At 46.7% G+C, this 68,621-nt stretch overlaps 1 protein-coding gene, 1 long non-coding RNA gene and 1 pseudogene across 2 annotated transcripts; all 3 read left to right on the top strand.

The window, feature by feature from the left end:
- The first annotated feature begins 47,178 nt into the window (after nt 1–47,178).
- LOC142818002 (uncharacterized) lies at nt 47,179–48,609 on the top strand. Its single transcript, XM_075896149.1, has one exon. The coding sequence runs from the start codon at nt 47,258–47,260 to the stop codon at nt 48,434–48,436; it is 1,179 nt and encodes a 392-aa protein (XP_075752264.1). The 5' UTR covers nt 47,179–47,257; the 3' UTR covers nt 48,437–48,609.
- A 3,807-nt stretch (nt 48,610–52,416) lies between these two features.
- Nucleotides 52,417–53,205, top strand: LOC142818004 (uncharacterized). Its single transcript, XR_012895474.1, has 2 exons — nt 52,417–52,558; nt 52,986–53,205. It is a non-coding gene; the product is annotated as an uncharacterized LOC142818004 (long non-coding RNA).
- Nucleotides 53,206–58,630: 5,425 nt separating this feature from the next.
- On the top strand, nt 58,631–59,996 carry LOC142818003 (uncharacterized; annotated as a pseudogene).
- The last annotated feature ends 8,625 nt before the right edge of the window (nt 59,997–68,621 follow it).

Genomic DNA, 68,621 nt, shown 5'->3' on the forward strand with positions numbered 1-68,621 from the left:
GTTCAAACGAAATGAGGTTGTCCGACGTGGGGTACCGGCGAAGGACACCCCACGCTTTGTTCTGGGCCTGTCGCGCCCGCCTGCAGTCCTCGTTCCACCAGGGCCGCCTTGGGTTGCAGGACGCACTGGAGGCCAGGGGAATGGACTTTTCGGCGGCGTCAAGGATGTGCGCCATGATGAGTTGGGCGGCTTCCTCCACGTGTAGGTGTTCTATGGATGTGTGGTGTAGTTGAGATGTTTGTGTGAATGTGCTCCAGTTTGCTTTTGATTCTATAAACCTTTTATGGGAAGATGAACTGCTCGGGCCTGTACCTAGATACGTTAATGAGGTGGGGAAATGGTCACTACCATATGGGTCCGTGCCCACACCCCACTCAAGACATGGAAAGAGAGCTGCGGAACCAATAGCCAAGTCAAGATGCGAGTATGTATTGTGTCCTAAGTTATGGTATGTAGGCTGTTTTTTGTTGAAAAGGCATGATCCGGAGGATGTAAGAAACTTCTCTATTAGGCGACCTCGGGCATCCGTTCTGGAGGAGCCCCAAAGAGGGTTGTGCGCATTAAGGTCGCCTATGAGGATGTATGGTTCGGGCAGCTGGTCGACCAGCGCCTCGAAGTCAGAGCTCACAAGTGAAAAATCCGGAGAGATGTAAACGGAGCATACCGTTATCAACTTATTAAATATTATTGTACGGATCGCTACAGCCTCGAGGACAGTGTTTAAAGAGATAGGGTGGCATGCTAATGACTTCAGTGCGATAATAGCAACACCTCCTGAGGAGTGGGTGCAGCCAACCCTGTCCTTTCTGAATACCATATACCTATTTAAGAAATTTGTGTTTTTAGAATTAAGGTGGGTTTCCTGGAGACACATGATACTTGGCTGTCTGTCATGCAGAATCTCATACACATCGTCCAGGTTTTTAAGGAGGCCTCTGCAGTTCCATTGGATTATGTTTTCTGTTCCCATTATTTGAATTTAAGAAGACTGGAGTGTGTGTGTTTGTGTGTGTTCATGTGTCGTCTTTCGGGGCTGTTACTCTTGGCTTGGGCTTTTTAGGCCCTTCTGAAGGCTTAGCCGTCACAGGCCGCTCCTTGCGCTGCGTGGCAGGCAGGAACGGCCAGACATCCATGTCATCATCAGATGTCCGAGGGGTGCCCGTCGAGCCGGGCCCCCCGGACTTGGCCCCCTTTCGGGAGCCCTTCGTTTGAGCCGCCACCCCCGGGGGTGCCACAGGTGGCACGGGCGGTGCGGTGGCGGTGGGATCCGGTGCGGGGTCCGCGGTGTCCATCATCTCGGCACCCTCCAACGCACTGGAGGACGGGGAGGCCGAGGTGGGAGCGGCACCGGTCCCGACAGAACTGGTTTGCACCACATCCGCTGCTGCCTCAGCAAGCGGTGTGGCGACAGATTGGGCTGCAAGAGGCAACCCAGGGGGGGGGGCGGGGGCGGGACCAAGTCCGACTCGCGGTACTGGGTCCCCGCCGAAACAAGACGCCGCTCCGCCCCCCGGCGAGCTGCGTCGGCGTACCTCCCCAGAGGGAAAGAGGCGAACCTCTTTCGCGCCTCCGGGAAGGTGATGTTCTCTGTGACCTTTATGTTTATTATTTTCTTTTCCAATTGAAACTTCTCGCATTTTCTGGAGTACGCCGCGTGTGGGCCCTGACAGTTGATGCAGAGAAGTTGTTGAGAGCTACAATTATCAGTGGGATGGTCATGTTGGGCGCACTTGGCACAGGTTATTTGGCCCCGACACGAGTTAGTACCATGCCCGAACCTCTGGCACTTGAAACAGCGCCGCGGGTTCGGCGCGCATCACAGTGAGCATCGCCCCACAGGACATTGTGTGCATTAAAATCACTTAGAACCAGAAATGGCTCTGAGAGTTCATCTATTAATGATTCCAGATCACGTCTGTGTAGCTGTTGATGCGGTGGTATGTACACAGAACATATGGTAATGAGTTTGTTAAAAAAGTACAGCTGGAATGGCCACTGCCTCCAGGGCCGTTTGGGGCTTCAAATGCTGGCATGCTATACTACGATCGACTATAATGGCTACACCGCCAGATGGTACGACAGGATCCTCCCGGTCTTTTCGGAAAATAATATATTGTCGTAGGAAGTCCTTGTGCTTAGGAGTTAAGTGCGGTTCTTGCACACATAGCACTTTCGCGTTAAACTTACACAGAAGTTCTTGGACGTCATCTAAATTTCTTAGTATTCCCCTTACGTTCCACTGTATCATTTTGTCCATAGTGGAAAAAAAAGGGAAAAAGTGCTGTGTGCAAAGAAGACGGGGATTAACTCATTTTACAGGGCCTTTGTCAGGCCCTGTAATCGGCGTTCTGTCCTTTTTGGGGTGGTCGAGCGAAGCTCGCCGCTCCTTCGGCGCTTCCTGCGCCGTTTGGCTTGAACTGGTGTCCATAGCCTCTTGCGAGGCACTGGACACCCGCTCTAAAGAGCGATCTGTGCGTCGCTTAGACTTCGCCTCGATCGACGAAGTCTTTGTCCCCACCGAGCTGGGGGTTGATGGAGCCCCCTTGGCCTCGTGATTGCCCTGACTGCTGCCAGAGCTTGTAGAGGTCACTGGTGTGGACAGGCTGAATGTGGGCAGGGCAGCGCTGGCTGCTCCCGCCGCAGGGGCTTGTGGCATTGGCCTCGGCACGCTAGGCGCGGTCCGGGCAACTGCCAAAAGTTTTTGTGGTGCCGCCCCTTGTTGCACCACTTCGGCAAAAGGTGTTTTTAGTGCTAATGATAACGAGACTCGTTGTCTTGCTTCCCTGAATGTGATATTTCCCTTAACTTTTATAGTTATTATTTCTTTTTCTCTTTTCCAGGCTGGGCACGCTCTGGAGTATGCGGGGTGGCTACCTTCGCAGTTTGCACAGAGGATCTCGTCATGACTACATTCATCAGCACTGTGGCCGGTTGTGCCACACTTAGCACACATCAGCTGTCCTCGACAGCTCTGGGATGCATGACCAAATCGCTGGCATTTGAAACAACGCCTCGGGTTTGGAATGAAGGGTCGGACATGTAGTTTTACATAGCCAGTTTCGAGAGTCTCGGGTAAAGTGGTTGAGTTGAAGGTGAGTATCAAATGCTTTGTTGCTATTTCATTGTTGTTACGTCTGATTTTGATGCGCTGGACTTCTATTACACCTTGATCCTTCCATCCATCAAAGAGCTCTTCTTCGTCCGATACCACGCCCTTCACTGTATTCATGGTACGGTGTGCGCTCACAGAGACAGGGATGTTACCAAAGGCCACGAGGTGCGAGAGTTTATTGTACTGTTCCTTGTCTTTTAATTCGAGAAGCAGATCTCCACTCACCATCTTAGTGGCCTTAAAACCGGTTCCAATGGTCTCTCTCAAGCACTTGGTCACAAGGAAGGGTGAGATTGCTCTAGCTTTTGTAGATGATTGTTCGCAGTGGAGGACATGGTATTTTGGGAAAGTTTCTCTGTTTTTGGGCCAAAGTAGGAAAGTTGCGTCGGTGCGTACCCTTTTCGAAGCACGATCAGTAAAGAGGGGGTCGGGGATCCCATGAGAAAATGTGTATTTTTCGGTAACGGCGCCTACCACCCACCACGGAGTCCAACGAGGGGACGTGGCAGAGCATGTGGGCATATCTGCGCAACGCCAGCAGTACGCAGTTACTATAACCCAAAATGATTTACCCTAGTTTGGATAGCCACACAAGGTTAACCCTTGCCGCCAGGAAAAATTGGAAGTAAAATGAAGTGAGGAGAAGACAGGAAAGATGTAATGTGAGAACAAAAGACGAATATATAGGGAGAGAGAGATAGGAAAAGGCGACTGCCGATTTCCCCTGGGTGGGTCAGCCCAGAGGTGCCGTCTACGTGAAGCCGGGGCCAAAGGGGTGTGTTGCCTCTGCCGGGGGGCCTTAAAGGTCCAATCACCCAGCGTCAGCTCAACCCCCAGGATCCCCTTTTCCCCGGACACGGCAAAGCCACGCACGGCTAGGCGTGGGAGGGAGCCGAAACTCCCCCGTTAGCTCGGGTCCGTGGTGTCGCTACACACCAAACGCCTACTTGCGCAGGCGCCCCTGCGGGGTAGCAATGAAAACAAGTACAAGTGCCTTATCTAATTGTTCTTGGAACAGCACCAATCGTGAATGATGAACATGGTGGGGCGGAGCTTGATTTTTATGAACCAAACAGAAAGGCAAGTACCTTTAAATCTAAAATAAATGTATGCTAGAACTTCTGCATAGCGCTTGTTTAGAAGGGTGACAGTCGGCTCCAGCTCTTAAACAATGTTAACCAGACCAGATTCTGTCGTTATAAATAGGGACAAGATTTGATTTAGTTTTTATTTTAATTATTGTCATACCAGTAATGTCGGAAGCTTCATGAGGGCACACAAAATTGTTACCATCTGCGTATATTTATATGCGATAACCATGGGCAAAATTGTCTGCAGCTGCTGTTGTAATCGGCTACACGACCTGTTGGGCAGCAATCTTTTATTCATGACTGGTGGTCGCGCTGGCCCGAGTATTCCGAAGGCGCATGCAGTCATTCATGTACAGCAACATTCACGGCCGTCCTCTTTAACTGCCCAGGTGCATATATGCTTTTAACAAGTATGGCTATTTATTAAAAAAAATACGTCGCCACAATGTGTTTTCATGAAATCATTGCCCTTTTCCTACAACGAGCAATCAATAAATGCAGCAGAGGTCGCGACCTCCAAGGCACCACGAAGTCGCACACGGCACCACGGCATACTTCGCACCTTCTGTTTCCGTTCCAGTGTAGCTACTTTACGTCATGTTAGCCAACGGAGTTGTTTTAGTTAGCATAGTCCACGGCGCATCCGCCGAACAAGCCTAGGCCCGGTGCGCACAAACGCAATGCGTACGTGCGCGAGGAAGAAACAAAAAAGAAGGGAAACAAAAATATAACGCGGCTCACAGCAAAAAAAAAAGTTCGTGACGTCACACATATTTGCCGCGCCTTTGCCCTCATGTGCACGCCGAAAAACGTCTCCCTTTTAGGGTCATCTTCCGGATAATAAAGGAATTACGACCATAAACAAACAACATGGTGGCGCACGCGACGGCTTCCGCAGGTGAGCTCCTTCGATGATTTCTCCTGCTGTTATTAAAGGTCATGTGGCTCTAAAAAAATAGGTAGTGTCTATTCTCCGCGCAACCGGGATAATTGTTCAAAAAAAATTCTCTCGCCAGTAGCCTCCCATTGGCTCTCATATGTCACGGGACTAACTGCTGGGGAGAACACCCCACCACCCGTTCTGTGACCACCCGAGACCGGGCAGACCGGGAAATAGCTAAATTGGCAGTGTTGCCAATTTAGATATTTTGTAGCTAGATCTAGCTACTTTTGGGCTCATCTAGCTACCGAAAATGTAATCTAGCTACGAGTAGCTGTTTTAGCTACTCCCTTCAAAATTTAGCTCTTAATCTAGCTATTTTGGCTTCAGCTAAAGCAACGTCGCCGCCATCTTCAGCTTGAAGGCATACTAATTGTCATGGTAACATCCGGAGAAGGTGCAAAATGGGGGCTGATAATTTTCCCCTCTCGCTTCTCCTCGCCGCTCTGCTGTTGGCCCCGCTGCCCTTTGCGTCGCCCTATGGTCCCTAGAAATATTTGCTAGTCTGCCATCCGCGCGCCTACTCTTTGGGGAGGCGTGTCCGCGCCTCCCGAACGAGAGCGGCCGCCGGCCGGCCTGTGCGCCTGTGTCGCGCGCTACGGCCGCGGAGAGCGAGCGCGCATGGGAGTTTGACGGCCAGTTAGAGGGGTGAAATCAAACGGCTCGAGGTACATCAGCTCACAATTGAAGTTGCGATAGAACTACATGATACCTTTTAATCTCGCGGCCTGAGTTTTTCGCGAATCGGGCTACGGAGCCTATTTGCGGCTGCTTACCTTCGCGAGCGAGAGCGAAGGATGAAACCGCAGCAACAAGAGTAGGCGTTTCGCTACCGCCATCAATTCAGGCTTCGGTAACAAGCTCTTCGTATTCGTAGGAACCACTTGTTTAGCTAATCTGTTTTGTGGACTAAAACGAAGAGAGGAAGAAAACGCGCAGTTAAAATCGGCTGAAAGCGGCCTACGAATGCACCACAGCAAAGCGCCGTCCGCTGCACTGTTTTTCACGCCGACACTAGCCGGCCGCGTTCTGACTGCGTGCAGCGCCCCCGCTGCATGCATCACGGAGGAGTCCTTTCGCGGCCGGCGGACGGCAGACTAGCATATCTTTTTAGGGACCATATATCGCCCGGTAGGCCAGCTAGGCCTCGCCGAGACTGGCGCGCAGCCATGCGTACGCTGTTCGGACAGTAAGACAGCAGCCGAAATCGCACTCCACACCGCCAGCGAACCATCTAGGGAACACAGGCTTCTCTACGGGACGGCGACACGTGATCCTGTGGTCATATCGGACTTTCGGAGTGGCCGGTGAAATTTTTTTTTCGTCTGCGTATTTAGCTCCGTAGTGCGCAGTTGTTGCAACGGCTTTTTCGGACTGTCTTTTCCGCCAGATTTTGTTTCGCATGTGTAGCAGTGCTTTGGCTATCATCGAACTTTTTTGTGTGTGGTTGGAACTTCGTTTTTTCTATTTGCACTGATTGCAAAAAGCGCGGCGTACTCATACTTTAGGATTTTTAGAGGATCAGACAACATGGCAGACAAGAGCAAAACGTACAAACAGCGCTTCAGAGACTGCTGACTTAAAGACGATAAGTACAAGGAGTGGCTTATGATGATGTCCGGGGACCCCTTCAAAGCTTTTTGCAAATTGTGCAAGTGTTCTATCGAGGCGAAGAAAGCGAGCATCGATAAGCACGCCGCGTGTTCGAAACACATGGAATGTGTGCCACGCAAAGGATTTCAGCAGCCTGCTATAACTGATGTCATGCCACGTGCAATGCCAAGTCCTGTGCAACAAGCAGAAGCCACTCTTGCTCTTTTTGTTGCCGAACATTGCGCGATGAACACCACCGACCACTTGAGAGAAGCTTGCAAGCGGATTTTTCAAGATAGCAAGGTCGCGTCTAATATCAAGATTCATCGCACAAAGTGTACTAACGTGATATAGAACGTCCTTGCACCACATTTTGAAAATTCGTTACGGGAAGATATTGCCGAACAAAAATACAGCGTTCTTATCGACGAATCGACCGATATTAGTGTCGTCAAGGTGCTCGGCATCGTCATCAGGTATTTTTCCAAGTCAAACGGCGAAATCGTTTCGACTTTCCTCACTCTGCAAGAACTTGAACAGTGCAATGCTGAAGGCATCGCCTCGGCGCCTTTGGAAGGATTGCGTTGCAAGGGTTTGAACCCAAAAAACCTTGTTGGTATTGGAGTGGACAATGCAAACGTGATGACGGGCGTGAACAGTGGCGTCTACGCTCGACTAAGGAAAGACATTCATCATCTTGTTATGGTGCGATGCGTCTGCCATTCTCTTCAGCATGCAGTTTCGCATGCGTCGGTTACCTTGCCGCGAAACAGAATTTCTGGTGCGAGAGACATACCGATGGTTTGCTCACTTCTCGACAGGGAAACTGGAATACCAAAGCTTATACCGCGAAATGAACGACGGAGAGACACCACTTACTATACCACAAACCTGTGACACACGCTGGTTGTCAATACACACGGCAGTAAATAGGATACTTGCCCAATGGGCTGAACTGAAGGAAGTTTTTGAGAAAGCACAGAGGAAAAAAAGTTGCTACACGGCAATGATGCTGTTTGAAATGTGTAAGGTCTATTCGATTCAGCCTAGGTTCTCTGCACCTTCTGCACTTTTTCACGGTGCGCTGCACCTAGGTCCTCGATTCCCGAAGGTGCAGTGGCGCCCCCTGCACCAACGTCCTCGATTGTGGCGGGTGCAGGTAAGGTGCTGCCGCGGTGCCGCGAACCCTTGAACCTCCCATCGCGAGGGTGCAGCATTTTGGGTGCAGCCACACAACCTGCTACCCGCGCATGCTTGGCAGACAGCAGACGACAACGCGACCAGCAGACGACAAATATACCGGTGGTCGCGGACATCGACGGTGTCCAGACCGAAATTTTTCCCATCGCGGACGAGTTTGGAGTTATCGTCTTTGACGGCGACGCCGAACTCTACACTACCACAGGTAATTTTGGAAAAGCATGCTGGACCATTTGTCCGCTCACTGGCCCGACGGGGACATTTCTTCATTACCCTTTGTTTTTTTTTTGTGGTTGTTGTTTTGCCTTTTTCAGATGGGAGACAAGTGCGAATAGCTTGTGCGTCGGGTCGTCTTGCCAATGCTGACCCGACAAACGAGCATGCCATGCCGGCTATGCCTACAACGCAGCCAACACCGCCAAACAATGCTGAGCCGACGACGCAGGCGTCCGCTGCTGCAGCTGCTGCGCTTTCTCCGGGTCGTGCGCGTCGCGACGACTCGGAAGAAGCTCTATGGAGCGGTCGGAGGACAAGATTTTTGATTGAAAAATATAAGGAGAATTTCAGAAACATCGGAAAGAAGGGAGGACTGAGGTGAGGCAGTGATGAGCACGTTGGTGATAAGCACGTGTGCATTACTCTGTTAACTTTTTTTTTGCTCACAGGAACAAAAATCCGTTGTTCCTATACATGACGGATGCCCTGAATGAGGCTCGCTGGTGTGCTCCAAGTGACGAATAAGTGGAAATCACTTGAAAGAGCCTATAAAAGAGCCCGAGAAAACAATCGGAAGTCCGGCAGCGGAACTGTGGAGTGTAGGTTTGAAGAGTAAGTTTTCAGTGCTTATTATATCTTCTTTCTGAGTGCGTAATTCTGTCCATAACCAACTTCTATTTCATGCGTAGAAAAAGAAAACAAAAAACTTGCACAGTGGCACGCACTTAAGTGGTTTTTCTTTTCACTCGAACCAGCTCATAGAAGCAGCCTTCTCCCTTACTGATTTTTTTTCTGCAGAACAAATATGCCCTACAGTAAACCCCAATGTGCCCCCAAAAATGTTATCATGCAAAACAACCTACATGCTACAAAAAAGCTGTTAGGAGTTTCAAAAATGTTTTTGAAAACCCCAATTTTTTGTTTTTAAAGTGACAGGGCTTGTGCAAAAAATAATTTCAGTTAGCAGTCATGCATCTCTTTCTCTCATTTCTTTGCACTACATGCAACCAGTCGCCCAAAGTCACATTACGCTAAAGCATTAGGAAAGTCTGAGTCTCTAGCAAGTCTGGAGCTTCAGCTATTTTTGTCATCCTTGTTATGGGAACTGTAGACAGGCGATTGCACCACTGTAGGGTGCACTTATGGTTCCTACAAGTCGTGTGGTCCGGCCATAATTTGTTTGTATTCCATTATGCACTAGTAGCACTGCTTTGTTTGCACACGTCAGCCCAGAGATCCTCTGTTGCACTATTTGCCGGTTATGGATGCAATAATAAACCGAACTGGCTGATTTCCCATTGTCTGATGATGATGATGATGTTTGATGTTTTATGGCGCAAGGGCCATTTCACGGCCAAAGACCGCCAGTTCATCTTACTAAAAACATGGACAATGATTGTGATAAGCGGCTGTATAAGGGCCATAAAATTCCTCGCGGTAAGGCGGGTAAAAACATACAAGTAATAAAATCATGACCATGTCGTGAAAGGTGTGTGCGGTGTGAATAGATGACAAAAGTTGGTGATAATAAAAGACGATGGTGGATATGTATGGCATTAGCACAAGTGCCTCACACGTTCATACCCTTGCGTCCAAGGGCCGTGAGGCAAGTGCTTTCTTGTGTAACCACCGCAGCAAAAACCTCTCTGGAGAGGTCATGCTACGAGATGCCCGGGTATATGATGTGAAAACTATGAATTTCTTTAAAAAACGCTAACAATGATTTGTGACTAAAAAGCGGTTCCCTACCGACGAACATTGCAGGGTGCAAAGGTATATGTTGTCGGTAGGGAAATGGAAAGTGTTGTTTTCTTACAGTGTCCAATTGTTTGCACTCAATTAAAATGTGAAGGACTGTCAATACTTCACCACATCTGTCACACAATGGTGGATCGCCACCGGACAAAAGGTGTGTGTGTGTCGTGTATGTGTGTCCTATCCTGAGTCTCGTTAGTATTACCTCTGTATGACGCGATTTCGATACAGGCAGCCAATGACCAAGGTGTGGCTTAATAACGTGTAGTTTGTTTTGTGTGTGTGTATCCCACTTGCTCTGCCAGTATACTCTGAGGTTTCGTTTGAGAGACGGCTTAAGATCAACGGCCGGGATTGATATGGGTGTAGGGGCAGTGCTTTTGTGGACGGATGCAGCGAGCTGATCCGCCCTCACGTTGCCTTGAATCTCACGGTGCCCTGGCACCCAGCACACTACAACATGTTGTTTGAGTGTGTATAGTGTGCATAAAATGGAGTAAAGTGAGACAAGGACTGGGTTTTTGTGTTTTTTAAGAGTGTGCAGAGCCGTTACTACACTGAGGGAGTCTGTATAAATTACTGCTTTTTGAATTTGTAATTGCTTGATGTGTTTAGCCGCCACAAGTATCGCGTAGGCTTCCGCTGTGAAGATACTTGTGCCTGAATGTAGAGGGCCAGCATCAGAAAAATATGGGCCGACAGCAGCGTAGGACACAGAAGAGTTAGACTTGGAGGCATCTGTAAAGAACTCAGGACGTGTGTATTTGTGTTGAAGTTCCAGGAAGTATGTTCGGATATGGGCAATAGGCGCATGTTTTGTAACTTCAAGAAAGGACACATCACAGTCTATAGTCTGCCACTGCCACGGTGGCAGATATGCTACAGGAGCCATTAAACTATGTTCAAGTGAGACTCCAGTTTCCTCAGCTAGACTTTTCAGGCGAACTGAGAAGGGCTGCCTCATCGAAGGCCTGTTTTGAAACAGAATGGAGCTCGACAAATCAATAATAGTGGAGTATGAGGGGTGCTTCTTATCTGCTTTCACCTTAAGGAAATAAACAAAGGACATGTAAGTTCTCTGCAGATGAAGCGACCACTCATTCGACTCAACGTAAAGGCTTTCTACGGGGCTGGTGCGAAAAGCACCCGTAGAAAGGCGGATGCCCAAATGGTGCACGGGGTCCAGCATCTTCAAAGCACTTTGTGTTGCAGACTGATAAACAATGGCCCCATAATCTAAGCGGGTGCGAATGAGGCTTCGATACAGATTCATGAGACATTGCCTGTCACTACCCCACGTAGTACGTGACAACACTTTCAAAACATTCATGGCTTTTAAACATTTTGTTTTTAGATGATGATGATGATATATGGTGTTTTTTGGCGCAAGGGCCATTTGATGGCCAAAGAGCGCCAGTTCATGAGACAGGAATGTCGACAATGGTTGTGATTAGCGGCTGTATAGGGGCCATAAAATTCCTCGCAGTAAAGCGGGTAAAACATACAAGTAATAAAATCATGACTATGCCGTGAAAGGTGTGCATGGTGTGAATAGGTGACAAAAGTTGGTGATAATGAAAAACGATGGTGGACATGTATGGCATTAGCACAAGTACCTCACACGTTAGTACCCTTGCGTGCAAGGGTCGTGAGGCAAGTGCTTTCCTGTGTAGCCACCGCAGCAAAAACCTCTCTAGAGAGGTCATGCTACGGTATGCCCGGGTATATGATATGAAAATTATGAATTTCCTTTAAAAACGCTAATAATAATTTGTGACTAAAAAGCGGTTCCGTACCGACGAACATTGCAGGGTGTAAAGGTATATGTTGTCGGTAGGGAAGTGGGAAGTGTTGTCTTCTTAGAGTGTCTAAATGATTACATTGAATTAAAACGCGAATAACTGTTAATGCCTCACCACATTTATCACACAATGGTGGATCACCACCAGACAAAAGATGTGTGTGTGTCGTGTATATGTGTCCTATCCTGAGTCTTGTTAGTGTTACCTGTGTTAGACGTGATTTTGATACTGGTGGCCAATGGCCAAGGTGTGGCTTGATAACGTGTAGTTTGTTTTGTGTGTGTGTATCCCACTTGCTCTGCCAGTAGTCCCTGAGGTTTTGTTTGAGAGAGTGCTTCAGATCAAGGACCGGGATTGATATGGATGTAGGGGCAGTGTTTTTGTGGACGGATGCAGCGAGCTGATCCGCCCTCACGTTGCCTTGGATCTCACGGTGCCCTGGCACCCAGCACACCACAACATGTTGGTTGAGTGTGTAGAGTGTGCAAAATATGGAGTAAAGTGAGACAAGGACAGGGTTTTTTTGTTTTTTAAGACTGTGCAGAGCCGTTACCACACTGAGGGACTCTGTATAAATTACTGCTTTTTGTATTTGTAATTGTTTAATGTGTTTAGCTGCCACAAGTATCGCGTAAGCTTCCGCTGTGAAGATACTTGTGCCTGGATGTAGAGGGCCAGCATCCGAAAAGGAAGGGCCAACAGCAGCGTAGGACACAGAGGAGTTAGACTTAGAGGCATCTGTAAAAAACTCAGGACGTGTGTATTTGTGTTGAAGTTCCAGGAAATATGTTCGGATATGAGCAATGGGCGCATGTTTTGTAACTTCTAGAAAAGACACATCACAGTCTATAGTCTGCCACTGCCACGGTGGCGGGTATGCTACAGGAGCCATTAAACTGTGTTCGAGTGACACTCCAGTGTCCTCAGCTAGACCCTTCAGGCGAACCGAGAAGGGCTGCCTCATTGAAGGCCTGTTTTGAAAAAGAATGGAGCTCGACAAGTCATTGATAGTAGAGTATGAGGGGTGCCTCTTGTCTGCTTTCACCTTAAGGAAGTATACAAAGGACATGTAGGTTCTTTGCAGATGAAGCGACCACTCATTTGACTCAACATAAAGGCTTTCTACGAGGCTGGTGCGAAAAGCACCCGTAGAAAGGCGGATGCCCAAATGGTGCACGGGGTCCAGCATCTTCAAGGCACTTTGAGTAGCAGACTGATAGACAACGGCCCCATAATCTAAGCGGGTGCGAATGAGGCTTTTATAGAGGTTCATGAGGCATTGCCTATCACTACCCCAGGTAGTACGTGACAACACTTTAATAACATTCATGGCTTTTAAACATTTTGTTTTTAAATACTTGATGTACGGTACGAAGGTCAACTTGTTGTCCAAGATTAAGCCTAAGAATTTATACTCGGCTTTGACAGACAGACGTTGCCCGTTCAGTCGAATGTCAGGTTCCGAGTGCATGCCTCTCTTTCGAGAGAACAAGACACACGTGCTCTTTTGTGGGTTCAGTCGGAATCCGTTTTCCTCTGCCCATTTGGAGACCTTGTTTAAACCTAACTGAACCTGTCGCTCACACATTACCAGATTGCAAGATCTAAAGTCAAGCTGGACATCGTCGACATATGTACAATAAAACATATTGCGAGGGATGGACAAGTGCAAGGAATTCATCTTGATGAGAAAAAGTGTGCAACTAAGCACGCCACCTTGTGGCACGCCTGTTTCCTGGACAAATGTTTGAGAGAGCACACTGCCCAGACGGACACGGAATGTCCGGTTTGACAGGTAGCTTTCGATTATATGAAACATTCTTCCGCGCACACCAAGGTGGGACAGGTCTCTTAGGATTCCAAAACGCCATGTTGTATCATACGCCTTTTCGATATCGAGGAACACAGAGAGAAAATATTGTTTATGGACAAAGGCGTCTCTGATCTGTGCCTCGATACGAACAAGATGGTCTGTGGTGGATCTACTTTCTCGAAACCCGCACTGAAATGGGTCGAGCAAATTGTTTGTTTCAAGGATATGTACAAGTCGGCAGTTTATCATTTTTTCGAATACTTTGCACAAGCAGCTTGTAAGTGCAATAGGCCTATAACTTGAAGCTAAAGAAGGGTCCTTGCCCTCTTTCAAAATGGGAATAATAATAGCCTCTTTCCAGGAGCTAGGGATAGTGCCAGAAAACCAGATAGCATTGTACAAACAAAGTATGGTTTTTCGTGTTTCGGCTGGTAGGTTTTTTAGCATTTCATACACCACACGGTCAAAACCTGGGGCAGAAGTGCTGCAGGAGTTTAGAGATGTTCGGAGCTCCGCTAGACTGAAAGCTTGGTTATATGCCTCGTATCTGGTGGATTTGTGTTCGAGTTTCTGCTTTTCTATTCTTGTTCTGTATTTTTGGAAAGTGTCAGTATAGTGGGACGAGCTGGATACCCGTTCAAAGTGTGCCCCGAGGAAGTTTGCCTGATCTTCCAAGGTATCCCCTTGAGTGTTTACGAGTGGAAGTGTGTGTACTTGTTTCCCTGCTATCCTGCCGACCATGTTCCAGACTTTAGCCTCCTGTGTGTATGAATTGACCCCTGATAAAAACTTCTGCCAGCTTTCTCTTCTGGCCTGCCGACGCGTTCTCCTGCCACGAGATTTTATTTTCTTAAAGCTCTCAAGGTTTTCCGCTGTCGGCGAGTTGCGCAGCAACCTCCATGCCCTGTTTTGTTCCTTTCGCGCATTCTGACACGCAGTGTTCCACCACGGGACGTGTCGTTTGCCGGGCAGCCCAGATGTTTGTGGAATGCACTTGGCTGCTGCGTCAGTAAGAAAAGCCGTGAAGTACTGCACAGCTTCATCTATGCCTAATCCGCATATGTCGGTCCAACTTAGGTGTGTAATCTTTTGAAATTGTTCCCAGTCGGCTTTGTTCACCAGCCATTTGGGAACATGTGGAGGATATTCATATGTTATTGGTGTACTCAAAACTAAAGGAAAATGGTCACTTCCGTATGGGTTATTTATGACTTTCCACTGAAGTAATGGTACAAGTGAAGGAGATGCGATACTGAGGTCTATGGAGGAGTAAGTATTGTTTGCAAGGTTATAATATGTTGCCTGTTTTCTATTCAACAGACAAGCACCTGATGAAAAGAGGAACTGTTCAATGAGACGACCTCGTGCATCACATCGACAGTCACCCCATAAACCGCTGTGCGCATTCAGGTCCCCTAGAACCAAATAAGGTTCTGGTAACTCATCTATTAAAGACTGGAAATCATGTTTTTCTAGGCGGTGTTGCGGCGGTATGTATAGAGAGCAGATGGTGACGAGCTTATTCAATAGAACTGCTCGAACAGCCACTGCCTCTAGGGGTGTTAGTAGTGGTAGATGACTGCATGCTACTCCTCGATTAACTATAATGGCTACACCACCAGATGACGCCACAGCATCATCTCTGTCCTTTCGGAAGACAACATATTGACGCAAGAAACTTGTATTCTTGGATTTTAAGTGTGTTTCTTGTACACACAGCACTTTTGGAGAATGTTTGTGTAGAAGTTCTTGGACATCGTCGAGGTTTCGAAGTAGTCCTCTGACGTTCAATTGTATAATTTGTGTCTCCATTATGGGAGTAAAGAAGTGCTGTGTGTACGAAATGAGTGTGGCTGGTGTCTAAAGAGAGAAGTGATTTATCTTACAGAGCCTTTAGAAGGCCCTGTAATTACCGTTTTGTCTTTTTTAGAGCGGTCGAGGGAACCCCGCCGCTCCTTTGGCGCAGTCTGCGCCGGTGCAGTTGAAGTGTCCATCGCCTCAGGAGAGGCGACAGATAATGTTTTCGTTGTAGGCTTCGTCGTAACAGACGGAGCCTTAAACCCCACCGGGCTGGAGGTCGAGGGGACCTCTTTAGTTTGTGTGGTGCCCTGGCTGCTGCCAAGGTTCACAGGAGCCTTCGGTGGAGCTGTATTCAAGGAGGGTGGGGCAGCCGAGGCTGCTCCCCCCATGGGGGCTTGTGGCGTTTGCCTCGGCACGCTAGGCGCGGTCCGGGCAACTGCCAAGGGCCTTTGTGGTGCCGCCCCTCGTTGCACCACTTCGGCAAAAGGTGTTTTTAGTGCTAATGATAACGAGACCCGTTGTCTTGCTTCCCTGAATGTGATATTTTCCTTAACTTTTATAGTGATTATTTCTTTTTCTCTTTTCCAGGCTGGGCACGCTCTGGAGTATGCGGGGTGACTACCTTCACAGTTAGCACAGAGGACCTCGTCATGACTACATTCATCAGCGCTGTGGCCGGTTGTGCCACACTTAGCACACATCAGCTGTCCTCGGCAGCTCTGGGATGCATGACCAAATCGCTGGCATTTGAAACAACGCCTCGGGTTTGGAATGAAAGGTCGGACATGGAGTTTTACATAGCCAGTTTCGAGACTTTCAGGTAAAGTGGTTGAATTGAAGGTGAGTATCACGTGCTTTGTTGCTATTTCATTGTTGTTACGTCTGATTTTGATGCGCTGGACATGTATCACACCTTGGTCCTTCCATCCATCAAGAAGCTCTTCTTCACTCAGTGTCATCAAGTCTTCGTCCGATACCACGCCCTTCACTGTATTCATAGTACGATGTGCGCTCACCGAGACGGGGATGTTACCAAAGGCTACAAGGTGCGAGAGTTTATTGTACTGTTCTTTGTCTTTTAGTTCGAGAAGCAGATCACCACTTGCCATCTTCGTGGCCTTATAACCGGTTCCAATGGTTTCTCTCAAGCACTTAGCTACAAGGAAGGGTGAGATTGTTCTAGCTTTTGTAGATGATTGTTCGCAGTGGAGAACATGGTATTTTGGAAAAGTTTCTCTGTTTTTGGGCCAAAGTAGTAGAGTTGCGTCGGTGCGTACCCTTTTCGAGGCAATCAGTTAGAGAGGGGGTCGAGGATCCCATGGGAAAATGTGGATTTTTCGGTAACAGCGCCTACCACCCACCACGGAGTCCAACAAGGGGACGTGGCAGAGCATGTGGGCATGTCTGCGCAACGCCAGCAGTACGCAGTTACTATAACCCAATATGGTTTACCCTAGTTTGGATAGCCACACAAGGTTAACCCTTGCCGCCAGGAAAAATCGGAAGTAAAATGAAGTGAGGAGAAGACAGGAAAGATGTAAAGTGAGAACAAAAGACGAAGATATAGGGAGAGAGAGATAGGAAAAGGCGACTGCCGATTTCCCCTGGGTGGGTCAGCCCAGAGGTGCCGTCTACGTGAAGCCGGGGCCAAAGGGGTGTGTTGCTTCTGCCGGGGGGCCTTAAAGGTCCAATCACCCAGCGTCAGCTCAACCCCCAGGATCCCCTTTTCCCCGGACACGGCAAAGCCACGCACGGCTAGGCGTGGGAGGGAGTAGAAACTCCCCCGTTAGCTCGGGTCCGTGGTGTCGCTACACACCAAACGCCTGCTTTAACAGGCGCCCCTGCGGGGTTTTGTTTTTAGATACTTGATGTGCGGTACGAAGGTCAACTTGTTGTCCAAGATTAATCCTAAGAATTTATGCTCCACATTGACAGACAGAAGTTGACCGTTCAATTCAATGTCAGGTTCTGAGTGCATGCCTCTCTTTCGGGAGAACAAGACACACGTGCTCTTTAGTGGGTTCAGTCGGAATCCGTTTTCCTCTGCCCATTTGGAGACCTTGTTTAAACCTAACTGAACCTGTCGCTCACACATGGCCAAGTTGCATGACTTGAAGCCAAGCTGAACGTCGTCGACATATGTACAATAGAACATATTGCGGGGAATGGACAAGTGCAAAGAATTCATTTTAATAATAAAAAGTGTGCACCTAAGCACACCACCTTGTCGCACGCCTGTTTCCTGGACAAATGTTTGGGAGAGCACACTGCCCAGACGGACACGGAATGTCCGGTTTGACAGGTAACTTTCGATTATATGAAACATTCTTCCGCGCACACCAAGGTGGGACAGGTCTCTTAGAATTCCGTAACGCCATGTAGTATCATAAGCCTTTTCGATATCGAGGAACACAGAGAGGAAATATTGTTTATGGACGAACGCGTCTCTGATCTGTGCCTCGATACGAATAAGATGGTCTGTGGTGGATCTACTTTCTCGAAACCCGCACTGAAATGGGTCGAGCAAATTATTTGTTTCAAGAAAATGTACAAGTCGGCAGTTTATCATTTTTTCGAAGACTTTGCACAAGCAGCTTGTAAGTGCTATAGGCCTATAACTCGAGGGTAAAGAAGGGTCCTTGCCCTCTTTCAAAATGGGAATAACAATAGCCTCTTTCCAGGAGGTAGGAATAGTGCCAGAAGACCAAATAGCATTGTACAAACAAAGTAAGGTTTTTCGGGTTTCGTTTGGTAGGTTTTTTAACATTTCATACATCACACGGTCAGAACCTGGGGCAGAAGTACTCCAGGAGTTTAGAGATGTTTGGAGCTCAGCTAGATTGAAAGCTTGGTTATATGCCTCGTATCTAGTGGATTTGTGTTCGAGTTTCTGCTTTTCTATTCTTGTTCTGTATTTTTGGAAAGTGTCAGTATAGTGGGACGAGCTCCCCGCAGGGGCGCCTGTTAAAGCAGGCGTTTGGTGTGTAGCGACACCACGGACCCGAGCTAACGGGGGAGTTTCTACTCCCTCCCACGCCTAGCCGTGCGTGGCTTTGCCGTGTCCGGGGAAAAGGGGATCCTGGGGGTTGAGCCGACGCTGGGTGATTGGACCGTTAAGGCCCCCCGGCAGAGGCAACACACCCCTTTGGCCCCGGCTTCACGTAGACGGCACCCCTGGGCTGACCCACCCAGGGGAAATCGGCAGTCGCCTTTTCCTATCTCTCTCTCCCTACATCTTCGTCTTTATCTCTTACTGTTTATCTGTCCTGTCTTCTACTCTCTTCTGTTTACTTCCAAACTTCCTGGCGGCTAGGGTTAACCCTGTGCAAATAGCCTACCTTGGTCTAGGCGCATTGGGTTATAGTTGCGTTGTACGGCTGGCGTCTGCAGGTTTTAGCATCCACAAACTTGTAGCGTCCCCTTGTTGGGCTCCGTGGTGGGTGGCCGCCAACGCTTCTGAAGAAAATTAAACTGGCATGCATAAAGCATTTCCCCTATTAAGTGATCGTACCGCCTTAAAGCGTGTACGCACCGAAGACTTAGGCTTTTTCAACCGATCAAGTGAAAACTTCCCCCATTTTCATGTTATACATAGTGAAATAAGCAGCAAGCAAGCCAGAACCGTATCACCCTTTGTAGTAGCCAGATGTCTCGCAGAAACTCTTGGATCCGGTTACAAAGTTACCAAAATGGCCAGCGGAGACCTCCTCCTTGAAGTCCGAGGAAAAGAACAGTTCGAAAAGCTACAGAATCTTTCAACTTTTGGTGACACTCCCATCACTGTAACGCCACACAGATCCATGAACACAACCCGTGGAGTAGTATCTGATGCTGATTTGCTCAGCTTGACTGAAGAGGAACTTCTGGAGGGGTGGAAGAGTCAGAATGTGACCAATGTACAAAGGATCACCATTAGAAGAGACAACAAGACAACACCAACAAAACACCTAATACTCACGTTCGCTTCCAGTAATCTCCCAGAAAGTATTCAAACAGGCTACACAAAGACGTCGATCAGACCATACATACCTAACCCACGTCGTTGTTTTAAATGCCAGAAGTATGGCCATGGCTCACAAAGCTGTCGTGGTCACCAAACTTGTGCACAATGTGGAGTGTCAGGCCACAATTCTGACAATTGCGAAGAACCATCACACTGTGTGAACTGTGGCGGAAATCATGCCGCATACTCACGGTCTTGCTCGTTTTGGAAAAAAGAAAAGGAAATCATCACATTGAAAATTAAAGAAAATATCACATTCAAGGAAGCAAGACGCAGAGTGTCGCCATTTTATGGCGCTACATATGCTGATGCGGCGCGTCAGGGGGCAACGCCGCACCAGCCCTCGCCACTCCTTCGGCCAGCGCAGAGCGAGCCGACGGCTGTGGCACCTGCCCCCAAGGCGGCAGTAGTTCAGGCTACTCCGCCTCCTAACGAATTGAGGCCGGAGACTCCAGGGTCCTCTGGTCTCAAGGCCTCCCCTCACCAGGCGAGGCCTAAAATCCGAACCACGAGCTCGCATGTGCGGGCACCCAGTGCCTCTGAGGAGGCAATGGATACAACGGTACCCTTGGTACCAAAAGAGCGGGGCGCCGCCTTGGAGCGCGCCAAGAAAAATAAAAAACCAATAACGGGGCCGGACAACCGTCCTGCCACCTGAATTAATGAGCTCACTCCAACACAGGATACTCTTTGTACACACAGCAGCATCTCTCTTGTTTAAATATGCAGACAGAAATATTACAGTGGAACATCCGAGGCCTTCTTCGAAACCTCGATGACTTACAAGAACTCCTCCATGAACACAATCCAAGAGTGCTGTGTGTACAAGAGACACACTTAAAACGAACTAACACAAACTTTTTACGTAACTACATAATCTTCCGAAAGGATAGAGATGATGCCATGCTACCATCCGGTGGTGTAGCGGTTATAGTAAGTCAAGGTATAGCATGCACACAATTACCCCTTCAAACTTCCCTCGAGGCGGTGGCTGTCCGAGCAGTTATTCTAAACAAACTTGTCACTGTCTGCTCTTTGTACATACCTCCGCACCACCGTCTCGAAAAACTTCAATTCCAGTCTTTAATAGACGAACTACCTGAACCTTATCTGGTCCTTGGGGACCTGAACGCACATAATGGTCTGTGGGGTGACTCTCGCTGTGATGCACGAGGTCGTCTCATTGAACAATTCCTCATTTCATCGGGTGCGTGTCTGTTGAATAGGAAAGAAGCAACATACTATAACCTTGCCAACAAAACTTACTCTTCCATAGACCTCAGTATCGCATCTCCTTCACTTGTACCATTGCTTCATTGGAAAGTCATAAATAATCCATACGGAAGTGACCATTTCCCTTTAGTTTTGAGTACACCAATAATAAATGAATGTCCTCCACATGTTCCCAAATGGCTGGTAAACAAAGCCAACTGGGAACAATTTCAAAAGCTTACTCACCTGAATTGGACTGACATATGCGGGTTAGGCATAGATGAAGCTGTGCAGTACTTCACGGCTTTTCTTACTGACGCAGCAACCAAGTGCATTCCACAAACATCTGGACTGCCCGGCAAACGACACGTTCCGTGGTGGAACACTGAGTGTCAGAATGCACGAAAGGAACAGAACAGGGCATGGAGGTTGCTGCGGAACTCGCCGACAGCGGAAAACCTTGAGAGCTTTAGGAAAATAAAATCTCGAGGCAGGAGAACGCGTCGGCAGGCCAGAAAAGAAAGCTGGCACAAGTTTTTATCGGAGATAAATTCATATACACAAGAGGCTAAAGTCTGGAATATGGTTCGTAGGGTAGCAGGAAGACAAGTACACTCACTCCCACTCGTAAACACACAGGGTGATAGCCTGGAAGATCAAGCGAACTTCCTCGGTCCACACTACGAGCAGGTGTCTAGCTCGTCACACTACACTGAAACTTTCCAAAGACACAAAGCAAAGATGGAAAAGCGGAAACTAGAATCCAAGTGCACAAATTACGAGGAATACAACCAACCTTTCAACTTAGCTGAGCTACAAACATCTCTAAACTCTTGCAATAATTCCGCTCCAGGCTACGACCGTGTCACATATGAAATGTTGAAAAACCTGCCGCTCCAAACGCGAAAAACTTTACTCTCTCTATACAATGCTATCTGGCTTTCAGGCACCATCCCTGCTTCCTGGAAAGAGGCCATTGTTATCCCTATTTTGAAACAGGGCAAGGACCCTTCCTCAGTTTCAAGTTATAGGCCCATTGCACTAACCAGCTGCCTCTGTAAACTTTTTGAAAAAATGATAAACCGCCGACTTTTACATTTCCTTGAAACACACAATCTGCTCGACCAATTTCAGTGTGGGTTTCGGGAGGGTAGATCCACCACCGACCATCTGGTGCGTATCGAGGCACAGATCCGAGACGCTTTCGTCCACAAACAATACTTCCTCTCAGTGTTTCTCGATATCGAGAAGGCCTACGACACAACATGGCGTTTTGGGATATTAAGAGACTTGTCTCACCTCGGTGTGCGCGGTAGAATGCTTTCCATAATCGAGAGTTACTTGTCCAATCGGAAATTCCGCGTCCGTGTGGGCAGTATTCTCTCGCAAACATTTGTGCAAGAAACGGGAGTACCGCAAGGTGGTGTACTTAGTTGTACACTTTTCATTATTAAAATGAATTCCTTGCACCTGTCCATCCCCCGCAACATGTTCTATTGTACATATGTCGATGACGTCCAGCTTGGCTTTAAGTCATGCAACCTAGCAATGTGTGAACGGCAGGTTCAGTTAGGTTTAAACAAGGTCTCCAAATGGGCAGAGGAAAACGGATTCCGGCTGAACCCAGGAAAAAGCACGTGTGTCTTGTTCTCCCGAAAGAGAGGCATGCACTCTGAACCTGACATTCGACTGAACGGGCAACGTCTGTCCGTCAAAGCCGAACATAAATTCTTAGGCTTAATCTTGGACAACAAGCTGACCTTCGTTCCGCACATCAAGAATTTAAAAATGAAATGTTTAAAAGCCATGAATGTTATAAAAGTGCTGTCACGTACTACTTGGGGTAGTGATAGGCAATGCCTCATGAACCTCTATAGAAGCCTTATTCGTACCCGCTTAGATTATGGGGCCGTTGTCTATCAGTCTGCCACTCAAAGTGCCTTGAAAATGCTGGACCCCGTGCACCATTTGGGCATCCGCCTTTCTACGGGTGCTTTTCGCACCAGCCCCGTAGAAAGCCTTTACGTTGAGTCAAATGAGTGGTCGCTTCATCTGCAAAGAACCTACATGTCCTTTGTATATTTCCTTAAGGTGAAAGCAGACAAGAGGCACCCCTCATACTCTACTATTAATGACTTGGCGAGCTCCATGCTTTTTCAAAATAAGCCTTCAATGAGGCAGCCCTTCTCAGTTCGCCTGAAGGGTCTAGCTGAGGACACTGGAGTGTCACTCGAACACAGTTTAATGGCTCCTGTAGCATACCCGCCACCGTGGCAGTGGCAGACTATAGACTGCGATGTGTCTTTCCTAGAGGTTACAAAACATGCACCTATTGCCCATATTCGAACACACTTTCTGGAACTTCAACACAAATACACACGTCCTGAGTTCTTCACAGATGCCTCCAAGACTAACTCCTCTGTGTCCTACGCTGCTGTCGGCCCATCCTTTTCGGATGCTGGCCCTCTACATCCACGCACAAGTATCTTCACAGCGGAAGCTTACGCGATACTGGTGGCAGCTAAACACATCAAACAATTACAAATACAAAAAGCAGTAATTTATACAGACTCCCTCAGTGTGGTAACGGCTTTGCACAGTCTTCAAAAACAAAAAAACCCAGTCCTTGTCTCACTTTACTCCATTTTGTGCACACTCTACACACACAAACAACATGTTGTAGTGTGCTGGGTGCCAGGGCACCGTGAGATTCAAGGCAACGTGAGGGCGGATCAGCTCGCTGCATCCGTCCACAAAAGCACTGCCCCTACACCCATATCAATCCCGGCCGTTGATCTTAAGCCGTCTCTCAAACGAAACCTCAGAGTATACTGGCAGAGCAAGTGGGATACACACACACAAAACAAACTACACGTTATTAAGCCACACCTTGGTCATTGGCTGCCTGTATCGAAATCGCGTCATACAGAGGTAATACTAACGAGACTCAGGATAGGACACACATACACGACACACACACATCTTTTATCCGGTGACGATCCACCATTGTGTGACAGATGTGGTGAAGCATTAACAGTCCTTCACATGGTAATACAGTGCCAACACTTAGAAACTCTAAGAAAACAACATTTTCCATTACCATACCAACAACATATACCTTTACACCCTGCAATGTTCGTCGGTAGGGAACCGCTTTTTAGTCACAAATCACCATTAGCGTTTTTAAAGGAAATTCATAATTTTCATATCATATACCCGGGCATACCGTAGCACGACCTCTCTTGAGAGGTTTTTGCTGCGGTGGCTACACAGGAAAGCACATGCCTCACGGCCCTTGGACGCAAGGGTATGAACAAGTGAGGCACTTGTGCTAATGCCATACATATCCACCATCGTCTTATTATCACCAACTTTTGTCATCATTCACACCACACACATCTTTCACGGCATGGTCATCATTTTATTACTTGTATGTTCTTACCCGCCTTATCGCGAGGAATTTTATGGCCCTTATACAGCCGCTTATCACAATCATTGTCCATATTTTTAGTAAGATGAAATGGCGCTCTTTGGCCAACAAATGGCCCTTGCGCCAAAAAACACCATATATCATCATCATAGTGGCACGAGCTGGATACCTGTTCGAAGTGTGCACCGAGGAAGTTTGCTTGATCTTCCAAGGTATCACCCTGAGTGTTTACGAGTGGAAGTGTGTATACTTGTTTTCCTGCTATCCTACCGACCATGTTCCAGACTTTAGCCTCCTGTGTGTATGAATTAACCCCTGATAAAAACTTCTGCCAGCTTTCTCTTCTGGCCTGCCGACGCGTTCTCCTGCCTTGAGACTTTATTTTCTTGAAGGTTTCAAGATTTTCGGCTGTCGGTGAGTTCCGAAGCAGCCTCCAAGCTCTGTTTTGCTGTTTGCGCGCGTTTCGGCATTCAGAATTCCACCATGGCACACATCGTTTTCCAAGGTGTCCATTTGTTTGTGGGATGCATTTTGTTGCAGCATCAATCAAAAACGTTGTGAAGTAGTTCACAGCAACATCAATGTTCAAAGTACAGATGTCATTCCAACCTAGACAAGCGATAGTATGAAACTGTTCCCAGTCGGCTCTGTTTATGAGCCACTTGTGAACACGTGGTGGACACTCAGTTACTGTCGTTGTGCTCAAAACTACGGGGAAGTGGTCACTTCCGTACAGATTACTGACGACTTTCCACTGAAGTAGAGGCACAAGAGATGGAGATACTATGCTCAGGTCTATGGAGGAGTAGGTGTTATTAGCGAGGTTATAATAGGTTGGTTCTTTTCGATTTAGGAGACACGCGCTCGACGAGATAAGGAACTGTTCGATCAGTCGACCTCGCGCGTCATACCGAGAGTCACCCCATAACCTGCTGTGCGCATTAAAGTCTCCAAGGAGAACATAAGGCTCCGGAAGTTCATCAATTAGAGAGTGTAAATCGCGTTTTTGGAGCTGATAGCTAGGAGGAATGTAAATACTGCAGATTGTGATCAGTTTATCAAAAAGAACCGCTCGAACAGCCACTGCCTCAAGGGGTGTTTGGAGTTGTAAGTGTGTGCATGCTATTTCTTGATTCACTATGATGGCAACACCTCCGGATGATGTCATAGCATCAACACGGTCTTTTCGGAAAATAACATATTTACGAAGAAAATTTGTGTGTTTTAAATTAAGGTGTGTTTCTTGTACACACAGCACTTTTGGTGAGTGTTCCTGTAGGAGTTCTTGGATGTCGTCAAGGTTTCTGAGAAGGCCCCTGACGTTCCATTGTATAATTTGAGTGTTCATGGTGAATGTAAAATAATGCTGTGTGTACGAAAAGCGAGTGGCTGTTTAGACGGGGAGTTTGAGTTCACTTAACAGGGCCGTCACCAGGCCCTGTTATTTGCTTTTTTGTTTTCTTGGCGCGCTCCAAGGAGCCACGCCGCTCTTTCGGCACCAAGGGTGCCGACGTATCCATTGCCTCCTCGGAGGCACTGGATGCCCGCACGTGCGGGCTGTTAGTTTGGATTTTGGGCCTCGCCTGGTGAGGGGAGGCCTTGAGACCCGAAGACTCTGGAGTCTCCGGTCTCTGTTTGGGAGTAGGCGGTGTAGCCTGGGCTACAGCCGCCTTGGGGGCAGGTGCCACAACCACCGGCTCGGAATGCGCGGGCCGGAGGGGTGGCGAGGGCTGGTGCGGCGGTGCCCCCTGACGCGCCGCATCAGCGTATGTAGGTCCATAGAATGGAGCGACTCTTCGCCGTGCTTCCTTAAACGTAATGTTCTCCTTCACCTTCAATGTAATTATTTCTTTTTCTTTTTTCCAGTATGTGCAGGAGCGTGAGTATGCGGCATGGTTTCCTTCGCAATTCACACAGTGAGCCGGTTCTTTGCAGTTCTCGGACACGTGGCCTAGGACTCCACATTGTGCACAAGTCTGGCGACCACGACAGGTCTTAGAGCCATGGCCATACTTCTGGCATTGGAAGCAACGACGATGATTTGGTATATACGGCCTGATAGATGTTTTCGTGTACCCGGTTTGAATAGATTCCGGTAGTTTACTGGATGCAAACGTGAGTATTAAATGTTTTGTCGGTGTTTCCTTATTATCTCTTCTGATGATGATTCTTTGTACATTAGTGACATTTTGGCTCTTCCACCCCTCCAAAAGTTCAGTCTCAGTCAAGTCAATTAAGTCCATGTCAGATACCACTCCGCGAGTTGTGTTCATTGACCTATGTGGTGTAATGGTTATTGGTATGCCACCGAAATCTGAAAGACGGTCTAGCTTTTCAAATTGCTCTTTGTCGCGGATTTCGAGGAGAAGGTCTCCACTAGCCATTTTGGTTACCTTGTATCCTGTGCCAAGAGTTTCGGTGAGACATCTAGAAACTAGAAAAGGAGAGACGGTCCTGGCTTGCTTTTCAGTTTTTTCACAGTGGATAACATGAAAGTGAGGATATGTTTCTTTTGGCTGGTTGAAAAAATTTATAGCATCGGTGCGTACCCGCTTTAAGCCGGTACGATCAGACATTAGGGGGAATGCTCCATGCATGCCTTTCATATTTTTGTTCAGCAGCGTTGGCGGCCACCCACCACGGAGCCCAACGAGGGGACGCTACAAGTTTACAGATGCTGAAAACTGCAGACGCCAGCCGTACAACGCCACTATAACCCAATGCGCCTAGACCAAGGTAGGCTATTTGCACAGGGTTAACCCTAGCCGCCAGGAAGTTTGGAAGTAAACGGAAGAGAGTAGAAGACAGGACAGATAAATAGTGAGAGATAAAGACGAAGATGTAGGGAGAGAGAGATAGGAAAAGGCGACTGCCGATTTCCCCTGGGTGGGTCAGCCCAGGGGTGCCGTCTACGTGAAGCCGGGGCCAAAGAGGTGTGTTGCCTCTGCCAGGGGCCTTAAAGGTCCAATCACCCAGCGTCGGCTCAACCCCCAGGATCCCCTTTTCCCCGGACACGGCAAAGCCACGCACGGCTAGGCGTGGGAGGGAGTAGAAACTCCCCCGTTAGCTCGGGTCCGTGGTGTCGCTACACACCAAACGCCTACTTGCGCAGGCGCCCCTGCGGGGATTTCCCATTGTCTTTCTCCTGCCTTAACATGAAAGATAATTGAAAAAGAATGATGCTGAAGCTAAAGTTTAAGAGGGCTTGTCTTTCCTCTTGTGATAACTTTGGCTCAAGCGACATTTCCTGTTCAACAGATCACATCATTGCAAGCCTCTATCTTCTCCTAAACTTCTTTATAGTGCGAGTGGAAGTGGTGACGGAAGGCACATTGCCATGTACATACTAATGCTTTGATGCCAATTGCATTCAATTTTCAGAGAGATGGCAGACATCATGGATAAGCAACACCATGTCAGCCCAATCGTGACTTATACACAGGGGTGCAAAATGGTCCGAGAGGACAAGGAAACATAAGTTTGGTCATCAAAGAGAGGTAAAAGCACCACTACTATATAATATATTTTTTCACAGAGAATCAGAGGCTCGAGTGCAAGCTGCAGCCCCAGCCAGCCAGGAGTCGAGTGCTGAGGAAACAGCAGAAGTGCAGAAGCGTAAGGCGAAAGATCCGCCTTTGGTGCAGCTGCTGAGAACGCTTGAAGAGATTGAAAAAAACAGGGCTGCTCGACACACAGAAAAAATGACCCTGCTGGAACGTTTTGTGACAGCGTATGAAGCAAAAAAATAAACTTCTTGTTCTCATGAAGTCTCGTTTTATGGCATTGGTACAAATCACATAGGAAGGTGAAAATCGGAGGAGCAAAGCGTGTGAAACACACGATTTCAAGTCTTGACGCCAATGTTCTTGCGTAGCAGTTCACACAAGTATGCAAAACATTTAAAAGTCTCCTCAGCATTGTGTGTCAGCAATGTTCTTGCCAAGTAATTCCAAGCATGTAAAACACTTAATCTGGTCTCAGCACTGTGTGTCGGCAAAAGCAATTCACACAAGTATGCAAAACATTTAAAAGTCTCCTCAGCACTTTTGTGTCGGCAATGTTCTTGCAAAGTAGTTCACAAAAGCATGTAAAACACTTAATCTGGTCTCAGCACTGCGTGTCGGCAAAAGCAGTTCACACAAGTATGCAAAACATTTAAAAGTCTCAGCACTGTGTGTCGGCAATGTTCTTGCAAAGTAGTTCACACAAGCATGTAAAACACTGAACCTGAAGTCTCAGCACTGCGTTTCGGCAATGTTCTTGCGTCGGCGTTTACACATCTCTCTAACAGCTGCAGTGCTTGTGATGGCTCCATCGTTGTCATTTTCAATGTCGTCTTCCCTCGGTAAATCCTCGAAGTTGCTCAATGTGTCGCGACTTCTGCTACATAAATTCTGTAGCACACATGCTGCTGTGACAATGAGGCAACACTGATCAATGGTGTCTGCATCCACAAGATATAACCGCCTGAAGCGCTGCTTCAAAATGCCAAAGGCATGTTCTATAGCTACGCGTTGCTGCCTGAGCCTCTTATTAAACTTTCGCTTGTAGCGCTCAAACGTGGCCCTGTTGTTCTTGTATGGAGGCATTAGCCATGGAAGGAGCGGGTACGCTGCGTCCCCTAGTAAATAATCGCCGGCGCACTTAGATTCTGCAGTGCCGTAGAAGGGGCTCTCAGCACACGTGCGTCGTGTACGCTGCCAGGGTAACCAACAAAAATGTCAGTGAAACGGCTGTTTGCATCGCAGATTTTTTGAAGAATGATTGAAGGAAATTTTTTTCTATTGTAGTAGGATGCCGGTGATTCATTCTGGTGCGGAATCTCTATGTGGCAACTATCAATACACCCAATAGTGTTCCTCGGACCTTTACCGTCGCTCCTAGCAGCAAAGCCTGCTTTGATATTCGCCCGCTCTTGATCGCTGGGCCAAGCAATCACTTCATCACTGATGCTAAAGAGAAAATCAAGAACCCGTTTCAAGCACAAAGACACGGATGACTCGGAAACATGAAAGGTATCGGCGATTCTATACATACTATTCTGCGTGCCCAAGTAGCTGAGAGAAATCAGGCAAGTTTTCTCCGCTGGGATTTGGGGGCGTCCTCCCCGCGGCCTAGGAAAAAAGGGCGACGACTTGAAGCGCCCCACGAGTGTTTCGAACGTCTCTCTTGACAGCCGAAACAGGCGCTTGAATTCGTAGTCAAAATAACGGGCCACAACTTCCTCGTAGTATCTAGGTGTGCGGTTACGATCGCTGCGGACCAATTGGGCACCAATTTGACACAACACTGCGTCGAGTTCCTCATCTTCACTGTCAGATTCAACCAATTCCATGGCGATGTGGAGTTCCTCCATGTTAACAAATCACGTGCAAATCCTCGCACACAGCTGACAACCGCTTGCCGGTGCGTGCTAAGCCCCGTACTGCCCGTACCGTAGCAGACGAAAGGCTTGCACTGCACCTCAACATTCGATTGACATTTTAGCGGTGGCGCTGCTGATGCATTGCATTTGCACCCCGAAACGGGTGCCGAGAAACCTGCGACACTGCTGCACCAGGTGTCGGCACCGGCTGCATCTTTTTGTATACGGTTCCGTGCACTTTTCCTGAATCGAATAGACCTGTACAGTGACCCCAAAAACAAATGCTACCTACTGTTGCTGGACTGGGTTTTAGCAGAAGTTCAGCGTGTGAACAAATTCTATCAAGCGGAAAAACAAGATCCGATGAAATTGTTCGAGGATCTCATGCTCCTTGTCAAATCTACCGCCGCAAAAGTATCTCTGCCAACTTCCCGATCCGACGTGTTAACTGTCAATATCAACGAGTATCTCGACCCGAATCCGTACTTCAGTCACCAGTTCGAAACAGCACTCCGAGACGCATGCTTGCCACGTGATGATGAAAATGAGCTGCGTCTTCGCGCCCGCCGTTTCATTGTGGAACTTTTCAACCAGTTGCGTCAGCGGCTTCCAGAGAACATTCAGTGCTTGCAAAAAGCTTTTCTGCTCTCTGTAGAGCACGCACTGAAAGCAACACGGGAGCCAATTACCGAATTGGCGGCACAGTTTCTCTCCGTGGAAGGTGTGTCCACTTGCGAAACGCAGTGGAGGAATTCGCGGCACGTGAAATGGTGCTGTACGGATACAACCGATGGTTTCTGGGCCGACAGGGTTCCTACAGGGACGCGCATGGTGACAACCCCTTTGCCGAGCTGGATACACTCGCCATGACAGTGCTTTCGTTACCTTTCTCAAACGCTGGAGTAGAAAGATGCTTCAGCGATATGAGCATCGTGAAGAGCAAGCGTCGTAATAGGTTGGACATTTACACACTGAATGCGCTGCTAACTGTAAGGAACGGGCTTCGGAGGCATAAAAAAAATGCCATGAATATAGCTTGCCAAGTGATGTGGTGGCCAAAATCGGTACGATGGCATCGTACTCAACGGCAGAGGACGATACTCTGCAAGCTGCAGACATTATCGAAGAACTGTGTGTACAGCAGGACTGATTGTTTGTGTATACTATCATTGATTATAATTGTTTTGCCCTACGCCTTCTGCTGGAATTGCTAAAAGATGGTTCTGTTTTCATTCGCCAATGTGGGTGATTGTTCTTTTAGAAGTGCGCTGAAATCTCTTTTGTACATTATGTGCATAAAATGCTGTTTTGGATTGTTTCGTTCGTTTTGTGCTCATTTGCGTTGATAATTTTGTGTTCATCTGTCTGGCCCTGCACGTGCTACTGCATATGGCAACAAAAAAACAATATAGAAACGCTTCGTGTAAGGCTATAAAACAGGCACTGAAAATTCTATACTTGATTAAAGAAGTTCTTTGTAACGAAGCAATTTTTGTTTCTTTTATTTTTTACAGTTGTATATCGAACAGAATTTCAGTTTCGATTAGGCCCTTGGTTACGCCCAATAATTTCATTTTTAACAGGTTTACAGAGCATTGATGCATTCGGAGCTGGTCGTTTCTGAGCGGGCAAGCCTTTACGCATTGCGAAAACTACGCCAGCCATAAATTATAGCAGTTTAACTATAGGAGCACATTTATTATTCGTGCACACATGTTCTGCGTAGTTGCCTCCAAGACAACATAACTTGAGAGCTGCGTTTCATCTTTTCAGATAAAACAGCTGTCAATGAATGCTTTGTACACTCAGAATGTGTTAAAGAAGCGCTTTAAAAAATATTTAGCTACTTTTAGCTCCTTGTTAGATTTTTTGGCTACTTCTAGCTACTTCCACGTTGCCATCTAGCTATTTTTGCTGGCCGACATTTGGCAACGCTGGGGCAGACGAAGCCTTGCGTGCGTGGCGAGCCCATTCGTACACCTGTCTCCGCTCGCAACACGTGCAACGTGTGTTGCTGCTTCGTTGCCGTATTTATTTCGCAGTGTCTATTCTGCCGGCGCCGGCCGAATATTTTTTTTTCATTATTCTGCCGGCGGTCACCCCTCATTGGCTGCTCAAAGTCACATGACATTGGACAGCAAAATAAGGAGTTTCCCGTTCATTTGGCGCCAAGCCCCAGTGCTTCTCGGTTCGCTGTTCTGAATTTCTGTTGCCGCGTCCAGTATTCACTATACCGATAGTTTATGCACCTTGCAAGTGTGTTGTTAAACCCGTTTAAAGATGTCGGAACCGCCACAAGGGACTTCTGACCGGCCCCAATCACAAGGGGCCAGCGACGCCGTAATCGCCGTCGGCGATCGCTTTGCCACTTTTGCAGCACTGGAGGAGAAGATGGAGAAATTCAGCACAGCCAATTCGGTGCAACTGTGGAAGAGAGACGCGCGGACTATTGAAACGGCAAAAAAGCGCGCGGGAAAGATCGCGTCCAGGATGCCCCCAGAGCTCAAATACTACCACCTACGTTACTGCTGCATTCACGGTGGAACGAAGTCTGTAACCAGCAGCAAAGGTGTGCGAAAAGCATCGTAAGTCTTTTTAAAGTCATTCTTTTTAGAAGTGTGTTGCCTTACGTCGAAAATCAGCCGCAATAGGGGGAGGGAGTAGGTTTAGTGCATGCTGCTGTACCGGGGCACATCAATAGTTTGTGGTTTTATAATGTCCATTTAAATCATGTTGGCGTTATTGTACATAAAAACAACATACCAGCGTGCGGTGTTTTAGATCTCAGTAAAGCCCAAACGGGGAAACTCGTATCCTTGGTTTCAATCGCCCCCAGACGCTTTTATTTTCGCGATCGAGTGACCTGAAACCTCATCAGATTTATTAGTTTTATTCTTTTACTCCCCTCCCGTTTATCCAGAACCTTCAAGAAGGACTGTGGATTCAACATCTACATAGCTGCAAACAAAGACTGCAGCCATCTGGAGGTATGATCGCTAAACCTCGAGCACAATCATGCAGTTGTACCAGAACTTTTCAAGCACCTACCCCAGCAAAGGCGACTCCCTTCTGAACTGCAAGACAAGGCTCGTGCTCTGTTGAAACTCAAAGCCAACAAGATATTGGTAAGGCAAGAGATGCAAAAAGAAAGTGGAAACGCTGTCCTGTTGAAGGACCTTTCCAATATTTCAGCGAAGGGAAAAAATGCCCCACAAAAGAATAACTTGCCTGAGGTTGTCCGTGCCCTGCAGCAGGACCATCGTGCAAGTGTTAGAGTCTTGAAAGATGAAAACAATGACTTGCAAGCTATCTACTTCCAAGATGACTACATGAAAAGGTCTTTTCATGATTGTCCAGAGGTGATTTTTATCGATGCTACCTACAAATTACTGGAGACACGAATGGCCTGTTTTCTTGTAATCATTGAGAACAGCAACGGTGAGAGCGAAATTGTTTCGATTGGGCTCTTTGCAACGGAGGATGCTGCAACGCTCCGTTGGTTCTTTGAAGCCTTCAAGTCTCTGAACCCAAAATGGGATTCAGTGCGAGTCACAATGGCAGACTAGGACGTCAAGGAGAGGAGTGTTGTCAAAGAGCTGTTCCCATCATCTGCACTGCACATATGCTCGTTCCACACACTGCAGGCTTTCCGGCGGGAGGTTAGTGTCACCAAGCTTGGCATTACAAAAGGCGAACAAGAAACGGCGTTAGATATCCTGCAGCGCATGGTATACGCTAAGAATGAGGACGAATATCAGGACATGTATGCCCTTCTAAAGATGTCTGCTGCAAGGGCCGTAGTGGAGTACTTTGATGCCAATTGGCACACCCTCCACGACGAGTGGGTGATGGGAATGAAATGGTTGTGTGGCAACTTCTTCAATGCCACAAACAACCGTGCAGAAAACATGAACTCGAAGCTCAAACAGCTTGTCGAACACTTCAGCTCCTTCGAGATGTTTGTGGAGAGGTTTTTCGCAATGATTTATGCTCAGCGAAATGAGAAGATGCAAAAAGCAGCGCTTATGCTGCAGAAGCAAAGGGTGGTAACCAACGGTGATGAGGCGACAAAGCTTTACTTAAAGTTACTGACACCATATGCCTACAATTGTGTGAAAGAAGAGCTTGATGCAGCAGCAGTGATGACGAGCATTGATGCACTTGCCAATGCAAACAAATTTTCTGCCACAGCTCAAGAATGCACGTGTGCCTTCAGGCAAGCGATGCAACTGCCTTGCCGCCATATTTTTGCTGTGCGGGATAATCTAAACATCTCAAAGTTCAACGAAGCCATCTGTGCTGGGAGATGGTTTTTAGACATCTATGTACAAAGTTGTGGGCTGGCAGACAACAGTGAACACGACGTGGACAACCTGCCGCAAGTGAGCAGTCGGAAGGATGAAAAAGTCCTTTCAGGTCATCAAAAATTCAAAAAGGCAGCTTCCATTGCTTCAAAGTTGGCTGACCTTGCATCAGACTGCTCGACAGCGAGATTCAAGGAGAGGCTGAAGGTACTGGAGAGCATACTCCAATCTTGGAAGGATGGGGCTGAAGTTGCTGTGAGTGTGTTAACACCATCGGAAAGGAGGGAAAGAACAGACAGTCCTTTGAATGCAAGTGAACATCTTCCCAGCACAGGAGCAATGGTTGAAGACTTGCCTCTTCAGAAAAAGCAGCCTCTATCCAACATCCGGACGCCCTGTGCTCCATGCAAATTCAGTGAAGTGGATCTACAAAGCACATGCCCTTTAGACATGGAGAGCCAAGCTGCTGGCGGTGAAGCCTCGGAGGACTATGCAGAGCAAAGTCATCTCAGCAAACATAACTGTACATCTGGGAGTGTATTGCAGGAAAAGAGTGCTACTGGAGATTGTGTCTGCCAAGATGACGGCATACGACTCTCTGACACCCTGGCTAACATAAAGGTGCCAGTAACGACAAAAAGGTGTGGACGACCAAAAGGCCACATGGTCACCGTTATTTGGCTGCCAAGGAAACGCAAGAGGGCACCCACTGAGAGGCCATATGCAGAGCTTCCTGTGAAGGAAAAGAAACTGAAGCTGCTCACGTGGCTTACAGGAGCGCACAATGCAGCAGAAGCAATGAGAGGAAAGCTGTTTGAGGAGGACACAGTTGAACAACGGCCAGAGCTTGTTCATAACGGCATTCAAGATGAGAATGTCGACATAAATGTAGTGCGACGATTTTTCAGCAATGATGCTTGGGAAGCAGTAAAAATGGTTGTAGACATAAAAAACCAAGAAAGCTGGAATTGCAATGAGTGCAACTCAAATTTGGAAGACAACGACTCAGTAATGTGCGACTATTGTCTGACGTGGAGTCACCTGCCGTGCGTTGGCCTGCAGAAAAAACCAAAAACCAAGTTGTGGAAGTGCAGAGTGTGCAGTGATGTAGGACTTGGTCGTAGCCTTCCGTAATCAAAAGTGTTTTTAAGATGTATTTTTAACCAATGTCAATGTAGTTTGATATCTCTAAATGAATGTTTGTGTATCATTATCGAAAATAAAGAGGCATAAGTGTGTTAATGCAATTTGACTCCTCGTTTGCATGATGTTTGAAAAGAAGCCTTATTTATTAGTTTTACATCAACGTTCCATTAAGCTGCTAAATACCACATGCTTTGACACAGTCCTGCAGGCTTGCATGTTTAAAATTGAGATGGCACCTATAACGAGAGCATGTGGAGCTGTCTGGGGCCCATAAGTAGTAGTAGTGCCACAGTGGGTATTTGGTAATGCAATGACCTTGTACTGTGAAGGACGACGACCAGCGAAGCTTGGTGCACTCTAAGAAGTGCATAGCGTTTTGTTTGTTTACAAACGTGTACAAAACACCTTTGTTTTTAATTTGTGTAGCATGCTTCCTAGCAAATGCGCTGAGTAAAACCCGGAAGGACTCGAGCGGACGAACGCGAGGTTGTCCGTTTCTCTCCATCATCGGGGACCGTCTGCTAACACAACTTAAATTGGTCGACCAGAGAAGACAGCATCAAGTTGCATCGGGCCGGAAGATGCCTACGTTATCAGCACTTGCGTGAAGCGTGCTGCGCGTACAAGCCCCCTCAACGCACATACTACACACGCCCGTACTGGCGGCCACGGCATAATAAAAGTATTACTAAGTGATTCAAATGAAGAAAGGGAAAGGAAGTGCACTGGGGATATTATTGAACCCAGTGGCGGCGACGGCATAATAAAAACTCCTTATTTTGCCATCAGATATAATGGGAGCAGCCAATGAGGGGCGACCGCCGGCAGAATAATGAAAAAAGTATTCGGCCGGATGTCATGTGACTTTGAGCAGCCAATGAGGGGCGACCGCCGGCAGAATAATGAAAAAAATATTCGGCCGGCGCCGGCAGAATAGACACTGCCTATTTCTTTTGCTCGAGGTGTCTGTTATTTATTACGAGACATCCGACCATCGAGTGTTTTACTAATGCAAGAGGCTGAGGACGGCAAAGTGCAGCTTGCGGTCGGTGATCGCTTCGGTACTTTTGAAGACCTCGAAGCGTGTATCTCCCGCTTCAGTGCAGAAAACTGCTTGCAATTATGGAAACGGGACGCAAGGACCATTGCGGCGGCAAAAAACCGCGTGGGGAAACTTGCCAGCAAGATGTCGGAGTCACTGAAGTTTCGATACCAGTTTCAATACTGCTGTATCCATGGCGGCGCGAAGTTTATCAGCACCAACCAAGGCGCGCAGAAATCATCGTGAGTAGTTTTATGCGGTTATGCGTGTGCTCTTCATTTGCATTTTGGGTTGAGTTACTGAACTGTGCTGCCCTAGTAGGTGATTCACCTTTTCTTGCACCTTCTACGCCGATGGTGCCGGCATGGTGCAGCCGCGCGTGCCACTGAGCAGACGAGGTAGCACTTAGGCGTAAGCGCCTTAACCGTCTCTACTTACGCACTGTGTTTTGCCCAGATATTTGCACCTCATAATCTGTGCATATGTACGATTTGCCATCGGCGGGTGTTAGTTGAATAGTGTAATTAAGCAAACAAAAATAAGGCCTGCACCGTCTCGGCACCTTGTCATTCGTTTGGGGTGACGCATTGTGCCTGCACCACTGATCTCTTGTTGCACATTTTCTCAACTTCTCGTGCACAGTCGTGAAGCGGTTCCGATCGCTGCAGGTGATTGGAACGGACCTCTAGTGTTTGCGAACCGTCTACCACTTAAAATAATAGCCTTGAAGGCCAAACCTCATATACGCAAAAATGCACGTGACGCGACGTAGATCGCCTTCGCGCAAGCGCTCGGTTGCATGCGCGGATCGCAAACCCGGCGAGTCATTACTGTTGCTGGCATGAGAGCGTCTTCCTGTAACAAAAGTGGCGTGTCGTTAAACTGTTCAACTTGCCAATTCATGAGCTGCAATTGGAATTTCGCCCTTGTAATGCATACAGGGGTGGAACTGCTGCGCCAATTGCGCCATTGTGCGCCAATTTGCCCTGCTGCGCCAAGCTGCACAGAAATGGCAATTTGCGCGAATATCGTCTATTTATAGCATTCAACGCCAAATTTAGCCGAGTGTTGTCCGGGCAACACTGAACGCTGGCGCTGCACTAGACGCAGCCGCATCCATAGCCACGGCGGCCACGGCAGTTCGGTGCGCAGTGCTAGTACAGTGTACTAGAAGAGGGCAGTGGGCTTACTCCCCGGCGGAGGGTATGCGGTGGGGTGGCTCCACAAACGTCGCCAATGTGTGTTTCTCTCTTCGCCCGGGCAGCGGCGCTGGCATCGCCATCAATAGAACTTTGGGGGAGCGTGGCGGCTGAAAGTGCTGGCCAGCTCTTGCGCAGCAGCAGTTGTCGAGCGACGTGCTATTGCTGTGGCCATTGCAGCGCCGAGTTTTTGCCGTCGGCTGTGAGCCGTACGCACCACTCAAGAAATCGGTATGTTCTTTAGTGCCTAAGCCATGCCGCGATATCGGCAAAACCACTGCTACGCGCCTGGGTGCCAAACAGGCTATGTGTTCGTGAAGGGTGGGCCGAAGCTGTCGTTGTTTGGCGTCCCGAAGGATGAGAACAGGCGTAAACAATGGGAGAAGAACCTGCGCAGAGCGGACAAGCCCCTGAAAGACACCAGCGCAGTGTGCGAGCTCCACTTCGAGCCGCGTTATGTGCTCAGAGACTATGTGCATATTATTGAGGGAAAAGAAGTGCGGATACCTCGCGGGAGACCCATACTCCGCGCTGATGCTGTGCCGATGCTTCTACCCAATCTGCCAGCTTACCTTAGTAAAAAGCCGACACAAGAGAGGACCGCTCGTAAGAGGAAACGATCGGAATCTTCAGACGGGCAATTAAAGCCCACATTCTGTCCTTCCGACAATGCGGTGTCTGGGCCGTTTGCACACACCGACGACGCTGTTGATGCAGGCTGTGAAGAATGTCCACAAGCGTCTACATCTCCACCATCTGCCAATGTGAATCAGTTTTACTTCAACCTAGAAGTGCCTTCACTATACTGGAGTAAGCACAGTTTCCCTGGCCATGCCGGTGTTGTATACTGCACGGCCGCGTTGACCACTAATGCCGAAGTGCTCTCGGAGAAGGTGGTAATGTTTTCAGAGTCGCAATGTGCCGCATACTGCAAAGTGCTTGCTAGAGGCGTTTTGATAAAGGAAGGGCCGGTGCATACAAAAACGGAGGCCGAGGACGAGTTGCGAAAGACTGACCGGATGCAGCTATGTGCGGGTGCAATGAGGCTCGAGGACTATGATGAAGCTCTCTTCACAACTAAGCTTAGGGACCACGTGTTGACGCGCCAAGGACTGTACTTCAGCAGGAAGTGCCTAGGCCAGGTGCCTAAAGAAGGTAATTATCACTCTTTATTTTTGAACAATGACACATCACGCTGTTAGCGTAGAAGAGGCTGTGCATTACCATGCTTTCGTGTCTTTTTCAGGAACGCCATGCGTCTCCTGTCGGTACCTAAGGCGAGCTTTGTTGACACGCCGAAGCCGAGTGCAGCGTAGGAACACAAAGGCACGCCTCAACATTGCCCAGAAACTTAAAACAGCAGTAAGAAGAAATAAGCGCCTTTCCACCCGTCTCTCTGATACAAGGGAGAGCCTTGCGAAACTGCAACAGCAAGCTGCAGCAAAAAATGCAGATGTTCTCCGGGAACAGATTGGGAGCCCACCTACCCATCAGCAAGAAGCTGTTAAACACTGCTTTGCAGCAGCTAAAGTGAAACCTAATGGTCTTCGATACAGCAAGAGCTGGCTTCTCGACTGCATCATAATGAAGATGAAGGGTCCCCGCTTGTACGAACACTTGCGTAAAAACAAAATTCTTGCCCTGCCAAGCAAATCAACTCTGAAACGTTATGTATCTGTTTACCGTACACTTTTTGGCTTCAATGAGAAAATCCTGAAGAAATTGAATAGTAAAACAGCGGAGCTCGACGTCAGCAAGAGGCACGGGGGATTGCTCATCGATGAGCTGAAACATTCTGAGAGCTTGTCTGTTAGGAGCAGTGGTACAATTGAAGGCTTTGTAGACTTGGGCCCGTTTACCACACAAAAGGACAAGAGCACTCCATCTGACCATGGTATGGTGGTACTTTTTGTTCCATTCCAAGGAAAATGGAGTCAGGTCATAGGGTGCTTCGCAACGAATGGCAACATGAAAGCAGATATTCTCGCCAAGGTTGTTGTAGAGGCCACAATACTAACAGAAAAAAGTGGGCTCTTTGTCGATTTCATAACAACTGATGGGGCAAGCTGGAATCGAAAGATGTGGAGGATGATGGGAATACATGCAACTGCTAGTTCGATTAAGTGCAAGGTCCAGCACCCTTCTGACCCAAAGCGGCACTTGTTCTTCAACTCAGACTTTCCTCATCTAATCAAATGCCTCCGGAACTCCCTGTTGAAGAGCGGCTTCAACACCCCAGCTGGCCATGTAAGTTTTATTTATTTATTTTTATTTTATTTGGACAATACTGCGAACCTTGAAAGGTCCAAGCAGGAGAGGGATGTACATATCCAGCAGACATGCGTATGGATGCAAGATCGACACATGAATGTGAGGGTACATAATCAACAGGTAAGTATACAATCATTATACATTGGATGACAGCAAGGGTGAACACTCTGGCAAAACATTCCAATCGGAAACAGTTCTGGGAAAAAATGAATATTTGTATTGCTCTGTACGGGCAAAGAACGGTGTAATACTTCGGCTATGTTTGTGACGAGACGCTCGACTAGGGTTATTAGCTATGTAATCTTGCGACTGGATTCCCAATTTATTAAAATATAGCTGGTGTAGAAAGTTTAGGCGGGCACTTTTACGTCGGTTGGCCAATGGCTCTAGGTGTGCGAGCTCCAACATAGCTGAAGGGGAGTCGCGGCGTCTAAAACGTTTATAAATAAAGCGAGCTGCCAATCTCTGAATTTTTTCAAGCTTTTCTTTATTAGTGATAGTATGGGGATCCCATACAATGCTTCCGTATTCTAGGGTGGGTCTTACAATGGATTTGTATGCAATGAGTCTAAGCGATGAGGGGGCATCACCTAATTTATGCTTCAGAAATCCTAACTTTTTTCTCGCGGAGGAACATATGTTATTTATATGTGTTGACCAGTTAAGTCTGGACGTCAAGGTTAACCCCAGGTACTTATGTTCCTCCACTTGTTTAATCTGATAATTGCCAAGACTATACATGAAGTGAGATTTATTCTTATTGGAGATGCACATGTAAACTGTCTTGTCGAGATTTATAATCATATCCCATTTATTGCACCATTCCGTTATTGCATGCAAAGCACGGTTAAGAACGTGCTGGTCAGTGACAGACACTATGTGGCTAAAGATGATGCAATCGTCTGCAAACAGCTTAAGGCGTAGAGGGGGCTTCACAATTTGGCCAAGATCATTAATATAAATGTTAAATAGAACCGGTGCCAAGACCGAACCCTGTGGGACGCCAGAAAAAACATCAAGAAAACGAGAACAGGCACCGTCAATTTCAACATACTGTTTGCGGCCAGTTAGGTATGAAATGACCCAATTGACGACTTGTGATGGAATGCCTAAGTTTTTCATTTTTGTTATTAGTTTCGAGTGTGGAACTCTATCGAACGCTTTTGAGAAGTCTATTAGAACTGCGTCAATCTGTCCGCCCTCGTCAAGTACCTGTGCCATCTCATGAATGGTAACTACTAATTGAGTTGCAGTTGAAAAACCTCTTCGAAAACCGTGCTGTACGTTAGTAAGAAGATTATTGTTGTCAAGAAAATCATTTAGGTGTTTAGCAATTACGTGTTCGAGAACTTTACAAACTGTGCAAGTGAGAGATATGGGTCGGTAATTACAATAATCGGTGACAGAGCCTTTTTTAAAAATTGGTTTCACTCGGGCAACCAACCATTCAAGTGGGAGGCAAGAAGTTTCAAGAGACTTAGAATACAACTGTACCAAGAATCTAGCTAGGAGCTCTGCATATCTTTTGAGAAATGCGGTGGGAATGTTATCAGGTCCTGCGGATTTTTTAGGATCTAATCGTAAGAGCAGCTCAGTAACACCTTCGACAGTAATATGGATATATTGGTTGCTATCGTTGACGTAAGGCGTATTACCCAGCGTGGCTGGCCTTGAGAATACGCTCTGGAAATAGGAATTGAACGTATCAGCAATTTCTTTTTTATCTGTAACAATGCGAGCACCAACAGCTATTTGATCTACGCTTCTTGAGTCCTTGTTTGATAAAAATTGCCAGAATTTGTGAGGGGATTCAGTAGCAAAGCGCCTAAGGGTGGTTGAATAGAAGCGCTCTTTAGCTTCTCGTAGTTTAGATTTCAACTTAGAACTTAGCTTAAAAAGGAGGGCGGCGTCCTTGTTCTTCCTTTTTCGGTACCGTTTTAGTTTACGTTTTAAATGTATAATTTCTCTGGTTATCCAAGGATTGGCTTTGTTGATTTTTTTCATTTTATCTGGAATAAACTTATTGATGCAATAATTGCAGCATGACTTAAACTTTGCCCATAAGACGTTAACATCGTCATCGTGAAATGTCAGTAATGCTTCTTCTAAATGGTGGGCAATGTTTGGGTTATCTGCTGCGTTGTAGTTTTTTACTTTTACAAATTTAGCGTTGTTTAACTTGATTCGGTTTGGAAGCTTGCAGGAAAAATATACGAGCTTGTGGTCCGAGACTCCCTCGTGAATTTCTGTGGTATGATCAGTAAAGCTGGCTGAACACAAAATTAAATCTAGAATGGAGGAAGCAGTGCTAGTCACCCGTGTTGGATATAGTACTGTCTGTGTAAGGTTGTAAGCTAATAAAGTATCTAGAAGGATTTCAGAGTTCTTTGTATCAGTGCCCCCTGATGACATCGAGCACCAATCTATGTGCGGTAAGTTGAAATCTCCCGCAGCAATAATGTTCTGATCCTTATACACGGCCAAATGATCATACAGTTCAAGTAAAAATTCACAGGGGGCTCCCGGCGGCCTATAAATTCCCGCAATAACAATATGGTTTCCTGAAATATTTATTTTACAAAAGACACTTTCGTGGTCAGGGTTAACAGCAGGCAGTGAAACAGATGAAAGGCCCGCCTTCACAAGAATTGCTACACCACCTCCTCGTGTAAGTCTATCTTTGCGATAGCACGTATATGAAGACGGAATCACGTAATTATCAGGCAAATCTGGGCAAAGCCAAGTTTCGGAGATGACAGCTATGTGCGGGTCATATGTTAACAACACGTGTTCCAGTTCGCCTTGTTTATTGCATAAGCTTCGCATATTAAGGGAAATGAGCCAAGTTTCGGAGATGACAGCTATGTGCGGGTCATATGTTAACAACACGTGTTCCAGTTCGCCTTGTTTATTGCATAAGCTTCGCATATTAAGGGAAATGAGCCTCAATGTTTTCGGTTGTTGCTTTGTAGAATCCGGAAGTCATTCGTTCGCCTTTTTCGTGTTTTTCGGTTTAGTGCTCAGTTCTCGTTTTTTACCTTTGCGCACGAGCACCCGGCAATCTTTTGCTTCGTCCCACGCATAAATGTCGTTGTTAATATGTAGTTTATCATGAACCAGTTTTATCTTATTGTCGGCCTTGTTATCAGAACGTACGGATTGCCAAAGTTTTTTCCTTATGTGCTGCGTTGCCTGGGAGTAGTCATGTGACACGGAAACTTTGCTGCCTTTTAGTTTGAAACAGTTATTTAGTATGGCTATTTTTTCGTTGTAATTGTACAACCTGAGTATGATTGGCCGGGGTTTATCATTTCGCGGTTTACCAATTCGGTGAATGCGTTCGAGAGAGGTTACAGCGACTTTTAGTTCATCATTGCAAACCCGTCGGACAACTAAGTCTTCAAGGACTTCTCTGGTTTCTTTTGGGCCTTCTGGTATGCCATATACTACTAAGTTATTCCGTCGTGACCTATCTTCATAGTCATTAAGCCTCTTGCCTTGAATTGCGACAGTTTTTTCTAGTTGTTCAACGGTGTGCTGAAGGGTATGAATTTTTTCTTTATTTGCTTTTGACAGCTCCAGAACTTCATCAAGGTTTGAACTAATACGGGTCAGAGTTTCATCGCGCTTGTTCGCGGCAGTCTTTATCTCTTTCAGTTCCTCAAGAATAGCACTTAACACATCTTTATGCTCATTGAGGTCAACAGCGGAGCGGGTCTGGGGACCGGGATTCGTCTCTACGTCCCCGCACAATACGAGAAGTAGCACAGACCAACAATCAGCAATTATACAGAAACAACGCCGAGGGCACGGCAGCACTACTAATCCATAGTAACTAGTACATTTTCCTAAGGAAGTATCATAAAAACTAACCTGCACGATCAGCCATGCGCAGTCAGACATGCTCGAGGCGATGCCGCCGTGCCCTCTGATGCAGTAAACGATGTTCACTGGCTTTATAGCAGGAAGCGGCGACGTCACCGGGCTGGGCAGCCAATGGGGCGTCAGGGCGGTGATCGGGCTGATATTTTGATGAGCCGGTGGCACCGAAGTGCTCCACGTGTTAGGCGAGTCATTGTTCCAAGGCGGTTGTCCAGGATCAGCCAGCAGAGCTGGCCCTTGCGTTGAGCAGACAAGAAGAACCTGCACGATCAGCCATGCGCAGTCAGACATGCTCGAGGCGATGCCGCCGTGCCCTCTGATGCAGTAAACGATGTTCACTGGCTTTATAGCAGGAAGCGGCGACGTCACCGGGCTGGGCAGCCAATGGGGCGTCAGGGCGGTGATCGGGCTGATATTTTGATGAGCCGGTGGCACCGAAGTGCTCCACGTGTTAGGCGAGTCATTGTTCCAAGGCGGTTGTCCAGGATCAGCCAGCAGAGCTGGCCCTTGCGTTGAGCAGACGAGAAGAACCTGCACGATCAGCCATGCGCAGTCAGACATGCTCGAGGCGATGCCGCCGTGCCCTCTGATGCAGTAAACGATGTTCACTGGCTTTATAGCAGGAAGCGGCGACGTCACCGGGCTGGGCAGCCAATGGGGCGTCAGGGCGGTGATCGGGCTGATATTTTGATGAGCCGGTGGCACCGAAGTGCTCCACGTGTTAGGCGAGTCATTGTTCCAAGGCGGTTGTCCAGGATCAGCCAGCAGAGCTGGCCCTTGCGTTGAGCAGACAAGAAGAACCTGCACGATCAGCCATGCGCAGTCAGACATGCTCGAGGCGATGCCGCCGTGCCCTCTCCAGTAAGTTTCTGCATGTGTAACATGTATTGCCTCTTTTAATAACTGCATATTTTGCCTAGTTTTTCAGTGTCGAGCTATTCGTTTAACAGTACAATGCAATATGATTTGTTCATTCCTCTCGAAAATTTGTTTTGCAGTAGGGACCATTTGCCTAAAGGGCAGTTACTTTTCCTGTTGCTTGTCGATCATTGGAGGGTTTACATTGTGCGTGGGGCTTTATTTATTTGGGGAAAATTAACCTGGAGGGTATCAACGAACATTTTGCAGGCTCATTTACATTTTTGCTGCAACTAGTGCGCATCGCAACAAATGTCTGGTTTTGTCTTGGAATCATATTCCAGGTCAGCATTCGGCCGGTGAGGGAAGCCTACAAGATTGATGCCAATAATGTGACCCTCAAGGCTATGCCCGGAATCACCGAGTGCCATCTCAATCCAAATGGCTTTGAAAAAATGAGAGTGAGCATCGCGTTTCAACTGTTCGGTGCGAAAGTCCTGCAGGCTTTCCACCTCTACAGGAATGAGCTGGACAAGATATTTGGAACCATCAATGCCACCCAGGAATTCTTCAGGTAACTGTACCGCTATTTAATTCAGTTCACTTCGTTATTTTAGACATAAATACACAATGTGAATTATGTCCTCGAGCTTAGGCAAAAGATGACCCGTATGTCTCCTGACGAGGCCTTCACCCCAGACAACACCATGCCCCAGACTAACCAATCTCCCTGCCAGTCAGCTTACAGAATGTTTTTAGTAAACATTCCTTAAAGTGAAAATGAAGGAGTTTGCAGTTTTTTGCCTGACTGCATGACGGTGGCTGTAATCCGAGAGGCCATGTCAACAAGAATTCAAGCAATATTGTTTTATTCTATTTTTTCAGCAAGGTGAGCCAGATGATATCAGTGATGACATCACGGTGTGCTGCTGAAGCTCTCCGGCCAGGCTCCTTGAAAGAAGAAACCCTGAAAGACTTCCTGTCGTACCTTGATCAGTGGGAAAGGCATGCCAAAGGAACTGGTGGATTTGTAAGTGACTCCACAGCAGCCGGCTTGCGTGTCACCATTTCAAGCACTCTCGAGTTGCTTGCCTACTTAACATCCAAGGTTGGATACAAGTACCTAATGACATCAAGGACCAGCCAGGACCCACTCGAGAATTTCTTCGGAATTGTAAGACAAGCTTCTGGCAATAACGATCACCCGACTCCAACACAGTTCCTAATCACTGTGAATTGCCTCTCATTTTATGGTCTGGTTAGGTCTGTTAGCAATGGAAACTGCGAGGAGGGTACCCTGGCCTCCTTGCTGGAAGTTGACTCGCTCGAATCATCAACTGATAGAGAGGAGTGCAGTCAAACTGCTGCTGCCACTGCAGCTGAAGAGAAAACAAAAAAAATCATGGTACACCAGCATAATGCTGGCCCGCAGGCTTCAAGTGACCATAACCAGCACGTGGTCAGAAGCGACTCCAGGCTCATTTACCATATTTCGGGCTATGTTGCACGAAAATGCATTGTCAATGCTAAAACAAAATGCCAAGATTGCGTCAAGCTGCTCACCGTGACCTCACCTGGTGAAAGTTTTCAGCTTGCTCGGCTAACAAACTATTGTGACCGAAAATACCGAGGAGGCCTCCTCCATCCCTCTAGTCAGCTGTACGGCTTTGTGAAAAAGCTCGAAGATATCTTCACAGATTGTTTCTGCCAGAGCGAGCTGCACTCTGACAGCATTATGGACATGCTGGCAGTTGTTCAGCACAGACTTTCCATCGAAATTGGTTGCAGTGTGCATGCAGCTACTCTCACAGCGAAAGTAATTAGTTTTTACGTTGTCACACGTCTTCATTTTTATGTGAAAGGACTGAACAGTGACAAAGGAGGAAAGCGGCAGAGGGCCAAGCAGCTGAAGCTGAGCCGTTGCACATGAAGTGAATAAAGTGTGTAAATCAGTGGTTGAATATTGTGCTTCAGTTTTGAAAATAAGAGCTTCATGTCCGGAACAGAAGCTTGTACATAGGCCTAACAGATGTGTAACTGCGTAATTAGAGTTATTAAAAACCCCGAGAAAACTACTGTGCCATGTGCAACAACCGAATTAGAACAAAAGATATTTCAGCTACGATTTCATTTCATCATAGCAAAGGCACAAACTCAGCCAGCACGCCTGCATGTTAAAGCTCGGCTAGGAAGCGAGCGAGGTGTTATATCGGGGAAAATACGATGTGGCCTGCTCAAATGTAGTGCTTGTCAAAATGTGCAAAGAACTCAAGCTCCCCCGCCCCCAAGAAAAAAAAAGCATTAACTGCGTCGCACTAGAAAGGAGCAAGCATATCTGCATAAGCTGCCATCGGACTGACTTTCGGCAAATCTATCGCAAAAAAAGGAAATAATGGCGAACCGAGAGCAACATACGCTCTCAGTACAGTCAAAGGGAAGTTAATACAAGCAAGTTTATTATAAATATCGAAGAAACGCGCGTCGCAACTCGTACGAGCGGCCAGCGGCGAGCAGCTTCTGCAGGCGAAGCTTCCATCGAAGATGCCTGTGGCGCCACCTCTCCTATGCGACACCAACTGCGTCAGAGGAGCGGCGGAGTAAGCCCACTGCCCTCTTCTAGTACACTGTAGTGCTAGTATAGTGCCTAGAATATACTGGCTAGTGTATGGTGGCTAGAAGGGCAGTGTGACGGTCGCCATATGCACGCCGTGGGAGAGAGGCGCACAAAACGCGATGACATTTTTTACGCCGCTAGGGGCGCGGCGGTCATCGGGAGCGCGCGAGATCTTCGCCGCTACAGCCATTGCTACAGCTGCTACAGCCACGTGTGTTTGGCACTGTGAGCAAACTTCCGCACGTGCAACTGTTTTTGTGTGACTCCTGGACGCGCACCATGTGAATGATTGCGGATAGCGACACACTATTACCATGCCAGCGAAAGCAGGTACGTGTTTTGTACCCGGTTGTAAAAGTGGGTACAAGTCGTGTCCGGCAAGGGTGTCGTCGTTTCGAGCTCCCAAGGATGCATTGAAACGGGAGCAGTGGGCCCGTAATATAAAACGGGGCGATAAGGAACTAACCAACGACTGCGTCGTTTGTGAACGTCACTTCGAGGCAACGTTTATACAGAGGACTTATCGTCATGTTATCAATAGTGAGGTGGTTGAAATTCCACGCGATCGGCCGCTGCTAACAGAGGACGCCGTTCCTACAATCTTCCCGGATGCGCCAAAATACCTCACAAAGAAAACGCCGACTAGAAGGAAGGAGAGAAACCTGTGTGAACAAGGTGAGCCCCCGACTAAAAAAAAGAAGGACTACTGTAAAGCAGCAGGCGCCGGAAGAAAGTGAACAAGTAATAGAAGCACAACATGCTGCAGAATCGGAGTTTACTGAAGCTGTACATACTGACACGATAGAAGTGGAGCCGCAGAGTGAAGTCAGTGCGGAATACGTGTGCCGGAACATCGAACTTCCTAACACAAGCTGGAACAAACTATCGTTTTCCACTGAAACAGGGACCGTCACTTTCGGCCTTTGCGAGTTAGAGGGTGCCGAGTTGGATCACCTACTGCTGCCGAAATTGGTGAAGTTCGAACAGGCCGTTGAGCAAGTAGGAACAGTCAGTTGTTCCGTTTTTCTTAGGGGCAAGCTGCACCTAAAACGCAATGTTTCCTCACCAGATGAGGCGCAGTTGGCGCTGAACAGCGCACATTCTCTGGTTTTATGTGCTGGCTGTGGTATGAAACCAAACACAGTAGGAAAATATGAGTATTTTGCCGGCTTGTACTTTTCGCCCAAGTGCAGCCTTACATGCGAAAGTAAGGGCCCTTGCATGCACTGCAAGTACCTACGAAAGCTCTTGCAAAATCAGCAATCACGACAGAAACACGGCGTTTCAGTTAAACGCCTTGTAAGGCACGCCAACACTCGCCGCCGTCTGGTAGCTGCTCAACAAAAGCTGCTGAACGTGCAGAGGGAACTCGACATGATGAAGTCTGCCAATGAGCAAATTAGAGATGAGGCACTGAATGAACGCATTAAAAAGTTGCCTCAGAAACAACAGATGGCAATTATGGCATGCTTCAGTGCAGCTAAAAGAAAATCGACATGTGGCATGCTGTATGAAAAGAATTGGATCCTAGAGTGCGCGCTGCTTCGCATGAGGAGTCCGAAGCTCTATGAACACCTTCGGAAGCAGAAAATTCTTGTCCTGCCAAGCCGAACTTGTCTACAGCGTTATGTGCGCAATTTCAAAAGTGGCTTCGGATTTAATGACACTGTGTTTAAGGCACTTAGTGCGAAGACTGAAAGCATGGATGTCTGCAGCCGACATGGTGGCATCATTTTCGATGAACTGAAGCTGTCTGAGCAGTTTAGTGTCAACCAAGCAGGTATGTAGTGCCTACGTTTCTCTACACCCTACGCGATTTAAATATGAAAATAATTATTTGATGTGAAAATCACACTCCCTATTTTCAGTAACAGCGCATATGCCAAATAAGTCTGTTGTCGTGTTAACTACAAGTTTTTGTCATTTTTTTATGGTTTTTTGAAGGATTTGTTGACCTGGGCAGCTTTACAGCAGACGAGCAAAGATCCACGCCAGCAGACCATGGGATGGGGATGCTTTTTCAACCCTTTCAGGGTGAGTAGTTCTGTGTAGTATCTTTCCTGTGCATTCCGTATGATGTGTGAGGCACCAGTTTAACCAAGTTGGAAACCGTAGTACAAAACATGTCTTCGCACTAACTAAAACATATGAAGACATTAAAACAAGTGCATCTGTGAAGTGCGTACTTTTGTGTACAACCACGTCAAACAGAGCAACTGTACGGCTTGTCATTTTTGTTTTCAAGTTTGTGAGCAAAAGAGTGCCATATTCTGGAAAATGAGAATTCCTTATTGTTATTTTTTGCAACATGAAGCTCGAATATTATCTGATTATCACCTTTTTAATGTATTCTGCCTCAACTTCTCAAAAAAGTATTGTTTTTTTTCTAGAAAATTGTGCAAAAATTTCAATTTTTGAATTTTTCACATGCGCCTCTAAGGGGTTCAATGTATCGTATTTATTCACGCTTGTTGGCTCTGCTTTTATTTGTTTGTTCTGCAGGGGACTGGACACAGATACTAGGTGTGTTTTCCTCAAAAGGAAATATCAAGGCAGACATGCCTTCCAAGCTGCTTCTTGAGGCGATTCTTTTGGCAGAAAAAGCCGGTCTCTTCGTGGACTTCGTGTCGTGTGACGGGGCTACTTGGAATTGCAGCATGTGGAAGTCATTTGGAATCGGTGGTATGATACTTTGTTGAACCTGTAATTTGGAGCACTGAAGTCAGCAGTATTGCAGGGCTAACTGTGTTGAAATAACATTTGCTGGTCCTTGTGCTTAGGAATTTCAACAATCTCATACATACGTACTTTTTTTTCAGCACACTCGGGTGACATCACGTGCAAGGTGTCACATCCTGTAGACTCTTCAAGAGAGCTGCACTTCTGTTCCGATTTTCCTCATCTAGTGAAGTGCATCCGCAACACGTTTGTCAGCACTGGGTTCACGACTCCGGATGGGCGTGCATGCATTGAAGATATAGAGGTAGCATGGGCCAAAGACAACAGCTCTTTAACACTTAAAGCGATGCCCCATGTAACAAAAGCACATATCTGACGAAACTCCTTTGAAAAGATGAAAGTAAATTTAGCTTTCACGCTTTTCAGTGAGGAAGTTCTGAAAGGTATGTTTCTGTACAGATCGGATGTACCAGAGTTCTCCAGCTCAGTGTCCGCGACTGAACAACTTGTGAGACGCCTCAGTCGGCTAATATCAATCATGACGTTGCTGAGCTTGACAAGATGTTGCTGAGCTTGAGGCTTTTCTTGTCTTCTTAGACGCATGGGAAGAAGCTTCCAAAAAATGTGGAGGTGGCTTCATGAGCAAAGGTACTGCTGAGGGTATGAGAGTTACAATACGCAGTACACTCTCACTTCTGCGGTATTTAACGTCGTCAGTGGCGTTTAAATACTTGCTGACATCAAGATTAAGTCAAGACAAGTTGGAAAACTTGTTCGGTATAATAAGACAGTATTCGGGTACAAATGACCACCCAAGCCCGGGGCAGTTTCTTATAACTGTAAATTGTCTCAGTTTCTACAATCTTGCACGACCACCAAAGTCTGGAAACTCCCCGGCACAGGTTGTGAACGCTCTACTGGACACGACGTCTTCAGCAGGTGCAAGTAACAGTGCCGTTTTCGGATTAAGAGAGATTATTGAGGACATGCTCGAGGCTGGAGATATAGATGGTGCTGGCGATGCCATTTAGTCTGCTTTTAGAAGCGAGCACAGCAGCTATGTGGTAGAGAAAAGTGACAGCCGTTTGGTTTACTACCTGTCTGGTTATGTAGCTAGAAAGTTCAGGACCAAAAATTCTTGTGGCACATGTGCATCAAAGCTAGCCATGAAAAAACAGGATGTAGCAGAAAGTGCAGACAATGAATTCACCAAACATTTTGATCGAGGGGGTTTGTTATATCCTGGGGATGACTTGGCCATCCTTGTGGCAACATTAGAAGAAGCATTTACTTTTTTTTTCTCTACCGAGAAGCTGCAGGCATTCAGTATTCATGATTTCATGTCATTTCTGAGTACCATTAAACTTCATCAAGTTGGCTGTGCCAATCATGGCAAAGAACTAACTGCAAAAATTGTGCAGTTTTTTGTGCTCACGCGCCTGCACTTTTATACAAAGTCGCTGAATAAAGACCGATCTGTCCAGCGGCAAAAACAGAAACACCTCAAGTTGCGAAGGTGCCAGTAAATTTTGTGGGTACTTTCACTTAGAATTCTCAGCTGTGCTGATTGATTTGTTTTAGTGCATTTTTTCGCACTGTGTTGGAACTGATGCATGAGCATGTCAAAAATAAAATGTTTCTGAAGAACCAGCTGGATGCACCGTGCAAACTTTTTACATTTCCAGAAACACTTGCTTAATATACTTAGTGGTAGTAGAATGACCAGAGTGTTGTAGCCTTGTGACACGACACGCACAAGTTGTAAATGTTCAGGGAATGTAACGCCCCTCTTCAAAACATTCAAGTTGCAGCTGCGCAGTTAGTATAGTTCCCGCGCGAACCGGAGCTTGTTTTTTTTATTGAGTGCGGGACGTAACTAGGGAGCAACAAGAATAAAATAATCTGAGGAGCAGGTCGTATCCGGGACGAACGTCTAACACAAATTTACATAACACGGGCGACTGCCAACTACCCATTCGCCGTATGTATCGCATATCTCGCGCAGACTGGCAACTCAATAAAATTGCTCATTTGCAGCATACATGGGAAGTTTAGCGTGCAACAAATGCATGCCGCATAACGAACAAATATGAAAAAAAACATATATATACATACTTGGCCTTCAGCCACGCTCTACCAACACCGCTGCACGCGCTCCCGACGCGCGCAGCGCCACCTAGACCTGCCGCCATGTTTCATTGCACGTATGTGCACCATCTGGCCCCTGCCCGTCACACTGCCCCTTCTAGCCACCATAGCTAGTGTGCGGAGCGCGCGCATTCCGTACGAGAGAGGGTGGCCCCGCACGCGATGACTGCGCGCAGTGGCCGCAAGTGGCGCTGCCGGACGAGTGGGTGCATGAGAGCCGCCAAGCTCCTGTCGTCCCATGCTTTGCTCAGCGTTTGACAGCTGTCAGTGTTCGACCTGTTGTAGTGTCAAGTTCGTCGTCGCAAAATGTGGGCAGCAACGTCCTGAGATGTTGAAGGCTAAGCGGCAATGCAAAGAAAGGACGTGTTTTGTGCCGCTGTGCCGGAGCGGATATCGTTCGAACGAGGAAAAGGTGTCTTTGTTCACCGCACCGACGAACCCAGCACGGCTTGCAGAATGGGAGAGCAAAATCAAGAGGGCAGACAGGAGACTGACGCCGAAGGCTGTCGTGTGTGAAAGACATTTTGAGAGTGGCTACATCGAACGATATTTTCAGACTACGGTGAACGGTGTCGTCAACGAAATCGCCCGAGACAAGCCACGCCTGAAGCCCGATGCTGTCCCTACGGTCTTCGAAGATTATCCGACACATCTTGTACCTAAAAAGGCGGTGAAACGAAAGGTGAGAAACATTTGCGACCAAGAACCGGCACCTAAACAACAGAAGCGAAATGTCGAGCTGGCGGACCCTGAGTAACCACAAGGGTGTGCTTGCAGACCACGGGATGGTTGTGCTGTTTCAACCCTACACCGGTAAGTTGTTTTAAAAAGAGACTACTGTCAAACACATGACATAAGTAACATGGTAATCTTGCACCATCATTGTTCTTGCCCATTTTTTAGGGAGTTGGACACAAATACTTGGCGTTTTTGTTTCGAAAGGCAATGTTCAAGCAGCTACGCTTGCAAAAATCATAGTAGAGTGCACCGTCCTGGCTGAACGAGCGGGCTTGTATGTTGACTCCGTGACCTGTGACGGGGCCAGCTGGAATCGCAGCATGTGGCGGATCTTTGGCATACATGGTGAGCAAATTATTAATTTCACTCACTTAGCATTGTCGGCCTGTGTGTAGGCATAATGGGCATCTGGAAAGCAATGTTTTAGCTACTTGAAATTTTCATGTAGTCATCTAAGAAGCTCTCTTCATCTATTGTGCAATTAGAAGCTGTAATTAGAAGCTCTTAAAATGTGTATAAATTATAGGTGGAAACAAATTCATAACAGAGAATTGCGTATATTCAGATTTCTTGCCAATATATTCAAAAGCTTAAAGTTAGAGGTCCTGCACTCCTGCTACCGTGATTAAGATTTCTAAAATGTGCTGCTCTATTAAACTCAATTAAAATTCTGTAAGTGAAGCCTACATTGTGTCTTTCTCACGCTGGCTTTCAAAAGTCTTGTTCTTGCATCATTTCATACTTGACTAATGCACAAAATATGTTTTTATAGGTTCTGCTATTCACCTGAGGAGCAGCACGAAAAAAAAAAGCTTTCAAGCCTGGTAATCCAGATAAAAAGTTCCTGGAAGTTCCTGGGCAGACAAAAGGCTGAATCCGAAGGCTGTCGTGTGAGAAAAGCATTCTGAGAGTGACTCCATCAAAATACTTTTCGGATTAGGGTGAACGGTGTCGGGAATGAAATCGCCGTTTAGGCAAAATTTCAAATATTATTTATCTAAAAAATTGAAAATACCCTTTCGAATTTCATTCACACAGTTTTTCTCCCATGTCAACGTCGGACTCCTTTTCCAACAACGTTTTGAGTATCATATGCGGTGAGTGTCAGACTATTCATTGGCATGTTATCATTCTTTGTTTTCACTCGAATCCTAATGTCATGCAGGCTAAGAGGTAAAGGTTTTAGGGTCTTCTGTGATAATTCTTGCTCTCAAGAACAAAGCACATTTTAAAAAATAACTCTGGTGGTTATACTGTCAATGGGTTTTAAGATAAATTTCTTTGCGTACTGCAACCACTTTGAGCATCTATCTATCTATCTATCTATCTATCTATCTATCGAATCGCCTACGTCCGGGTGCCCTCACGATCACCCCCTTAACTTAGGGTCTTCGAAACGCCAATGCTGGTTCCAGTGTTCACTATCCAATTTCTTGCATATATTTAGCGCCACTTCATAATGTTTCACCTAATATAAAATTACAACAGAGTCTCCTTGCGTAGCATTGATTCCCAAGTTACGTGGGATCTGCGTCTCTTTTTTTTTTTGCGGGCAAGTAGCAGATGGCGAAATGTATGCCACGAAATGATCTTCATTTTGGTATTGCAAAACGCCAGTACTGTGAAAGCAATAGAGTAGTTCTTATACAATAAAGCATTATGTAAAAAAACACTCCGAAAATGCAGCAAAATAATAGTTGGCCTCACGCGGCTCGGCCTCCTGCACGCTTCGCGGCGCTTGCGGAGCGCAATTGAACGCAAATGCACCCACTCGCACAGCAGCGCACCATGCGGGCGCTGCCGGCAGTCATCAGCTACGGGGCCATCTCCTAGCCCGCGCTCAGCACACTAGCCAGTATATTTCTAGACAGTGTAGTGCTAGAATGTACTAGAAGTTCTAGTACCAGTGATGCCAACCCTAGGGATTTATCCCTAGATCTAGGGGTTTTTTGTCTCTTTTAAAGATTTGGTGTCTTTTTTGTGAAATCTAGGGATTTTTTAGAGTGTTGAAATGAAACGCTATGCAGCTTAATGACTGGTGTTGCTGAGTAACCACGCGTTTTTAATAATAAGTAACTGCAAAGAATGTAATTTTTTGCTAATTTCTATTTTTCATTTCTAACTTTCCTTCGCTAATTCTATTTTTGTCGTTTAAAAGAGCATTGGTGTTGTGCAAGCCGAGAGAGGGCGACTTTGGTTCTGTAACGCAAGCATTGAGAAAGTAATTTCTTTTTCTATGACGCGAGGTTCTCGCAGTAACAACCTCTGCTGTGTGCTGTCGAAGGAACTTGTCCGAACTTGTCGTCACGAGTGACAACTTTTCTTCGCAAGTGAAGTGCAACTGTGGAAACTCTGAGGTGTGCTGTACACTCGAAGGAACTTTCCCGAACTTGTCTTCACGAGTGACTACTTGGCTTCGCGAGTGAAAGTGCAATTGTGACTTACAGTGCACGGAAAAACGCGCGAAATTCACCTCCGCCGCGCACCTTCACTGTGCAAAGTGAAGGCGCGCTCCATGTGAAATGGCAACTTCTGGACGAAGAGACTTTGAGCAAGGTGAGCCAAGTAGAAAGAAAGCGAAAGCATACGATCAAAAATATTTGACGAGATGGGAAGCTGAACCAAAGTACAAGGGATGGCTAGCAGCGAGTAAAAAAGGGCCCCTGTATTTCTACTGCAAGTCATGCAACGCTGATTGCAAAGGTGGAAAATCGGAAATCGACCGCCACCTCGCAAGCTCCAAGCACAGGAACAGTGCTGCAAGCTTGCAATCGACCCGCACGCTGACATCTATGCCTGCAGTAAGTGGGCAAACTCAGCTAAACAAATCTGTCAAAGAGGCGGAAATAAGGCTTGCAGCGTTCATCACAGAGCATAACCTGCCATTTAATGTCATGGCACATTTAGTTGACGTTGTCAAAGCAGCATGCGATGATTCCCAAATTGCAAAGAATGTGAGCTGTGGCCGGACGAAGTGCACTGCCATCGTAAAAAATGTTCTTGGAGATCAGAGTCGCCAAGACATCTGTGAACTCTTGCGCAGACAGAAGTTCTCTCTGCTTGTCGACGAATCTACTGACAAGGGAACAGTGAAGCATCTGTCCCTTGTCGCCCGAGTGATGAATGCCAACGGCGACGTAGTGGATGCGTTTCTTGACTTGGTACCAGTCAGCGACAGAACCGCCCAGTCTTTCTTCAGCAGTCTGAAGGCAGTCTTTACTAGCACAGAAATTCCATACGAAAGAAACTTGATCGGTTTCGCGGCGGACGGAGCAAACGTGATGATGGGTGCTCATCATTCCGTCGCATCGATGCTGCAAGCACAAATTCCAGGAATTTTCATTCTGAAATGCATTTACCATTCCTTCCATCTCTGTGCCTCCTATGCGTGCAAAACACTACCGAGAGGAGTGGAGGATCTGGCCCGCGATGTGTACAACTACTTTTTGGCTCCCAAGCAGACGTCTGCCTACCAGGAGGTCCAAAGGCACGCAGAGGTGAAGCCACATAAGCTACTGCACTCGAGCCAAACCAGGTGGCTGTCCCTCCAAGTTGTTGTTACCCGCCTACTTGAGCAGATGCCGGCCTTGATTTCATTTTTCAAAAAAGCAGCCACTGAGGACCGCGTGCTTGCCGCAGAAGCCTATCTCGAGAAGCTTAGCAACCCGTCGACTAAGCTTTACCTCGAGTTTCTTGAGTAAGTGCTGCCTTTTTTTACAAACCTAAACAAAGAAATGCAGTCCGAGGAAACCAGAATCCACTTGCTGCACGAAAAGGTTTCGGGCACGCTAAAATGCATACTCGAATGCTACATCAAGCGGGACTACTTGGAGGCCACGCCGTTGTCCGATGTGCAGTACAAAGACCCCGCCAAGTTCCTGCCACTAGAGGAAATATATCTCGGAGCAAAGCCAACTGCAGCGCTATCCGGTGGCACACACGGCCTAAACAATGACCAGATTCACAACTTTAGGCTGCGGTGCTTAGAGTTTTTCATCGAAGCCGCTCGTCAGATATACTTGCGGTTCCCCCTGAAAAGTCACCAGTTGAAGAACCTTCGAGTCCTGGACCCGAAAGTTGTCATGGGAAAGACGATTCCATCAATCGCGCCCCTTGCGGTCTCATTTCCCCTGATCGTGAGGGAAAATGAAGTGAATCAACTGGACAGGGAGTGGCGTCTCCTCCGCAACATGGACCTGAGTGAGCACGCTGGCTTGACTGCGAGCCAGTTTTGGCACGCCGTATCCCAGATGCGAAGAGGCGATGGATCACAAGAGTTTCCCCTGTTGTCAGCGTTTATGAAAAACATTTTGTGCCTACCACACTCCAGCGCTGCAGTCAAACGTGTGTTTTCGCAAGTAAATCTGCTGAAAACAAAGCAAAGAAACTGGTTGTCAACAGACGCGTTGTGCGGCTTGCTGCACGCAAAAAGAACCTTGACGGACAGCTCCTGCTACACCTTCCAGATCACTCCATCGCATTTGAAGCGGATGAAGAAAGAAATGTATGGTGATTAAGACTTCAAAGGGTTACGTGTCACGATGTCCAGCATTTTCGTCGTCCTGCAAGCCTCGGCCGGCTGCCTCAGTAATTTGCGCATACAGAGAAGAGACTGTTACAGGAGCATTTCAAGAGGCGTTGCTGTGAAACCAGAGTCGTCTGCTCGAAGAAGCGAATTCACATCGCTCCAGAGAAAATATTGAAAAAAAGAGCTGCAGTTGCTGCTAGTAAGCTATATCTTAACTCTAATGAGATTCAGAGCAAACGAGGCGAAGAGCAAGCTGCGTTTAGACTAATGAAAGTGAATACCAACGTGCGAAAAGAAAAAAATGCAATCTGGGGATTTTGTCTGCTATCTAGGGATTTTCGAGGGGTCATTCTAGGGATAAAGCGTTGCCTCAGGTTGGCATCACTGTCTAGTACACTCTAGCAGTGCATTCATGGTTACCTCGTGCTTTTCCGGAAGGCTGTCATCAGCATGAATAAAAGTAAGTACTTTGAACAGTTATGTAGTGATATAACTTGAGGCATGGCCTCTGGAATTTTCAGCTGCTACAAGTAAGACGAACAATCCCTTCGCGTCTGTAGTTTTTTTTTTGTTATTGCGGGAGTACGCAGTTACTGTGGTGATTGAAGTCTAATTGTTCGGGACCTGCACGATTTTTAAAAAAAACAAAATTGTAGGGAAACTTGCACTCCTGCGCGAAGACATGCATCGCGAAGCTGTTGCAGGCGAGCATTGACAGACTTGTTTTCAATAGCACGCCGTGCCATTCGGATCGCGGCCACTTCCTAGGCCATGCGAACTATCCCCCCTGTTCTGTGCGGATAGACAGCTCCGCTGTTAATAACGGCCCCTTTTTCATCAGAAGTTCATTTGAAGCCGAATTTTTCGCACTGCTTTAATGAAAGAAGTGGTGTGGCGCTAAATCAATTGCGTGCAGAGCGTAACACAGAACACAGCCGCCGTACTCGTTCGCGTACCAACGAGGCTCGACTCGGCCGCGAAAGCGGGCGTCTCGATGGGATGCCGTGCCCGCTTTTGCGTCTCCTACGCAATGAGGCGTCGTGAAATCACCTCCTTCATTAGCTGCGTGCCTTTGCCTGCCTCGGTCGACGCAGCGGCGGCAGCTTGCTGCGAAAACGGCGTCATATTGTACGGCGCCCGTCCTCGCGTTGGGGCCTATTGATGCGCCTGAGACCATGCGCGCTCGGCGAGTGTCGCGCGGGCAGAGCACGTTCTAGTGCTTGATTTTACGGTCGAGGCGACGGCGGCAGCGTTCGTGTCGGGCCTTGCCGGCGCGAGCGGGGCGGAGCACAGCATGCAATTGTTTTAGCTCGAAACTACTTTACCAAAAAATTTTAAAAAGCAGCCACCGTTAGGAACATTGTGTTGATTATTATATAAATAATAGCCAAAATGTCGCTACATTTAAAGGAAATGGCAAAAAGCAGGTTTCAGTCCCGAGTAAAAGGAAATATCAAGGTGCCAGCTCCTATTTGATAACACAAATAGGGACAATAATAGGGGACACTGCCCCTACTTGAGTCCCTGTTTTGTGGTGAGCAAACTGAGAGTTGTTGCCGGTTTTGTTTGAAGACAGTTTTTGACGTCTGGCTTTTGCTTTTGTCTAGAGCGGTGCACAAAGCTGAACACTGATGTGTTCACGAAAAAAGATGCCAATGGAGATCTGATATTACTCTGGTGTCAGCCAACTTCTAAGGACAGCGATGCCTTTTGCACGCTTTGCTGCACTACTGTGCATTGTGGGCAACATGGCACTGCAGCGATATACCGTCACGCAAGCTCTCAGAAGCACATCGCACAAGCGAAGAGAAACCGCAATGCAGAAGGTGCCCTTACCAAAAGTGCAATGATTCAAAGCCCACTGGACCTACACAGTGCAACAGCGGTGTCCCTTCAAGAAAAGGTCACAAAGGCAGAAACTCTTTTTGCCCTTTCTGTGGTCTCGAGCAACCTTCCGTACACATTTGGAGATGTAGCAACGGAGACGTACCCCCACATGTTTCCAGATTCCGAGACGGCAAAAGGCTTCCAGTGTGGACGCAAGAAACTTTCAATATCATTTCTGATGGGCTTGGGCCGTATTTCAAAGCAAAAGTTATTAAAGAGCTCGACATTCCCGACACATTTTACAGCATCATGATTGATGAGAGCCCAATCCCCAAAGCCAAGGTGCAACAACTGGATGTGCTTGTGCTATATTATAGCACTAACACCGAGAATGTTGTAGTAAAGCATCTCCAGTGATTTCATTTGGGTCACGCGACCGCTGATGAGCTCTTTTCGTGCATTGAGGATGCCCTCAGTGATGTTCGTAAGAACAATTTGATATGTTTTTACAGTGATGGCCCGAATGTCATGAAGAGCCTAAAGCGAAATTTAAAGACGGAAGTGAGCCCCAACATGGTCGACATTGGTGAATGTGGGCTCCAAAAAGTCCATAATGCCTTTGCAGCTGGGCTAGATAGCTTCGGTGCGGAAGTGGACTCGCTTGTCACTGACGTCCACTACTATTTCAAGTTTGCCACGAGGCATGCAGACATGAAAGATTTGCAAAGGGATCTTGGAGTGCCCCAACTAGAATTTTTGCGGCACGTGAGCAGCAGATGGCTGACGTTGCTTCCTAGCGTTGAACGAGTGCTCAAGTCGTATGATGCCCTCACGGCGTTCTTCTCCAAGGCTGGACAGCCGAGGTATTCATTGTCCATGAGGCATGGTCGGCTGTCTTCCGCGTTTTCAGACAAAGCACTGCAGGCAAAGCTGCTTTTTCTTCGTAATGCAGCTCAGATACTTGACAGATTCCAGACACTGTTCCAAGCAAGGACCCCCTCGTGCATGCTGTCTATGACGAGATGGTGGCTCTTGTAAAGCAGGTCCTTGGAAGGTTCGTACGCCAAGAGTCATTTGCAACGGCTAGTGGAGCGCAACTGAAAGAACTTGATGTACACTCCGCTGCAAACTGGAAGGCAAAACGAGAAATTGGCCTTGACACGGAGCTGTCAATGGTGCAACGGAATCCTACAGAGAAGAGGCATTTTACATCGGTGCAAGAGCCTTCTACATCGCCTGTGCCAAGCACTTGATCTCGAGGCTTCCACTCGACAACAAGCTGTTGTTTTATTTAAGGTTTTTAAACCCAGCCATAGAAGGGAGTTCGACGACTCCTTCGCTGCGCTATGTGGCTAACTCTCTGCCCCAAGTCATCCCACCCTGCGATGTGTCATCACTCACCGATGAGTGGAACTCCCTGATCTGTGAAACCAGTGACTGGGTATCGTCACCTAATGTAGTCACTCATTGGGTGAGTGTGTTTTCACTACAGACGCCTGCTGGGCAGGCTAAGTACCCGAAGGTCACCAAGCTTGTGAAAGCAGTCTTGTCGCTACCTCACGGTAACGCAGACTGTGAACGAGGGTTTAGTAAAAACAAACAGACAGTGCACCATCGAAGCACATTGTCTATAGCAAGCATTTCTAGCCTTCGGCAAACCAAGGCCTTTATGAAAAGGTACAGTGGAGATGCTACAAAGGTGCCTCTCACCAGGGACATCCAAAGAAGTGTTGAAAAGTCCCACAAGGTGTACCGGGAGCGAATTGAACGAGAAAACGCTGCGACGTCCCAGAAGCGAAAGCATGAGGAGGAGGAGCTAAGTGAACACTGCGAGGGAAAGAAGCTGATCAACGAGAAGTCGAGCCTCCAAAACCGACTGTCGTCTCTCAAAGCTCTGCTTGCAAGTTCACAAGAGCTTATAAGCGAAGGTCTGGCTGCCAAAGACATGGACAAAGTGGAGAGTGGCAATGTTTTGCTGGGGGTTGTGAACTCTAAACTGCCCTCTGTGCTTGAGCAAATCAAAGCAGTTGACTTGGCTCTTCAGTCTATGAAGGCAACCTGAATCCTTGTGAAAATGGTGTTTGTGTGCACATCTCATTACGTGGCTGTGTTGTGTTTTTGTGTTTAGCGGCAAGGTGCTGCAAGCCAATTGCCACCTGTGGTTCTTTTGGCACTGATGTTTACTCTTGTACATTGTCGTCGTGATCTATGTAAGTAGTGTTGCAGGAAAGTGCAATGGTTTGGTTCAGTACACATAAAGCTTTTCCCCCATGATGTTGTGCTTTCCATCTGTTTTCGACTGAAATTATTAGCTTGTCTAAGGCAACTACTGTTTCTAGTGTCTGCCCTTCTATTTTTATTTCCGGAAGTTCAGCGAAAAACTTTTTGGTTTATTGCACTCCTAAACAATTCTGGCCACTTCTATTTTTCTAGCAGTTTTTGGATTAGTTGCTAATAAAAGTGCGCTCAGCCGCATTATTTAAGGCCATCACTGCGCTCCAAAACTGCTCCGAAATAGCCCCTAAATTGCTCCAAACCTGCTCCAAAATGGGATTTTGCTGCTCCAAAGCTGCTCCAAAATAAGACTTTTGCTGCTCCCGTGCCTGCTCCAAAAAGCTAGACCCTGCTTCCACCCCTGTGCATATATTATTTCTATTTTCTTTTCCCCATTCTTTTTAGGACATTCAAACAGGACTGCAGCTTCACTATCTACATTGCTGCGGAGAAGGAAGGAAAATTCCTGGAAGTGAGGTCACTCGACTTGACACACAATCATCCCGTTGACCAGGAACTTTTTTGGCATTTACCTCAACAGAGAAGATTGGCACCAGAGCTTCAAAACAAGGCTCATAGCTGTTGAAAATGAAGGCCAACAAGATGATGGTGAGAGAACAAATGGAGAAGGATAGTGGTAGTGCTATTCTTCTGAAGGTCTTGTCGAATATTGCAGCCAAACATAAACTGTTGCAACCAAAGAATGATTTGCCCGAAGTTGTACGCATGCTTCAAGAGAAGCACAACGCAGCAGTTCGTTTGCTACAGATGAAAACCGTGAGCTCCAGGCTGTCTACTTTTAAGATGATGTGATGAAGAAATCATTTCAGTGTTGGCCTGAAGTCATCTTCATCGATGCTACATACAAGTTGTTAGAAACAAGAATGTCTTGCTTTCTTGCCATCATTGACAATGGTAATGGAGAGAGTGAGATTGTCACTGCTGGGTTGTTTTCGACTGAAGATGTCGACACGCTTCGCTGGTTTTTCGAAGAGTTTAAAGATTTGAATCCCAGTTGGAACTCTGTGAGGGTGACCATGGCGGACAAAGATGTGAAGGAACGACCTGTAATAAGAGAACTATTTCCATCCTCGGCACTCCATATATGTGCTTTTCATGTCCTGCAAGCATTCCGCAGAGAAGTAAGCGTGCAGAAATTGGGAATTACAAAAGCTGAACAAGACACTGCTCTGGACCCATTGCAGCAAATGGTCTATGCAAAAAATGAAGACCAATATGATGAGCTTTTTGCCTTGCTGCAGCAAACAGCAGCAAAGGGAGCAGTGGAATATTTCACTACAAACTGGCATGCCATTCATACAGAATGGACAATGGGATCAAAGTGGTCGTGCGGAAACTTCTTCAACTCCACGAAAACCGAGCAGAGTGCTTAAACTCTAAGCTAAAGCATATTGTAGAGCGGTTTAGTTCTCTCGAATTGTTTGTTGAGCGATTCTTTGCCTTGATCAACACTCAGCGAAATGAGAAAGCTCACAAAGCAGCTGTTATGCTGCAAAAGAAGATGGTAATACCAAATGGCGATGAAGCAGCCAAATTGTACACCACCCTGCTGACTCCCTATGCATTTCGTCATTTAAATGAAGAGCTACAAGCTTCCATGACTGCGACAAAAAAAATCAATTCTGCTATTACTGATGGCAAGATTTGTACAACTGAAGATTGTTCGTGTGCCTTCAGGAAATCAATGCTGTTGCCCTGACGACACATTTTCGTTGTACAAACGGCATCCAACATGCCCAAGTACGATAAAGGACTATGAGCTGAGCGCTGGTTTTTAGATATTGATGTAGCCAATACCCAGCTAAGAAAGAGTGATATGTGCAGTGACGTAGAGCATGTGCAAGTAAGCACTCACAGCAATGAAAAAAATTGTCAGCACATCAAAAGTTCAAAAAAGCAGCTGGCGTTGCATCGAAGCTTGCAAGTAAGGCATCGAAATGCTCCACAGAAATGTTCAAGGAGAGGCTGTCTCTTCTAGAGACAATTCTCGACCATTGGAAAAATGGCTCTAAAGTTCATGTTGCTGCACATGAGCCTGCACAAGTGCAAACTTGGAAGGTTTTCCGGGGTCTGTTGTGGATGTACAGAGCAATGCTGATCAGAATTTACTGTGCAGAGCCTCGGAAGAGGCGAAACATCACCAGGAGCTCTCGGAAGCGAGCATTCAAGCAGCCAACACTGCAATAGACAAGATGAAGCCAGCACAGATGAGAATTCTTTGTCGCAGCCTTCTGACCTTCAAACTATCGAAGTGCCAGTTGCTATGAAAAAAGAGGTCGTCCTAAAGGTCATGTGCTAACAGTTATTGGCCTTCCAAAAAAAGGAAAGAGAACAGCAAGTCTGGGACCATTCTCTGAGCTTACAATGAGAGAAAAAAAGCTAGCCATGCTCAGTTGGCTGGTGGGGAAGCGGCAAGCATCAGATGCTATCAAAGGCAAACTACTTGACGAAGAATCTGTGGAAGCAAGGCCTGAAGACATACACGACGGCATTCGAGATGAAATGGTTGACATTAACCTAGTACGGCGTTTTCTCACAGATGATGCTTGGAAAGCTGTGCTAATGGTCGTTAGCGTAAAAAAGGACGAGGAGTGGAAGTGCACAAAATGCAAAACAAAACTAGATGACCATGATGCAGTATCGTGTGACTGGTGCTTATTATGGTACCACCTTCCATGTGTTGGTGTAAAACAGAAACCCAAGAGAAAACTGTGGAAACGTGGCTCGTGTACAACCACTGCTACAGCGCAGTTGCACGTGGTTTTTGTGAAAAAAGCCGCACCTTCATATACAGGGTGTCCCACATAACTTGAGCCAAGAATTTGAAAGTGAAAGGCACTTAGGAGGCGAATTGAACCTAACGCATACTACTCTGACTAGCCTGTAGGTACTGAGGCTATTTTTTCATTTCTCCCCATACAAATGACTTAATAATTCTTAATTACATAGTCTTTAATTATATGCTGGAAACCCAAAATATGAACACTGAGATGTAGAGCACTTTCAGAAACCACCGACTAAATTGTTTCATGTACGTTACGTTTCGCGCTGTTATTGTTTCCACGTCGTAAAGAAAGCCCGTGAAATGTAAAAAGGAGCCGTGTGATGGACTGCGAGCGCACTGCTATAGTGCTGCTATAGGCTTTCTTTACAACATGGAAAAAATAACAGCGCTAGACGTTTCGTACAGGAAACAATTTAGTCAGTGGTTTCTGAAAGTTCTCTACATGTCACTGTTCATATTTTCGGTTTCCAGCGCATAAATAATAAAATAAATAATTAAGAATTATTAGTTGATTTGTATGGGGAGAAAAAAAACTAGCCAGAGTCTCTACAGGCTAGTGCGAGTAGTACGTGCTTGGTTCAATTCACTACTGAAGTCTCTCTCATTTTCAAATTCTTGGCTCAAGTTATGTGGGACACCCTGTATAGCTTAATAGAATTTTGGGATTGTGCAATAAAATATTTTTCTACACTTTTCTACTTTCTAATCTCACCTACAGTATTGGCTGGCCGTTACAGGCAAAGTTGGAATCACATATGAGTTGGCTTACGTGCTCCTGTAGAAATTAAATTAACAGTGCTCTAAACTTTAAAGAAAAAGGTAGTAGTGCTTGCTAACATTGGGGTAGTAATGGTTTGCCACATATGTTGCAACCCAGGTAGTAAGTGCAGTTAGCAATGTTATGGGTGGTAACTCTTACTACCTTTGCTTTTATTAACGGTATTTAGTAACTGTTCCTACCCTAGCTATTACTAATTACTACCATAGGTAGCATCTTCTAGAAGTTTTAAGAAAAAGAAAAGTAGTAACCGATACTACTCTGTCCATTTTGCCACATCATTTCACCATTGATAACACTGGTCAATTTATGTCTCATTACTATGCAATTTCCGGTAATTTTGCGTTGTGTCACCATCAACACGAAGATTGCATGGTCGTAAGAAGTACACTAATGCTACAGTACTAAGTAAATGACTCGCGCAGTCTATATAGCCCCTACTTTAGGATGCATGTCTGGTACAGGTCGGCACTTGTGTTTCAGGATGAATTATAAAAAATGCCAACCTTGATCACTATACCATACTAGCTGTTTAAGTGTGTTTGGGTCAGCCGTGCTTATAAAAATTATGTCGTTTCTATTTCATAGAAAAGTGCCACAAGAAAGATATATCTACAGCAGCCTAAACTAGGTACCGACTCATTAACACAGTCTCAGTGCAATTTATTGGTTCACTGTGTCAATATATCCGCTGTTAGAAAGTAATAGTTTCTGAGATCTTATGTGCCAAAATCATATTAATATGAGACACGCCGTAATGAGGGACTCTGCATTAATTTCGACCATCTGGTTCATTTCTATCTGCCTGTCATATTAGTTTATTATAATTGTGTATTACAATGCGTGCAGCACTTGCTTATGGTTCCTTAACTTGACCCTCTTCATTGTGATAATAGCTGAATGATGCTTAGATATCTCTGTAGCGCAACTTCTTTTTATCCAGGAATATCTAATGCATCATGCAATTGACCTTTTATTTTTTTATGTTACCAGCCCACTGCACGTGTAATTACTGCTTTGCGCAAGCGCTGCGAGAATTCCCGGGAGCAGCCCAGATTATTTCGAGATCAACTGTTGGGCTTGAGTGTGCAAATGCAACAGTTAAATTTCACTGCTCGAATAAATGCGGCCACCAGCGATAACGCCGAGATAGCGGGTTCATATCCCGGCTGCGGCAGCTGCATTTCCGATGGAGGCGGAAATGTTGTAGGCCTGTGCGCTCAGATTTGGGTGCACGGTAAAGAACCCCAGGTGGTCGAAATTTCCGGAGCCCTCCACTACGGTGTCTCGTAAATATGGTGGTTTTGGGATGTTAAACCCCACGTATCAATCCATTTAAAGATGAAGTGAGACGATTCGTCTTATATATAATACAATATGTATTACTTATTTTAATTTGCATAGTTCATGGCCGGATTGCAAAAATTTAGAAGCAACATCAGTTACTACCTATTTCATTCCAATTACTGGGTACTAATGCAGGTAGTAAACAAGTAGTAAAAAGTTAGTAGCGGTTGCAGCTAGTAACTTTTTACTAGCATACATAGTAAACAGGTTGCAAAAGGTTAGTAATGCTTCAAGAAAAGTAGTAAACTTTGCAGTTACTACTTATTTGCTTGCAGACACTACTTTTTTACTCACTTTTTTAAGAGTGTATAGGGAGTTCATGTTCGGCTGACGTTAGAACGCTGACAAATTTTACTCTACCGGGAGAACTGCCAGGAGATTTGTCCCGGCAGTTACTTACCTGACATATGAGAGCCAATGGGAAGTGACTGCCGGGTGAAATTTCTTTGAATAATTCTCCCAGGAACCGGAATAATTGTTCAAAAAAATTTCTCCCGGAAGTCGCCTCCCATTGGCTCTCATATGTCAGGTGACTAACTGCTGGGAGAAATTTCTTTCAATAATTCTCCCGGTTGCCGGGAGAATAATACGAAAAAATTTCTCCCGGCAGTTAGTCCCGTGACATGTGAGAGCCAATGGGAGGCGACTGCCGGGAGAAATTTTTTTGAACAAATATCCCAGTTGCCGGGAGAATAGACACACCCAAAGAAATATGGTAACCGTGTCTTATACACGAACATTTGCTGGAAATACTCAGCGTTACGGAAAAGACTGCATTGCCAGCGGAGCATTTAGTGCATAGTCACAATTGTGTACAAAGTGTGATAGTGGAAGAAAAGAGGGCCACACGCCAACTGCTGTCTAACCGCGTACGTCACTGCTATTTTTCAGATTTTATCGGCTTGCCTTGTGCGACTTTTTACAAAGCAAAGTCGCATCATGCAACCAAAGAAACAGCCGACAGACTACTAGAGAAGATTGCTTCCGGGAATGTGTCTGATATCGGCGAAAGCGATGATGAAGACGACATTCCAAAGGAAGATGTTCCGCGGGAAAATTGCGACACGCCGAGTTCCACTAAAGGCGAAGACGGGGGCGACAGGTCTCCATTGAAAGAAATACGTGTTGAAGACAACGTACCGAAAAACTTTCAGTGGAAAAAGAACGTTTACGCACCCCCATCGGACATCGACTTCAGCGGTCACGAGTGCCCACCAGAGGCGGATGAAACTTGTACGCCATACACGTACTTTTCGAGGTACATGCCCAAGTCCATTTTCAGAGTAATAGCAGAAAACACGAATCAATATAGTGTGAAAACAACTCGGCATAATGTGAATACCACAGCCACTGAAATGAGAAAGCTGTTCAGTATGCATATCCTGATGGGCGTCGTTCACTTACCTCGGGTAAGGCTGTATTGGAACCCAATGATGAAGGTTCCTCTCATCAGCGAAACTATGACGGAGAAGCGCTTTTTCAAGCTTCGAAATAATCTTCACATTGTTCCAGAAGATTCTGGATTTGACAGTGAAGATCGCCTGTGGAAAGTGCGTCCATTTCTGGAGCTCATACGAAAGCGATGCTTGGAGCTGGCTCTTGAACAGGAATGCTCAGTCGACGAGCAAATGATCTCTTTTAAAGGCCAGCTTTCCATAAAGCAGTATGTGAAAGGCAAGCCATCTCTCTGGGGCATAAAAGTATTTGCTCTGTGTGGTAGCAGTGGTTTACTCTACAACTTTGCAATATACCAGGGGGAAAACACGATTCCCGCCGACCTGAAGAAAGAATACAGTCTTTGTTCTGGTGTAGTCTTGCATCTATCTAAAAGAATTTCTTATGGATGCAATTACCAACTTTACTTTGATAACTACTTTAAATCAGTGCCTCTCCTTCGCCAGCTACGAGAGCACAGAATTTTGGCAGCTGGAACTGTGTGAAAAAACAGGCTGGGAAAGTGCCCTCTTGAAATCCAAAAAGGTGATCAACAGAAAGCCGCGGGGATACTCTGCTGAATACGTCACAAGTGATGATGTTGTAGTAGTGATCTGGAAAGACAACAATGATGTGTCAGTCGCGTCCAACTTTGTTGGTATTGGTAATGAAGAGGATGTCAGGAGGTGGGACAAAACTAAGCGTGAATACATATTAGTGAAGCAGCCGGAGGCCATCCCCAAGTACAATCGAAGTATGGGAGGCGTGGACAAGATGGACTTTCTTTTGAGCTTGTACCGCACCAAGATCAGGTCAAAGAAATGGACGCAGAGGGCGATATTCCATTTTGTAGACCTAGTTGTCTGTAATGCTTGGATGGAGTATTTGCGTGAGAATGCCAGGGTTCGTAGCAGTCCTTGAAGCCCTTGAAAGCCCTGGAATTTGATAATAGCATTTTCAAGGCCTTGAAAACCCTTGAATTTTTTCAGATCCTTAAATTTCCTTGAATCTCGTCAATAGGCTTCGGTTCAGCCAGTTTTAGCGGATTCCGCTTGAACGCCTGGCAACTATGTACTGGAGCCAGCAAGGCATTTAATACAGTCCACTCCTGTAGCTACTGCGCAGTAGAGGTGTGCGCCAAGAAGATTTCGATCGGCGGCGGCGTGGGGGTTGTCCGGAGTCGGCGGCGGCAGCGGCGCACGCCGCTTATTGCATCGGCGGCGGGGTGCGGTCAATTTTCGTCGGCAGCGGCGGCGCGGAAACCGAAACTAAAAATTCAAAAAGCTGTTCTGGCACAGGTTACTGAATTAGTTGGAATTCAGAGACATTCATTCAAATAGCATAAAGGACACTACACAGATGTGTCAAAATCACGATGAATGCAAAGCGTTTTGTAAAATAGTTTTGATTTCGC

This window comes from Rhipicephalus microplus, chromosome 5 (assembly GCF_043290135.1).
Source record: "Rhipicephalus microplus isolate Deutch F79 chromosome 5, USDA_Rmic, whole genome shotgun sequence".
In the NCBI taxonomy this organism is placed as follows: domain Eukaryota; kingdom Metazoa; phylum Arthropoda; class Arachnida; order Ixodida; family Ixodidae; genus Rhipicephalus; species Rhipicephalus microplus.

Bases quoted from the DNA above. Each gene is read 5' to 3' on its own strand.
- LOC142818002 (XM_075896149.1), top strand. From the start codon at position 47,258: ATGCGCCAAAATACCTCACAAAGAAAACGCCGACTAGAAGGAAGGAGA.